The sequence below is a fragment of the Pseudorasbora parva genome, chromosome 23, assembly GCF_024679245.1.
Source record: "Pseudorasbora parva isolate DD20220531a chromosome 23, ASM2467924v1, whole genome shotgun sequence".
NCBI lineage: Eukaryota > Metazoa > Chordata > Actinopteri > Cypriniformes > Gobionidae > Pseudorasbora > Pseudorasbora parva.
In genome coordinates, this window is record NC_090194.1 from 29,798,274 (window position 1) to 29,870,362 (window position 72,089).

General features: G+C 42.2%; 1 long non-coding RNA gene and 4 pseudogenes across 1 annotated transcript; 1 reads left to right on the forward strand and 4 right to left on the reverse strand.

Annotated features, from left to right (window-relative positions):
• Positions 1-8,454: 8,454 nt before the first annotated feature.
• Positions 8,455-11,546, reverse strand: LOC137062419 (trace amine-associated receptor 13c-like; annotated as a pseudogene).
• A 3,802-nt stretch (positions 11,547-15,348) lies between these two features.
• On the reverse strand, positions 15,349-31,471 carry LOC137062420 (trace amine-associated receptor 13c-like; annotated as a pseudogene).
• On the forward strand, positions 23,608-25,870 carry LOC137062295 (uncharacterized). Its single transcript, XR_010901221.1, has 3 exons — positions 23,608-23,709; positions 24,377-24,545; positions 25,670-25,870. It is a non-coding gene; the product is annotated as an uncharacterized lncRNA (long non-coding RNA).
• A 10,809-nt stretch (positions 31,472-42,280) lies between the features above and the next one.
• Positions 42,281-43,334, reverse strand: LOC137062641 (trace amine-associated receptor 13c-like; annotated as a pseudogene).
• Positions 43,335-58,990: 15,656 nt separating this feature from the next.
• LOC137062421 (trace amine-associated receptor 13c-like) lies at positions 58,991-60,041 on the reverse strand (annotated as a pseudogene).
• Between the last annotated feature and the right edge of the window lie 12,048 nt (positions 60,042-72,089).

Consider the following 72,089-nt stretch of genomic DNA (forward strand, 5'->3'; position numbering starts at 1 on the left):
GATGTGATTTTCAACGAGTCAGACTTTGACTGGAAACAAAAAGTGGACTTTTTCAGAGAACGAAGTTATTGTGAAAACTGACGAGACAATCACAGTCATTGCTATTGTTGATGAGGCTGCTAGAGAGACTGGCAGAATCAGAAAACCACCTAAGAGATATGGATATGGATATGATGAGTTTGGGACCTGGTGACTGTTGATCCTTATGCTGGTGTTTGTTGTGTTGCAGAACCAAGCACACTGAAAGAGGCATTGATGAGTCCTAATGCAAAGGAATGGCAGGATGCAGCTGAATTGGAATATGAATCATTGCTGGAAAATGAGATGTGGGATTTAGTTGAACTACCAAAGGATCAAGATGGGTGTTCAAAGTCAAGTATCAGAGTGATGGACGAGTGGAGAAATACAAGTGCAGACTCGTTGCTAAGGGATAATCACAGAAGTATTTTGCTGATTAAGATGAAACCTTTTCACCTGTGGTAGCTCAATTCGTATATTGCTGTCCTTCACTGTCCAGAATAATCTACATGTGCATCAAATGGATGTGGTAACTGCATTTCTAAATAGACACCTGGACAAAGAAATCTACATGCAACAGCCAGATGGATATATCAGACCAGGGGAGGAAGGTTTGGTATGCAAACTGAATAAGTCAATATACGGGCTAAAGCAATCCCCTCGCTGCTAAAGCAAAACCTTCACAGAGTTCATGCAGAACATTGGCTTTAAAAAGAGTACATCCTAACAATGTATGTTTGTGAGATCTCGGCAAGAGCTGGAAATATTGGCTGTGTATGTTGATGATCTGATCCTGAACACAGAGTCGATGGAAAGCATGAAAGAGCTGAAGCTTGCTCTTAAGAAGCGCTACAAGATGAAGAACTTGGGAGAGCTGTCCTTTATCTTGGGTATCTCTGTCATCCAAGACAAGGAAATTAACTGTGTTTTTCTTCATCAGAAGCACTAAATCCATTCTTCGTTAGTATGGGATGCATGATGCTAATCCCGTTGCAACCCCTTGATGCAAATCGGAAGCTGAAAAGGAACGATGGTGTCAGCAAGCCTGTGAACTCAAGTACCTACCAGTCTATGATAGGTTGCCTACTGTATGCTGTGATGGCCACATGACCTGACATAGCACAAGCAGTGAGTGTTGTATCAAAGTTAAACGCAAATCCACCTGCTGCGCATCTGACGGCAGTGAAGGGAATTGTGTGGCTCTTAAAGGGTACGTTGGAACTTGCTCTCAAGTATTGGCAGTCAGAGCCTGGAACTTTGATTGGATTCTCAGATGCTGACTGGGCTGGATATCAGGATGATCGTTGCTTAACAACTGGTAATGTGTTCTTACTGGGTGGAGGAGCAGTGAGCTGGCTCAGCAAGAAACAATGAACTTTTGCTCTTTCGACAGCGGAGGCTGAGTACGTTGCACTTAGCCAAGCAGCTCAGGAATGTATCTGGGTTAGCCGACTACTGGGTGATCTTGAAATGGATGTTACGCCTGTGGTGATCCTGGAGGATAACCAAGGAGCCATTGCAATTGCAAATAATCCAGTTGATCATTCAAAAACTAAGCACATAGACATTTGCTATCATTACATTCGTGAATGTGTGCAGAATGAACAAATACAACTGCAATACTGTCCTACAGATGACATAAAGGCAGATATCTTGACCAAGCCATTAGTAAGACAGAGGTTTGAGTATCTGAGAAGTGAGATTGGACTTTATTTAATTTATTGAAGTTTTATAAACTATTTTCGGGAAAAGCACATTCAGACAATTAAAACTAATTAAACACAAGTGGAGCAGGCTCAGACAATTAAACCTAATTGAACACAAGAGGAGCACATTAAACTAATCAGTTAATCGATGATAGGAGGTGTATATAGACAGCCGATTTACCTTCCTGTCATTGACAGTTTTCTCAGCATTTTGTTTTGCTATCATGTCTAAACTCCAAGCATTCTTTTCTGATGGTGAAACCAGCTCCCCCCGGGACTCTCCGCAGCAATCCCACTCCTCCGCTGCAGGACATTGCACCCGAGGTTCAGACTTCTCAGCGCGGCCTCCTGCCTGCTCGACTAACCCCATGCTCACCAAGACGGCGAGGTCAGCCCTCGCCTCCACCGGCGATATGGCCGACTTCCTCCCCGGCGTCTTCTTATAGCTCGGTCGTTCCGATGATCGAACTGTACAACCTTTATATCAGCTTGCAGCCAGTCAACCGCTCCACAAAATCCACTCCCGCTCCCAAAACTGCCAACTGGCAGAACGGAGCATGCAGGGCTCAGGAGTCACCTTGCTCGACACCTTCTCCTCGCCGCACAAGATCCAGCTCAATTCAAGCAACGAGCCGCAACAACAGGCCTTCAGCGAGCCTGGGACACCCCTCTGATTTCATCGCATCAAGGCCCCACCTGCTTTCAAGCGAGGGCTAACCTCACACCGTGGCTTCTCCCACCGCAACAGTGTTTGTAGCTGGGCCCAGCAGCCCACCTCCAGCCTCTCATTTTTTTCCTCTCACAGCTAGTAACCCTTTTCATTTGCAGTGGCCTCCAGCTACCTACGCAGATGCTAGCGCGAGCTTGCTAGCAGCCCAAGCTTAAGGTTACCATCAGTCCAAGCCAGCTTTCACTAACTCTTCTCCTTTCCAGTGGCCTACAGCTCCAGCAAACAAAAAAACTTACTACAAAAATTTTTTCAGCATAGTGTGCCGTCCGGATCGCCCAAGTGGAATCAGTATGCTTACGGTGGCGCTCTTGACACTGATCTCCACAGCTGGGTGTTCCTAGGCTGCAGGAATATCTCATGCACAGTTTGCAGGTCAGTGGCTCATTCCACGATGTCATAACCCCAGATTAACCCCACCCCACGCCAGCCCAGATACAACACAAGTGAAATCAACCAGTTATGTGCCATGACCTGCAACCACCTCAGCGAACCAAGATTTTAGAAGAAATCTCGCTCGTTTTGCAGACAACCAACCATGCAACAGTTTTAACACAGGGAAATGTGACCACGTTGCAGATTCCTGCCCATTTGCAATTTCTGTGGTGGAGCATATGCTCGCTATGTATGCCCAGTGTCTAAATCTATCAATAAAAACCCAAAAAATTACTTATCGACTCTGTGAAAATGACTCACCTCTCCGTCGACTTAGAACACGCCCCAGATGCCGATTTCACAATTATTTGCTGACCGGGCTCGAACACTGCTTTATACCCAGTATTGAAAGCCCGGTTGCCCAGAACATGATTTGTAAAAATCTCCAATCTGCTCTCGCTGAAGCCGAAGTTGTAGATGTAGATGACCTGATTAAAAAAAAGAAGTCGACTCAGGATTCATGATCGGGCCTTTTGACAACCCTCCATTCGAAATGTATCGTATTAGCCCCATCGAAGTGGCCATGAGAAAATTTTCAGGTAAACAACGCCTCATAATTGATCTCTCAGCTCCACACAATTCACTGTTTCCTAGCATAAACAGCTTGATCTCTCTCGACGAATTTTCTCTCAAATACCACGACATAGAGCATGCTATCGACTTGATTAAAATCGCAGGACGAGGTGCTTGGCTCACAAAAATCGTCATTACTTCTGCTTTCAAAGTGATGCCCATCTATCCAGATTCATGGCACTTATTTGGGGTTCGTTGGCATAAGAAATTCTATTTCGCAGTATTTGGGCGGGCAAAGCAGAGGAAGGGGAGGTAAGCTTTCCCTTTTATGGAGTCATAACATGAGAATTCAAGATCAGCTCGTCTGGGCTGCCATTTTGTCAAAGGCAGAGAAATACAGCCAGAACTCCGTTTACACCAATCAATTTCTAGCCACTTGGGAACTTTGGCCACAATGTAGGTTATTAAACAAAACGTCTCAGGTAACAGATGTAACCTCTTTTCTCTGAGAACAGGGAACTATAGCGCTGCGTCCTGAGATGCTTTCGGGGAACACCTTCAGCATGTCAGGTGTCTGACACTACTATCGAATCATGGCAATCCTATAACCGGCGACAGCCAATGATGTCATAATGTGCTACCAGAAAGTATATAAGGCAAGGCAAGGCAAGTTTATTTATATAGCACATTTCATACACAATGGCAATTCAAAGTGCTTTACATAGAAAGGGATATTAAAATAGGGATAAAAATGCATAAAAAAAGAATACAATTAAAGAGAATTAAAATATTAGAATGATGATAACCAAAGAAAATAACAAAGGTAAACTAAAACAGTTATAAAATGAATTTAAAAAAAATTATGCATAGATTAGGTGCAATCAGTCGGACGTAAAATGGCACAGAGCTCATTCAGTAAATGCACAGCTAAACAGATGTGTTTTGAGTCTGGATTTGAATGTGGCTACTGTTGGAGCACTTCTGATCTGTTCAGGAAGCTGGTTCCAACTGCGGCTGGCATAATAGCTAAAGGCAGACTCTCCTTGCTTTGAGTGAACTCTTGGTATTTCTAACTGATTTGATCCTGCTGATCTGAGTGATCTGTTGGGTTTGTATTTAATCAGCATATCTGCAATGTATTGAGGTCCTAGCTCACTGAGAGATTTATAAACAAGAAGTAGTACTTTAAAATCGATCCTAGATGTAACTGGAAGCCAGTGTAAAGACCTGAGGACTGGTGTGATATGGTCTATATAAGGGTGCCTTGCAATCAGGGAACAGAGGTTACATACGTAACCTGAGACTTTCTCTTTCAAAAGGGTATTCGTGTTGCGTCCTGAGACGTTTTAGGGGAACGATATACCCACGCCGCCATGCTAAAGGGGAGTGCATGCCTACTGGCAGTGACAACTGTCAAAACAAATCCATTAAACTGAAGTGCCTGAGCAGCACTCCCCCTCGGTTTACACCGGGCTGTCATTGACAGCATTTCCTATGGTCAGCCCAAGCTATATTCCTAAAAGAGAGGACCCAAATGATCACATGAGGTCTCTTATCCCAGGCTGCTCAAAGGCCTGGGACCAACTACTTCAACAGAAGGGGTACCTTTAAGGAAATGTGGCTAGGGGGCCCGAGGGGGCCCCAACCAGTCACCTATTTGGTAAATATTCTCACCGAATACCACAAAGGAGGATCAACTTAGTGTCACTTAAGCCGGACACAAAGGTTTGGTCAACTCTGTCTTTTCCTCAAACAGAGTCTCTGGTTTTATACCTGCCCCTATGCCCCTAGCACCAAACCTATCCTGGTAGGTGAACCAGGCTGTAGCCTAATCCATTGGTTCCCTCCCTGATGGGGAACCAGTAGCATGGAGAGCTGATACTTTGTTAAACTCTGGTCAAACTTGCCTTCAGATGCTTCCTGCTAAAAAGGCCTGGCCAACTGATAGCAAGCATCCACTAGCTGTCAGCATGAGGCTAGCTGTTAGTCAGTGCCGTTTCTAGGCATAGGCAAACTAGGCGGTCGCCTAGGGCGCCAACAGCTGGGGGGCGCCAGTGAGCCCCCGCCCCAACAAGATTTTTTTAGTTATTTCATATATATTATTATTAATATTTCGTACTTTTGCTATTTCAACGCATTATCATTAGTTGCGATTATTGGAGTGAAGTCGCCATGGTGATAGTGGCGCTGCTGTAATGAAATGAGATCATGTAGAGGGCGGCAGGGAACGTTTTCATCCGTGGCGTTGTAACCATGGTTGTAACGCTTGTGTCCGAGTGAAAAATGCGGATAGCTCACTTAAAGTAACTGGAGTGGATGCAAACACGGAGGCGATTAACATCAAACATATCGCACTTTATTCCCCGCTGAACTCTCATCACAAACTCCCTTTCTGTCCACAGCATTACTTAAAACAAAATAACTGACTGTTAGCAACAGAAAACAGAAAATAATCCCCACACATGGGAGCTCAAGACTCAGTGCGCACATACACAAAATGCAGACTTCGTTAGCAGGGAGCGCGCGCAACTCTTAAAGGGGCCACACCATATTTCTACTTGTTACAGCGTGCTTTAGTTTCATCATCATGAAAAGGTCAAAGCCATCAGGGGCTCAGTATCGTAAAAAGAAAAAAGAGGAATTATAAAAAAGAAAGCTAAATATACAGGTATGTTTAGCCTACTTACTGGTTACTTGTTATCTACTAAGGTGGTCGCTCTATCATAACGTTGAGCAAAACATTACACTGAATATTAGTACTGGACGGACCACACACCAAGGTCATTTCAGGTGCAGAACATTATAGCATAATTAATTTGAATTAAAAAAAAAACATTAGAGATTGCATCAGAGATAGCTGTTTAAATTGATCAAGTAGGCTAATACTGTCATAACCATAGGCGTCACTAGGCCCTTTTTTATGAACTTATGCCTCAGCCCCCCCTAAAGAAATATGTGATTAACCTTTAAAACATATGAAACTGGCGCGAGGCTTCGGCTACGGCTTCGTCCCGTCTTTTAGTCTTTGTGTCAGTGTGTTCTTCAATCCGCAGCGGCGCCGAGTGACATGGTGCAACATATGAATCTTGCCTAGGGTGCCAGAAAGGCTAGAAACGGCCCTGCTGTTAGTACCCAGATACAGGAATTCACCTCCAGGGAGGCCTGATGAGGCCTTCTACCCATCAGGGATGCTTAGTGAGGCCGGTTACCTGACCTCGGGTACATGAGGAAGACCTGAAGAGGCCTACTACCTGACAACCAAACTTCAGAGAGGCCTGTTGAGGCCTGAGACCTGATAGCCAAACATATTGGGAAGGGAGACCATAAATCTGTGGTTGCATGGGATTGCCGTTATTCAATAGTAGTTTAAGACCCCTGTCACGCTGAAGGCATTTCCCTAAAGCATCTCAGGACACAGCGTGAGTTCCCTTTCAAAAGGGAACATGTTTTTTTTGTGTTTTTTTTTATGTATAGTTAATGTAACTTAGTGAATACCCTGTTTGTGTACAATACAGAAATTGCAATATGATGTTAAAGGAATTATTTGTATTACATTTGAATGAATGTTGCAACCGTCCCCTCTTTTGAGGTCAGTTGCAACATTAGACTTTGTCTATTCAATAATATATTGAACGTATATTTTCATATATATGCTTGTTACAGCGGTGTGGGGTGGAAAAGATGACAGATTTGGGCTTAATGTGTTTGAATTTTCTGTTCAGAGAAACTGAAGAAAAGGCAAGAATCAACTGATCCTACTATCCCCCATCTCAAGCGGCCATGAGAGGTGCGGCAGCAATATATTTATATTTCCGACATTCATTTTCTACTGGCACAATATGTGTTGCTGTGATTTTACTGGTATGGGTATCATTGTATATTGTTCATTGATTAAATATGTTGAGTTTACATGCTGGCATTCTGCTAAATATTTTATCGAAGTTCAGCTATGAAATGTAAAAGATTAAACCTGAATAAAACTGTTTATGTGAAGAAATAATGTGTTATTGAATATTATATATATATATATATATATATATATATATATGTGTATGTATGTATGTATGTGTGTATGTGTATATATATAATATATATATATATATATATATATATATATATATATATATATATATATATATATATATATATATAAAATTATATAATAATTATTATTTTATTTATTTATTGTTTTACAGCATGCTTCTTAAATGGTAAATGGACTGCATTTATATAGGCCTTTTAACAGGACCTATGGCCATCCAAAGCGCTTTACATTTTGCCTCACATTCACCCATTGACACACCGACCATATTACTACTGTAGTTAGTTGTACTGCGGTATAAAAAGAGCTTTCTGGATACTTTTTCACAGTAAGTTAGTAACTCATTTTATGCAATTTATTTTTTACAGTGTGGCTTTAGAATTAGTCAATGAGAAACAATAATGTATTTGTCTCCATATTCTGGTTGAATCAGGATATAAACATTAGATTTGTCTTCTGCATCTAAACTGTATTGTTTTACACTAAGCCTGTGTATGGTCATACAGCTGATAACAACATTACAGGCCACAATAACTGTAAATACTTACATTAGTCTTACATCCACATTATTAAAATGGTTGATTCAGCTGGAAATTAATCATCAACTATTAGATTTCACCCAACTGAAGATTTAGCACAAAACAAAAATCTTGCTCACATTACAATGGCAATATGAAGTATTTAACGATTTTCCACTTCAGAGTATTTGTTTCATCTTACTGGAGATTTAATTGCAATGAAAGCCACTGTCTCTTCTGTTTCCCTTAATCATCTAATGGCCCAGAAATTGCATCCACAATTTCTGGTTTATGTAGATCATTCATTTAAAATATCTTACATATATAGTTTATTTCATGTTAATGAGCTTATTGTTAATAAAGACATCTAGTATCTAATATATATAAATATATATATAAATAATAAATTAAAAAATATACATTAGGTGTGCTTTATCAAATGGAGAAAAAGGGAGACACAGCAGCAACATCAAAATCATTCTTCCTCTAAAAAAATCATGAATTATTTTTAAAAATATCTAAGAGAGAGGATCCTGGCTTGAATATTTTAAGAGTTAAGATGTGTTTAACTGATATTTTAAACCAGCTGTAAAATAAAGCATAGATTAGAGGATTCAGGCCTGAGTTAGCATATATAGTCCATAATAGAAATGTCGCCGTAGCAGAAGAGTTTATTGTAGTACTAGTTAAAGACAAGATATAGTATGGAATAAAGCAGAGCAGATAAGCTGTCACAATGATTCCTAATGTCAGAGCAGCTTTGCTCTCAGATTTCCTCATCACTGAACCTTCAGTTACGTGTTTTCCACCCTTCATCAGAGAGTTTATAACTTTCACCTGCTGATGTGCAACATAAAATATCCTCAAATATAAAGTTATGATCACAGTCAAAGAAAACAAGAAAGAAAAGAACAGGTCAATGACTGTCCATGAAACACTGATTATTAAATAGCACTTTCCATCGCACATGTCTGTTCCTTGAGAACTTCCAAAATATTTGCCACTAACCACATAAGCAATATTGTAAGCAGAGGAGAAAAACCAGCAGAGACAGATGCTTATTAAGGTTCTAGTTGTGGTTATTTTATGTGGGTACAGTAAAGGGTGACACACAGCCACATAACGATCAACAGCTATTAAAACTAAATTACAAATAGATGTTGAGAGGAGCAGAGTCATTATTAATATGAACAGGTCACACAAAGTGTTTCCAAAGTACCAACACCTCTCAATCAACTTGATGGCATCCACAGGCATCACAATAAGTCCAATAAGCAGGTCACCAACAGCCAGAGAGAGAATAATCAGGTTGGTTGGAGTGTGAAGCTTCTTGAAGTGAGAGATGGAGATGATCACCAGCAGGTTCAGAAACACAGTCCATGCTGACAGCAATGAAAAAAACACATACATGATATTGTATTCATGTCTGGAGCGTTTTCCCTTGATACATGATGAGTTGATGGCAGGAAAGCAGTATTGAGTCTCATGATCCTCTGTCTCGTAGGCCATGAGTGAGGAGTTTGTTGTGCTCTCCTTACTGTCCTTTCATTTATATGCTTGGATCAGATGGACCATCCCATCTATCTCTCTAATTCTGCCTAGTAGCCAGATTTTTTAGTTTGAGAACCACTGCAAAGTTTTGGACTCTAATACTGACTTCCTGTATAATAATTGGCCTGTTCTCTATAAACTCAAAGCTGATAGGGGCTCCTAGAAGTGATCTTGATTCGTTGATGATGTCCGACCAACACGGTCTTAAAATTCCAGGCTTCCCTGCCCAAGGAAAAATTGTTCAAAATGCAAACTCCTCTCCCTGCTCGGTCACTTAAAGGGTTACTTCAACAATTTAGCATTAAGCTTTGTATCAGTAGAAACCCGGGAGTATATTCAAATTATCGTACCCAATTATCGTTCAAATTATTTTATAAAAATGAAAAGAGGCAGAGTGGTGTTTTATGACATTTCGTTTTATTGTAGCCTAAAATATAAAAAATGTATAGATTGAGAGCAGACTTGTGTTCTCCCGTCTTCGGGAATTCATTCTCCAGAGTCGAACTTGAATGCGAGACAGGCGGAAGTACCGCTGAAACGGCAATCATCCAGACGCAGCTCCTGGAGTGGCTTGAACTCGTATGTATTCTGCTTCAAACACTCGTTTTATATGCGCGTCCAGTTCGCTGTGGACGTGCAAGTGGATTCAAAATGTTCAAGCATCCAATTAGACGCAATGTACGAGAATTTGACGTTCTATTCGCATTCGGTGTGAACGCAGCCTCTCCTCCCCGCCAACGACATTAACACTGAAGCCGAGAACAAGATATGCCTCATATTTTCTGCATTTTCTGCATTTAGCTATTTAGCTTTTAAATTACCAGCACCTGCCTGGGATGTCTGTGAGATATGTCTGTCTACTGCTTTTCTCTTGCCTTTTATAAACCGATCCTTCTTCCATGCAACGTCATTTAACTTGGCAGTTGTTGTTTTTTCTTACTTATATGTCCACCCCCCCCCCCCCCCCGCAATTCCTTTGAACCCCCCCACTTTGAGAACCACTGCCGTAAAACGAGAATTATAGATAATGCAGATATCATAATTTTGCGTCATCTGAGGAATTTTCAGTCAGAGGCTAAAGACTACAGCCAGTAGCTAAGTCTGCATGTTATCAACCCGCGCAAGGGGTAAAGACGAGTGAACTTTGCAATCACAACTAGCAACAAACACAACATCAACATGAATACAGTAAGAGCTTGTGTTGAGCAGCTTAAAGGTGCACTATGCAGCTTTCCGTCCACTGGAGGGCGCCTATTCAAAACAAATCGTAGTTTGATGACTCAAAGTGTGAGCGCAGCATCTTGGGAGATGTGGTCTTCTCATCACAGCCGGTGGAAAATAGGACTCGGGCAGAAATCACGTTCATGCATGCGGTTATTAACGTTACTGTAGTCTAAAGCAGAGCAGGACCGAGTGTTATGGACCTGAGCACAGCTGCTGGAGCGATTGTTAAACAAAAACCCGCCTCGCGAATACCGGGACTTTTATTATGACGGGACGGGACACATTCGCCGGGCGCCTGCAAAGATCCACTCTTCCGGTTATGATTTTGAGGTAATGTAGCTCTATTTATCATATTAGATACATTTAAGTGTGTTCAAAACGATGTTATGACTTTACTCCGTGCATTCACTTGTTCACACTGCTAAGAGTAAAGCGCTCCTGCGAAATAAAAGCCGAAACCGAGGGTAACGCAGATATGACGCAATTGACAGGCGACTCCCTCAAATGCAATGCTGAAACGTCCCTGTCCTTAGTTAAAATAGCAATTTTCTCACAATTTACAAATAGTTGGAAACTTCTGGGATATTGTAGGTACTCAACTGAACAAAATATATAACACCGGCCTAGTGGTTTTTGGATATTTTACTGCAAAAATACTACATAGTTCACCTTTAACAGTGTTGAACTATTTAGAAAGACTTGAATGAATCAATATACATCAGAAATCACTGATCCCAGATCAGGCATTAATGAACACTGTTACTCACTGTGGTGGTGCTGTCGAATCCATATGATAAAGCCTGTGCTGACATCGCGACTGATAAACTGAATCCCCTCTCTACTTTTTCTTTGGGCGGGCAAAGCAGAGGAAAGGGAGGTAAGCTTCCCTGTTATGGCGTCATAACAGGAGAATTCAAGATCAGCTCGTCTGGGCTGTCATTTTCTCAAAGGCAGAGAAAGACAGCCAGAACTCAGTTTACACCGATCAAAATTTCTAGCCACTTGGGGACAATATTCAGGCTAGGGGAACTCATATTAATGTTGAAAAACCTCCTAAAATGAAAATGTCATGCCATGGGATCTTTTAAGTAAATAATGTCAGACTAGGCCACAATGTAGGTAATTAACCAAAACGTCTCAGGATACAGATGTAACCTCTCTTCCCTGAGAACAGGGAACTAGTGCTGCATCTTGAGATGTTTTAGGGGAAAGCCTTCAGCATGTCAGGTGTCTGAAACTACTTTCGAATCATGGCAATCCTATGACCGGCGACAGCCCATGATGTCATCAATGTGCTACCAGAAAGTTTATAAGGGTGCCTTGCAATCAGGGAACAGAGGTTACATACGTAACCTGAGACATTCCCTTTTGAAAGGGAACTCGCGTTACGTCCTGAGACGCTTTAGGGGAACGATATACCTACGCCACCATGCTGAGGGGAGTGCATGCCTACTGGCAGTGACAACTGTCAAAACGAATGCATTAAACTGAAGTGCCTGAGCCACTCCCCCTCGGTTTACACCGGGCTGTCAGTGACAGCATTTCCTATGGTCAGCCAAAGCTATACGCCTAAAAGAGAGGACCCTAATGATCACATGAGGTCTCTTAACCCAGGCTGCTCAAAGGCCTGGGACCAACTACTTCAACAGAAGGGGTACCTTTAAGGAAATGTGGCTAGGGGGCCCAAGGGGGCCCGAGGGGGCCCCAACCAGTCAACTATTTGGTAAATATTCTCACCGAGGATCAACCTGGTGTCACTTAAAGGGATAGTTCACTTTGAAATTAAATTTTGATATGTTTTAGCTTACCTCATGGGCATCCGAGATGTAGGAGTATTTGTTTCCCCAGTAGTTTCAATTTTGATAATTTTAGGTCAAACCGTTCTTGTCTGTGCCTCACATAATGCAGGTCTATGGTCACCACCTCAAAGAGCATACACAGAGAAGTCCAAATTAAACAATCCCCCATCGTAAGTACACACTGATGGCCTAAGACACGAAACGAGCGGTTTGTGTGAGAAAACGAACAGTATTTATATCGTTTTTACCTCTTGTACACCACCACGTTCGACTGATCCGAGGGCGCGCGTGCGTGTTTCCTGTTGTGAAATTCGCGCGTTCTGGCTTTAGTCTGCGCAAGCACGGAAATCGTCGTAAGTTTCCCTAAAGAAGAAGGGAAGATGAAGGGAAGAAGAAGAAGCGCCGGAAGTGAATCTCTCGCGCGTGTACATCTCTCATTGTTTACACAAAACAGAGATTATAGATGAAATGGCTTATAGAAATGGTACTAATTTGCGGTTATCGTGGATGTTTAAACCGACGTAAAAGAAAACAATTACGCATGCTTGCGCAAACTCATCCGGGAGTGGTGAGTTTTCACAAATTCCCAATTTATGAGTGTGCTCTCTTGGAGTTATGGTTGATTGCTCTTCGGCTGGATATTAACACACCCATAGACGTACTAAAGTTGTGGAGGGTCTGCAGCGATCATTTTTCCCCTGATGATTTTACAAAGCAAGGACTAGATATCTCTCTCATGTAAAACCATTCTTACCAAATATATGGTGACCATATAAAAAAAGCAGTAGTTATAGAAATGCAAGTAACGCCCCCCGAAAAATTGTTTTGCTAACTTACATCAAAACTACATTTTATTGCTCATTCATGTAATGCCAGCTTTACAAATAGAAAGAACACATACAAAGATGTTGTTCACGTACCTCCGTTGGATGCGAAAACACCATATTGGCACAGCTGATGATGTCAGTACTATGCGATCCACTCCTTGCTTTGTAAAATCATACATGGGAATACAGGAATTCACCTCCAGGGAGGCCTGTTGAGGCCTTACCCATCAGGGTATCACTATGCTTAGTGAGGCCTGTTACCTGACCTCGGGCACATGAGGAAGACCTGAAGAGGCCTACTACCTGACAACCAAACTTCAGAGAGGCCTGTTGAGGCCTGAGACCTGATAGCCAAACATATTGGGAAGGGAGACCATAAATCTGTGGTTGCATAGGATTGCCGTGATTCGATAGTAGTTTCAGACCCCTGTCACGCTGAAGGCATTTCCCTAAAGCATCTCAGGAAGCAGTGTGAGTTCCCTTTCAAAAGGGAACATGTTATATATATATATATATATATATATATATATATATATATATATATATATATATATATATATATATAGTTAATGTAACTTAGTGATTTGTCATTAATTTGATGGAATTATTTGTATTACATTTGAATGAATGTTCCAACCGTCCCCTCTTTTGAGGTCAGTTGCAACATTAGACTTTGTCTATTCAATAATAAATTGTATGTATATTTTCATATGTATGCTTGTTACAGTGGTGTGGGGTGGAAAAGATGACAGATTTGGGCTTAATGTGTTTGAATTTTCTGTTCGGAGAAACTGAAGAAAAAGCAAGAATCAACTGATCCTACTATCCCCCATCTCGGCCATGAGAGGTGCGGCAGCAATATATTTATATTTCCGACATTCATTTTCTACTGGCACAATATGTGTTGCTGTGATTTTACTGGTATGGGTATCATCAGCGGCGTAGCACATAATTTTGGGCCCTGGGTACAAACCATCTTGCTGGGCCCCCGTACCAAATACCATAGTGATACCAATGGGCGGGGTATTGCATTGTTATCATAAAAACACTTCAAATGTAAACAAAATAAGCCATTTGTACAAAAATGCAATACAAATGTTAGTGTACGTATATGTATGTATAGAAAATTGACTTCTAAGGGCCCCCGCTTGCCTCGGGCCCTGGATATCATTCTGTGTGTATATATATATATAATTTTTTTTTTTGTTTTTAAAGCATGCTTATTACTACTGTAGTTAGTTGTACTACGGTATAAAATAAGCTTTCTGGATACTTTTACATATTAAGTTAGTATCTCATTTTATGTCATTTATTTTTTACACTGTGGCTTTAGAATTAGTCAATGAGAAACAGTAATGTATTTGTCTCCATCTTCTGGTTGAATCAGGATATAAACATTAGATTTGTCTTCTGCATCTAAACTGTATTGTTTTACACTAAGCCTGTGTATGGTCATACAGCTGATAACAACATAACAGGCCACAATAACTGTAAATACTTACATTAGTCTTACATCCACATTATTAAAACGGTTGATTCAGCTGGAAATTAATCATCAACTATAAGATTTCACACAACTGAAGATTTAGCACAAAACAAAAATCTTGCTCACATCACACTGGCAATATGAAGTATTTAATGATTTTCCACTTCAGAGTATTTGGAGTATATCTTAAAGAAGAATTGAAGATTTAATTGCAATGAAAAGCCATTGTCTCTTCTGTTTCCCTTAATCATCTAATGTTTTTGAGGCCCAGAAATTGTATCCACAATTTTTGGTTTATGTAGATCATTAATTTAAAATATCTTATATAGTTTTTTTCATGTTAATGAGCTTATTGTTAATAAAGACATCTAGTATCCAATATATATATAAAAAAACAAATTAAATAAAAAAAATATACATTAAATGTGCTTTATCAAATGGAGAAAAAAGGAGACACAGCAGCAACAATAACAACATCAAAATCATTCTTCCTCTAAAAAAATCATGAATTATTTTTAAATATGTCTAAGAGAGAGGATCCTGGCTTCAATATTTTAAGAGTTAAGATGTGTTTAACTGATATTTTAAACCAGCTGTAAAATAAAGCATAGATTAGAGGATTCAGGCCTGAGTTAGCATATATAGTCCATAATAGAAATGTCGCCGTAGCAGAAGAGTTTATTGTAGTACTTGTTAAAGACAAGATACACTGTAAAAAATGTATTATCTTCTCAACTCAAAATTTTCTAGTGACTGGTCACATCTAAAATTTTCAATTGGCCCAAGTGAAATTCTGTAAATGTAATTGTATCAATTGTGGCAATAGTCTGTTAACATTCAATGAGTTAACAGTCAATTAACTCAATGAGAAATAATTCATTAAAACAATTGAAAAGAAATTAGTTTACCAACCCATGTTATTGGCCCAATTGTACATTTTAAATTGTAGTAGCATTCCTTTTTACTTTAACCTAAACTAAAAATGTATTTTGGTAAATTTATTTTAGTAAAGCAACTTCACTGTATTGTTTATTCACCGTTGCCCCAAAATAAATATATTAAACACTCAAGCCATACTGCCACATGATATTTAATACATTTTATTAAATCTACAACAGTATTGTGAAAATACCTTAAATGGTAAATACATAGTAGACCTTAGTAGATAAAAATCTTAAAAAGATAAAAATCATGCAATTCAGGATTCTAAGATACACAAAACTCATTAGACCTTAGATCTTACATTAACAAAACCACAAATATTTAAAAAACATGTATTATCAGTGTTCAGAGAAATTTCACTAACATTTTGGTATTTAGGTACTACATTTATGAAACTGCACTAACAATATTAAACATTTAAACAATTTAAACAATATTTAAAGGGCTACTTTAAATATTCAGTGTAAATTTACTTGAATTTTTGTAAAACATTTACAAATATTTGAGCATGCCAAAGAGGACAATGAATGCACCCTAGACCGTAAAAAAAATATGGACGACGCAACATCATCGGTTTCCGCTTGGACGATTTGAAGCTTTCAGGCGGCCTGCACGGCGCTGACATCTTGGAATTGAGTCTGCGCAGTAGAGAGCAGGAAGTAGAGCAGAAAGTACAGTTGCAATATCAAAAGCCCGCCCACACTCTAACAGAGTGAAGAACAATTAATTATATTAGTGTGAAATAAACAGTTATGGAAATGTAGAAAAAGCTTTAAAGCTAAAGCTCCAATCTGCTCCCAAAAATCCCAAAAAAGTCTGTTAGTGCCTCAGTGACAACTTCACTCAGACAAGACGTTGAACTCAGCTGTCAATCATGACGTCACATCGGAGATCACTTCAAGAATTCCCATTTTCATTCCAACTTTGTGATGCTCCAATGCCTCTGAACTCTGTAAAAAGTATAAAATAGCAATATTAATACTGATACTTAATAAATCCAGAACAATACAGAACATCTTCATTCCCCATATTCTCGCTATATTATCTGAAGACTAAAATATGTTTTGTTTGTCTGTGGTACAATCCGAAAGAGACTCGAATCTGGATTGGCATGAGGGTGTGTAATTAATGACATAATTTTCATTTTGGGGTGAACTAACCCTGTATAGGGCTTGGGCACAGCGTTGCATTCTGGGACGTCGCGGCCATGTTGATGGCCTCGCGAATGTAAACATACAGCAAGTCGAATGAGGAGAAGCAGAGTTGGGAGAAAGAAAAAACATGTTAAAATCCTGAAAGGGATGTGGAATTTACCGGGATACGTTAAATAGGGAAGGCAGGGACCGCTATAGAGACAAAATCGGAACTATTAAAGTTTTGGATCCACATGCATTTCCAAAGAAAGAGCGGAGCACCGACGACGACGAAAACTTAATTTTGTTGGTCCCCAACAGACATTCTACTGACTATAAGTAACTTTGCAACTACAATTCAACTTATTCTACTAACCCGAACCCCAACACATATAACCATAACCTACAGTCTACTAACAGTACAGTTAATACTCTAATTAGTGTTAGTTGACATGCTGTTGAAAACGTACATAGTTAGTAGAATGTTTAAAGTGGACAATCGAAATAAAGTCTAACCGAAACGTATATATTATTATTATTATTTTTATTATATAAGAAATTGCTCTGCCTCCGTTTTTATTTGTTATTGCAATGTTATTGTTTACTATATTTAATGTTATTGTTTACTTATTATTTTGAGTTGCTAGGCAACGTGGGGGGAGAGGACGCTGGCGTTGTCTGTTCGCCGCTTCTCCACCCACAAATCATGTTAATGTACTATTAGATTTAGATTTTATTTTATTTCCTTATGTTTGTGAGTCAGAGCAGTCAGAGCTACAGTCAGAGCTACAATTGGGGCTGTTGCTGATTGCTGGCAGCCACTGAGAGGACGTTGTTCGTCGTTTCGCCGTTTTCCACCGCTTCTCTAATGTTTATGTTTGAATTGCTGCGGTTGGTTCTGGTTTGGAGGACATTTGATGTTTCTCGCCGCGACTGCTCACTGGTGGTCTCCCTTGGGCATAAGCTGCATGGTGGCTGAAGTTTGCACCGGGCTAGCGTCATCTGGGCCATCATAATCGGCGTCCGGCATGATGTTGGGATGTTCCGCTTCTCGGCTGCGCCGCTGTTCCGTCCTGCATTGCGGCCGTGGAGCGGCTTGGACATCTGCGGCGACCCCGGTGTGTCCACAGAAGTGCCCGGAAAAATGTCCTCCTGCATGGTGCTGCGGCGATCCCCATCGTTTGAATCGTCATGATGACCCATCATCTGGTCTTCAGCTGTCGTGCCTCAGCGATGTCATCAGGACACACTGCCGCTGGGAGAAATCTGAAACATGGAGTGGACCACAGTGTGCTGCGGAGCTAACAGAGACTTCCACCATCAGCTGTTTTCTGTTCACCATCAGCTCTGTTTCTGTTCACCATCAGCTCTGTTTCTGTTCACCATCAGCTCTGTTTCTGTCCACCATCAGCTGTTTTCTGTTCACCATCAGCTCTGTTTCTGTTCACCATCAGCTCTGTTTCTGTTCACCATCAGCTCTGTTTCTGTTCACCATCAGCTCTGTTTTTGTTCACCATCAGCTCTGTTTCTGTTCTGTTTTCTGTGTTGGTTGATTGTTTGTAGTATTCTATATTTTTACTTGTTATTCATTTTTTGTGTTACCCCCCCCCCCCCCCCCCCTTTGTTGCACTTTGAGATTCTTCGGAATGAAAAGTGCATTATAAATAAAATATATTATTATTATTATTATTATTATATTTATAATTTGCACTTCCTCCATTTCTGTATCTTTTGTTGTTATTTTATATTACCTATTAATTTGCTTATATAGTATTGAAATAATTTTTTTTTTTAAAAAGTGTATTTATTATTGTTATATAACACCGTTTTCTGTGTTCATTTTTTATTTGTAACCTTTTACCTTGAAGCATTCCACATTTCTGTGTTCTCAGGTTGCACTACTTGCAAATAAACACTAAAAAACCATCTGATTGTGTGACAATTCTTGCTTTTTGCACATCGTACTGTTATTACTTCTTGTCCGTGGTTGCGCCTCCTAGCATGAAAGCGGTGGAAAGTTAATCCATTTTCGACATTTCCCATGGTGATTATGTGTTGCGCTGTTACACCCCAAAATGCAGCAACGGTTTCCCATAGTTGAAATAACGCCAAAATAATCAAATTAAGACACACGACTGAGAGGGAGTACGTCTATAAACAGTGCACAGTAGTCCGAGTAGTAGTAAAGGATGCCATCAACATGGCCGCCACGCCAAGTAATGACGTCATGACGCCCAAGCCCTATAGAGTGCCGAAGTTCTGACGTCACTTTGTAGGCCAAAACGCGGAAGTGAGTTAGCATTTTAGCACTTCCGGTTCCCTCGCTCAAAAGTCTTTTTTGAATGGGTTTTTGCTAAATCGCCTGAAATAAGGTCTGTGGTTAACAAAGCCTCTAAATATTTTCACGTTTTGTTCTATGACATAAAACACACTAGTTCTAACCTGCTTGTGATTTTTTAAACTATATTGTGTCTTAAAAACGGCGGTTGCTAACAAGTTGCTAACAGGGTTGCCAACACTCACGCATCTGGCGTGAGACTCACGCTTTTAGGCTCTGTCTCACGCTCTCACTCCGCCCAACTCAATCTCACGCCAAATTGCCAAACCTGCTTTTGATATTAAACAAAGCAATAAGCTTTATTTTTTTAAAAATGTGTTTTAATGAAATTCAAACAATAAATAGCGTTTTGGCGCTAATGTGGCATAATGTTAAAGCCAGAGGCGTTGAAAAGCGGAGTTGCCTGCTCTCCTCTCCCTGCGGCGCGCGCTGGTCACGTGGCCCATGAGCGCTCAATACTTCTAGCGCTGTGCCAATGAATTTAAATGGCTTAAGCGGATACACAACAGTTTCACCATATAGATGTTTGCTGCAAGTTTTGGTAAACAGTACAGCATAGTGTTAGTGTGTATTGTTTATTAAGTCAGCCATATTTACAGGATCGTTTTATTATGGAGAGTGATAGAGATGCAACATTGCTAACATTAATGTTATTCTTGTATTCAGCCCTCAGGTATTCCTTACTAATTGGTCACACTCATTTGTGCAACAATTAGGCTATTGTAAATAAATGACCACTTAAAATATTTTTCTTTTAATATTTGTATATATTTCTTCTAATATTTATATTACAATATGTTTAGTAATTAATGTTAAAATAGAGAATTCCAAATCAAAGAGGACGAATACAGTCATTTTGTGGCAAAAAAAAAAAAAAGTTTATTTGTAATGCCATTAACCAGTAGGTGCCTTATGGCTCTTTAATAAATATCCATGTATCTAATCTAGTTGCTCAAAAAAGTATTGCAGTCTTTGCATTCTAATAAATATTTAGATATGATGATCTAACACTAGATTTCTTTAAATGTGAAATTTCAAAACTTGAATAACTTGCATCCTAATATTTTTAATGAATAATGATACTTATATAATCACTCACAAGTGAATATTAAGGAATGGCACATATAATTTGACCCAAGAAATGTTTAAACTAGTGCCAAAACAAACATATTTTTTCTTATTATGTATAGTATATATACTATACTGAGGGCCCCCCCCCCCACCCCCACCCCCGGCCCCAAAAAAATCTCACTCCAACCTGAACTTAAAAGTTGGCAACCCTGGGACTACATCCTTTGGCCGGGACTTTAGACGTCATCGTGACAAACGGGAAATCTCACCAGCCCGCGTTTCATTCACTTTTGAATTCTGTAAGTAAATGTTTAATAAAAATACAAAACTAGCCTGCGTTTCAGCCTCACGTTCTTAGAAGTTTACCTTTCAGTTAATATACATAGTTATATATTTAGTCCTTTCAAATAGTGGTGTTTCCAAATGTTGTTATACACAGAAATCTGTGATATTAAGGTAACCGATTACCAGTTCTTCATTTCTGTGGAGAGACTGTAGTGTTTTGTTTTGTCCTGAGATGGAAGCACAAGTCGTCGAATGAAAGCTGCGCTGTTCTACATGTCCAGATTTATAGTGCTTCTCTCCTCGATAAATGATCAATCGTCTAAAAAAAGGACATACGATTGTAACTTGATACGGCTAGCTTACGTCGTCAGTGCTTCTGAGGTGGTAAAAGCGCTTTTTTTCTGGCGAATTATGGTATGCAAACATACAATCAAACATAATACAGTGAAAGATTCTTCAAAAGATTCTTTAAAGTCTATTTGGGGCACGATGATCAGGCATAATAGCCTAATCTTAATCACAAAGACAATAATATTAAGCTTTATATAAAATAACAAAATAATAAATAAAACATTAACAAACGAGAAAACACATCTCAGAGAGGCACACATAAACTCAATTAGTTTCTAACATTTTTGGAAAAAACGAATGGTCAATATTTCTCATGAAAAAGTGGATAAGTGTTCATACACTTCCGGGTTGGCCTACAAAGTGACGTCATGACTTCGGTACTCTATAGTCACAACCCTACTGGTCAGCTTACAAGCAGTGGCGGAGCCAGAGGGCTAGTTGGGGTGGCAATTGCCCCCCCAGACGAAGTCCTTGCCACCCCTGTTGCCACCCCGCTGAAAACATTACACTGTTTGAATTTTACTAACATTTCCCAAATCTCCCAGCGGACGTGAATACATCCTGGCAGCGCGCATAAGCGTGCAGCTGCAGCGTGCTGTTGCTGCTACACTTTTCATTGGTTAAGCTGACACGCAGCTCCTTCGTGACGTGCCCCAAACGACTCCAAAACAACGCGGGAAGCAGCACACACATCTGCCAAAAATTACGGAGGTAAAATTGCGTTTTTTTGGGCTACAATTAAAAAGTACAGTGGCCGCGAAACAATATAAAAGAGCCAAATAAATTAAATGGAACGGTTTATTAGTGGGTATTGATCCCCGGGAACGAATTCACTTGGCAACAACCGCTGCACGTGAGTAGACACGTCACTTGAGCATTTCACAAATCAAGCATCATCCCGTCACATGAGTTATGCCTTTGGTGGTTGAAGCATCGGTTCGGTTGTCCGTGGATTAACAAGCAGCACTATAAAATGTCAGGTAAATGGAGAAAACCATCACCACAGATGCTTTCTCTCTTTACTGCTGAAATCTATTCAGCACCACCTGAGAAGGGTGGGGAAGAGAGCATATGTCTAAATGAAGACAGCCCTGAGATTGTAAACTGTTCACACACACACACAGACACACACACACACAATTTTGGAATCGACTATTTTGATTGTTTTTGAAATAAGTATCTTCAACAAAGCTGCATTTATTTTATTAAAAATAAAAAAGTAATGTTGACTGTAATATTGCCACTGTTAGCAATTGATGTAATTTTTACAGTAAATTTTACAACAACTTATTGTATTCATTTTTTTATTGTAAATGCAAATGCATGATGGGAAATTTATGGACAGTCTTGTAATTTTGTTGTAACTACACTGTAAAAGCATTATTTTACAGCCACCGCATAGCATTGTGGGATTCCTACTATTTGAATTTTGAAATTGCGCGGCACTGTGGCGGCCAATGCACCAGAATCAAACATTTTTGGAAGGAACACATCTCAGGTATGAAACGTTAACATGAAATCTATTTTTATAAGTCCATGGATATATTAATACTGGTGATATGAGTGAGTGGTGATTGTTTCGTTTGGTATTTTTCAGTGACATCTCAGTGACTTGACACTCCCGGTAAAAAATACCACGAACCGACTGCGGTGAAGCGGCGTCTTTACTAAAACCATCCGGGAAAAGTTACCACATCCAGGTACGAAATATTCACAATTTTTCGTTTGGTATATTTCAGTAACATTAGCTAGAGTAACGTCAGTTCTCTATAACGTTAGCTCAACTCTCATCATTAAACTCAAAATGATTAGTTTGTTCTTTTTTTTGCTGAAGGAGATTCAAAGACCCGAGTCTGTAAAATGATCCAAACTTTGGATCTACGGTGTTCTGTGGAAAGTTTTTTTTATGGCGCGCTTGACTTCTGAGAAGAACGTCACGTCTGCCTCCTGTCAGTGAGTTAGTTTATAAAGGTAACGTTAGCTTATGTTTGCTCTTTTCTTATTTTTCGTTTGGTATATTTCAGTAACATTAGCTATAGTAACGTTAGATCTCTATAACGTTAGCTCAACTCGCATGATTCAACTCAAAATGATTAGTTCGTTAATTTTGCTTAAGGAGATTCAAAGATCCGAGTCTGTAAAATGATCCAAACTTTGGATCTACGGTGGTCTGTGCTGTGGAAAGATTTTTATTACGCGCTTGACCTCTGAGAAGATTGTCACGTCTGCCTCCTGTCAGTGAGTTAGTTTAAAAAGGTAGCTGTTTGCTCTTTTCTTATAACTGTTAAAGCATATATCAAGAACAGATTTTATAACATTATTGTATATATATAATTATTAAATAATTATTATAATAAATATATATAATTATATATATATATATATATATATATATATATATATATATATATATATATATATATATATATATATATATATATATATATTTTATTTTATTTATTTATTTATTTTTTTGTCCGTTTCGCTGTTTTGCCGAACATAGCTTGCTAGCTCCTGTCATTCTGTTTGTAATCTAGCTAACGATAAAGTGCCTTAAACTGAACTGCGCACGTTCATCTTAGAAAAATTATTTCTAAGTGTAGTAATCATAAAAGGTGTCTTTTTTTTTTTTTTTTTTGCACGTGCTGAAAGTCCGGTGGTCTGTGGAAAGTTTTTTTATAGCGGGCTTTGACTTTGAGAAGAACGTCTCGTCTGCCTCCTGTCAGTGAGTTAGTTTAAAAAGGTAGCTTATGTTTGCTCTTTTCTTATAACTGTTAAAGCATATATCAAGAACAGATTTTATAACATTATTGTATATATTTGTATAAATATATTTTTTGTCCGTTTTGCTGTTTTGCCGAACATAGCGGCTAGCTCCTGTCAGTTTGTAATACGATAAAGTGCCAAATCTTAAACTGAACTGTGCACGTTCATCTTAGAAAAAATATTTTCAAGTGTGTATGGTGTCTTCTCATTTTTTTTGCACTTGCTGAAAGTCCGGTGGTCTGTGGAAAGGTTTTTTTTTTTTATGGCGGGCTTTAACTTCTGAGAAGATCGTCTCGTCTGCCTCCTGTCAGTGAGTTAACGTTAGTTTATAAAGGTAGCTTATGTTTGCTCTTTTCTTATAACTGTTAAAACATTTATCAAGAACATTTTTTATAACATTATCGTATATATATATATATATAATTTTTTTTCTTCCTTTTTTTTCGTATAATCTTCCCTAATTTTGTAGAAGTTAATTCTGTAATTTTTTTAAATGTCTTTGAGTTGTTGATGGAGGGTGCGGTGGTCAAAGGAGATAATGTTCAAGTGGATCTGTGTAAGTCTTTCTCCACTTGAACATGAATTCATGTTAGGTGGCAATAGTGTGTTGTGCAGCTTTTAGTTATATTGTTAATGGGTTTCAGGAGAGATACTGCGCGGCGCAGACACATGGATTATGTCCATGGAAGGAGCATGTGTGATGGGGCCCCACAGCAACCTCCTGCATGGATTGGCAGCAGTCTTCGCTGGCTACTATGTCTTCAACTTGCAATATCCAGCAGAAGCCGCAAGCACACTTGAATTCATTCAGAGGTGTGTTTAAACATGGCACTGTCATGTTTAATTTTATAGGCATTGATTAGCTGTTTCAGGTGTGTTTGATTGGGATTGGATTTAAACTGTGCAGAACAGTGGCCCTCCAGGACCGAGATTGGGGACCCCTGCCTTAAAGGGTTAGTTCACCCAAAAATGAAAATTAGATGTTTATCTGCTTAGCCCAGTGCATCCAACATGTAGGTGTGTTTGTTTCTTCAGTAGAACACAAATGAAGATTTTTAACTCCAACCGTTGCTGCGCCAGTCATATAATGGGGTGAATAGGTAACAATTCTATGAGAGCAAAACAAACAAAAAAAAACATGCTTAGACAATGTGCATAAAAAACCCTGCTGCTCCTGACGACACATTGATTTCTTAAGACACAAACCGATCGGTTTCTGTGAGAAACACAACACTATTTATGTTATTTATTTATTTTACCTCATATCCCAACGAGTCTCATCAAGTTTTCCCATAGGCTATTACTTCCGTCTGGTAAGGTCAAGATGGTGCGATCATAGATATATATTATGTAGAATCCTCATTCGGCCGATCCGTGCCGGCACTAATGAGGCATCTATATATATATATATATATATATATATATATATATATATATATATATATATATATATATATATATATATATATGATCGCACCATCTTGACCTTACCAGACGGAAGAAATAGCCTATGGGAAAACTTGATGAGACTCGTCGGGATATGAGGTAAAAAAAATTACATAAATACTGTTGAGTTTCTCACAGAAACCGATCGGTTCGTGTCTTAACAAATCAATGTGTCGTCAGGAGCAGCAGGGTTTTTGTGCACGTTGCCTAAGCATTTTTGTTTGTGTGTTTTGCTCTCATAGAGCCTTATCCATTCACATGATTATTTGACTGGCACACAGCAACGGTTGGAGTTAAAAATCTTAATTTGTGTTCTACTGAAGAACCAAACACACCTACTGTGTTGGATGCACTAGGGGGTAAGCAGATAAACATCAAATTTTAATTTTTGGGTGAACTAACCCTTTAATGTCTCATGTCATGGTTATGACCATGTCATATCAGTCTTAAATGTTACCTGATAAGTGTGTTTTTTCCCCCCCTGTTTTCAGAGCCTTTTGCGGCATAAATCCCCAGACGGGCAGCAAGGCAGAGAAAAAACGAGGGCTGAACGCACCAGTTTGCACTCTTCTGAGAAAACTGCTGGATTTTGAATTGGTGGGTAAGGGACATTAGTGGCAAGGGGACACTACAGGACAATAGGAGACATGTCAATAAACTTAAAGGGATAGTTCACCCAAAAATGAAAATGATTTCATTAATTACTCACCCTCATGTCGTTGCACACCTGTAACACCTTCGTTCATCTTCAGAACACAAATGAAGATATTTTTGTTGAAAGCTGATGGCTGAGAAAGGCTTCAGATAGGCCTCCATTGGCATTCAGTACATTCCCACAAGACCAATAAAGGCACTAAAAACATCGATACAAAGTCCATCTCACTACAGTGGCTGTACAATAATTTTACAATGCAACGAAAATAGTTTTTGTGCACAAAAAAGAATCAAAATAATGACTTAATCTGCCAAGTTATTGTCTTCCGTGTAGGTCTCTGTGAGCTCAGGCCATAGCGGCATTCCTCCTCTTCTGGGTCATGAACGGTGGATCTGCGTCATATTCTCGCGCATGCGTCGAGTTCACGTCAATAACTTGGTGGATAAAGTCATTATTTAGATTTTTGTGCGCACAATAACTTGTAAAATTATTGTACCACGACTATAGTGAGATGGACTTTGTATCGATGTTTTTAGTGCCTTTATGGGTCTTGTGGTTGGGAATGTACTGAATGCCAATGGAGGCCTATCTGAAGCCTTTCTCAGCCATCAGCTTTCAACAAAAATATCTTCATTTGTGTTCTGAAGATAAACGAAGGTGTTACGGGTGTCCAACAACATGAGGGTGAGTAATTAATTAAATAATTTTCATTTTTGGGTGAACTAACCCTTTAATCACAATATTGGTTTGATGTGTTTGAAATTGCTGATTTTTTTCTCTTTTGTTATATTACTCGTGTAAAGCAATAGCAGATGGAAAGCATCTCTTGTGTTGCAATGTACAGGGACAGTGATTTTAAATGTTAAAGATTGTTGTAAATGAGTGATTGTGCATTGTGCACTCTGTGTTCTCTTAAATTTTAAGAGAAAATAAAAAAAATTATAAAAAAAATACTAAGTGTTTTGTTTTTCTTTGTAGAAGTTTGAAAGAGGACATTTATCCAAGTTACAACATTTAATTGTAATATTTACAATATTCTCTCCTGTGAAAATACAGGAAATCCCTAAAATTACAGGAAATTCCTGGCTACTGAGTTGCCGTAAATATAAAATTTTGCTGTAATATTTACAGTATTTTATCCTGTGAAAATACAGGAAATTCCTGTAAAAGTACCAGTAAATTTACATGATTGTATTGTATTAAATACAGTACCTTGTTGTAGTCATTTTACAATAACAGTCCTGTAAACTGTTTACAGTAAATTTACGGCAACTATTAGCCAGGAATTTCCTGTAAAATTACAAGAAATTTCTAACAGTGTGTGAAATATTATTAAAATATAAAGAAACTGTTTTCTATTTGAATATAGTAAAGTGTAATTTATTCTGTGATTTAAAGCTGTGTTTTCAGCATCATTACTCCAGTCTTCAGTGGCACATGATCCTTCAGAAATCATTATAATATAATTATTTCCTCCTCAACAAACATATGGTTATTATCAATGTTAAAACACTTTTAGGATTATTTAATTAATAGAAAGTAAAAAACAAAAACAAAACAGTATTCATCTGAAATAGAAAACTTTAGTATCTATCTATCTATCTATCTATCTATCTATCTATCTATCTATCTATCTATCTATCTATCTATCTATCTATCTATCTATCTATCTATCTATCTATCTATATCTATTTAAAACTTTAAACTTATCAAACTATTTACAACTTTAAACTTATCAAACTATTTACAGCTTTAAACTTATTAAACTATTTCAAACCTTTTCAAACTGTCTGATCAACTCTCTTCCAAGCCAACTTAAAGTTTGTCTTCAAACTTTTTAATCTAGTTCATATTGGCACGTGTAATGCAGCACTAATCTTAGGATAACAGACCGTTGTCATGAAAAACAGAGCGTTGCCATGGACGTAGGATTCTAACCTTAGAGACCGAACAGATTATTTTCTTTAGCGGAAGCAATAGTTTTTAAATCAATAAACTCCCTTTTAAATCAATATGTTGTGTCAAATTATTTATTTATTTGGTAGGTAGTAGCCATGTAATAAGCGGAATAATGTATAGCGAGGCGGTTGTTATAGCGAATACAACCCCTTTCAGGCTGATTTAAGATCCCTCCGCTTCACGTCAGGCTCCTAAACAACCTGTCGGTGTTGTATTCGCTATAACAACTGCCTCGCTATACATTATCCCTTACTTAACATAACATACATGTCTAGATGTCTTTAAGCAATTTCCTTGTGTTGTCAAATAGGCTAGACCTCAATATACTCAGATTTTGTCGTAATGTATTACTTTAATATTTGTATTATTATTAGTAACGGTGTAGCCTACACATGGTAAATAATAATAAGCAAATTGTTCCAAATTATGGTTTCTTCATGAGGTGTGTAACCAAGCTTTTCTTTGAATAGGGACAGCAGAATGAAGAGAAAAAGCGCTATCACCAACTTCTTTCTAAAGAAGCAAAAGTCAGGTGCAGATCAGGGCCAAACAGATCCCAGTCCCAGTGTCAGCTGTTGTAGTGAACCATATGTAGGTGGTGGACAGGGAAGTCAAGAAGATAATGACACACAAGAACCCAGTGTATCACCAGCAGGTCAGAGCAGTGAGCAGAGGCAGTAAATTGTGTCTTAAATTCAGATTTAAGTTTCAAGTGCATTATATAAGTGAGTCATCTCCCATTCCCTTTAAAAGCCAGTTGCGCTTGCACCCTGGCGGATTTGCTACATTTTGTGGGAAATAATTTATTTTTAGTGTAATTGAACACTTTGTATATTGACCCCCCAAAATAACACCTTGCCACCCCTTTGCCACCCCTGTTCTTAAAGTCTAGCTCCGCCACTGCTTACAAGGAAGGAATTTGATCAAGGAAGCTCAAGTATGCTAGCTAGAAATATTAGAACCAACAAGGTTCTCGCATACCTAGTGTCTCATACATTTAACACAATCACAATATAATTTGATAAAGTTATTTAGTTCAAAAAACTACCTGTTCCGACTGGTTTATGCTTACGCCGTTTATGACCTTACTCCGATAAAAGAAAACAGGTTACCCCGTGACATGACCATGTTCATTTCCGGCTTATTGGGCATAATTGGCTTAAGAAGGTGCATGTAAACACACCCAGTGAGACCTGCACTAGGTTTAAAAGGGGGGGGTGAAATGCTGTTTCATGCATACTGAGCTTTTTACACTGTTAAAGACTTGGATTCCCATCCTAAACATAGACAAAGTTTCAAAAACTAATGTTGGACGTTTGATGGAGTATTTCTGTGTCAAAAATACTCCTTCCGGTTTCTTACAAGTTTCGAGTTTTTTACGAGTATGGGTCGACTTGACGTTAATAGACCGGAAGATCCTTGTATTGGCCGTACGGGCTCTTCTCCCGGTAGGGTGCGCGCGCGTGACTAGAGCGACAGAGGAAATGCACGGCCGTAAACACTCTCTCAGCTGCAGATCCAGTCCTCCGTGAACACTAATGTCGGTTATAGTCCGCGCCGCGCTCCACTTCATTCCTCCACTTTGACATCAAGCTGCTTCAACGCTTCAGCACAGCATTCCGGGAAGGCAGCACAGCATTTGAACCGATTTGAACGCAGAAATGCTTCAGTCGCATCGCATAGTGGATCTCCACACTACAAGAAGTGTGTTTTTGACGGAGCCGTCCCAGCGATAAAGGTTCGGTCCTGCTTTGGAAGCAGCCGGTGAGTAAAACTGCTTCAAATGTCTGTGCTGTTGCTTATCGTCGCGTATGTAAACATCAGTAAACGACACGATCGCTTCATCATTCAAATGCACTAACGGACTTCATTGTTGTTCTCTGTATAACGTTACACTAGTCTGACGTGCAAAACCGTTTTGCTTGCTACTAAGGTTTGGTCGCATACAATAGTCCATAAACCGAATCATGTCCTCATAAACAGAGTAAAGACAAATGTTGAAAGGCCACTAAATACAGTACATACCTCAGAGACGGACGTCCTGCTGTTGCTGTTTCTATTTCAGCCTCCTAATTAGAATAGATTCTGGATCATTATCTGTATTAGCTGAGATAGCCATGGGTTTCTCCATGCTTGAGGACGTCACCGCTTTGTTCACGATCATCATTATTTAGCTCCGCCCACACCATACGCCTCCAGGTGCTCGTTTTTTTCCGGAAAGACTCGGTACAGCCCATATTTCTTTTACAAATATAATAAAACTAAAGACTTTTCGGAGATATGAATGATGCAATACTACTCTATAGGTACTCAAGATTGACATGAGATTGACTGAAACTGTGTTTCACCCCCCCTTTAACGTAAACAAGACTTAATAAATACATATTTCAGTACTCACCATAACTTAAATGAAGAACAATCAGTTTGGAAATGATGTCTGAACTTCTGTCGTCGTACTTCAGCATCGTAGACTCAGTCTCCTCACTCTCCTGTGCACGTTGGATCCAACGGTGTCTCGCAGGCGTTTTTTTTCTCCGCAAGGCTTGTTCGGCAAACACGGATTTTTCACTTTTACTTGATGAATTGGCTGAACACAATTTAATTTGTTCAGTGAATCTATTTTTTTTATTTTACCTGTACACCATAAGCTAAAATTACCCCAATGCATCTTTTTGTTTGGGGATAATTATTTGAAAGCAATTTGTTGAGCCAATATTTAATTGTCAGTTTCCACAATTCTTCAATATATATATATATATATATATATATATATATATATATATATATATATATATATATATATATATATATATATATATTTTACAGTGTATTGTATGGAATAAAGCAGAGCAGATAAGCTGTCACAATGATTTCTAATGTCAGAGCAGCTTTGTTCTCAGATTTCCTCCTCACTGAACCTTCAGTTACATGTTTTCCACCCTTCATCAGAGAGTTTATAACTTTCAATTGCTGATGTGCAACATAAAATATCCTCATATATAAAGTTATGATCACAGTCAAAGAAAACAAGAAAGAAAAGAACAGGTCAATGACTGTCCATGAAACACTGATTATTAAATAGCACTTTCCATCGCACATGTCTGTTCCTTGTGAACTTCCAAAATATTTGCCACTAACCACATAAGCAATATTGTAAGCAGAGGAGAAAAACCAGCAGAGACAGATGCTTATTAAGGTTCTAGTTGTGGTTATTTTATGTGGGTACAGTAAAGGGTGACACACTGCCACATAACGATCAACAGCTATTAAAACTAAATTACTGAGAGATGTTGAGAGGAGCAGAGTCATTATTAATATGAACAGGTCACACAAAGTGTTTCTAAAGTACCAACACCTCTCAGTCAACTTGATGGCATCCACAGGCATCACAATAAGTCCAATAAGCAGGTCACCAACAGCCAGAGAGAGAATAATCAGGTTGGTTGGAGTGTGAAGCTTCTTGAAGTGAGAGATGGAGATGATCACCAGCAGGTTCAGAAACACAGTCCATGCTGACAGCAATGAAAAAAACACATACATGATATTGTATTCATGTCTGGAGCGTTTTCCCTTGATACATGATGAGTTGATGGCAGGAAAGCAGTATTGAGTCTCACGATCCTCTGTCTCATAGGCCATGAGTGAGGAGTTTGTTGTGCTCTCCTTACTGTCCTTTCATTTATATGCTTGGATCAGATGGACCATCCCATCTATCTCTCTAATTCTGCCTAGTAGCCAGATTTTTTTGTTTGAGAACCACTGCAAAGTTTTGGACTCTAATACTGACTTCCTGTATAATAATTGGCCTGTTCTCTATAAACTCAAAGCTGATAGGGGCTCCTAGAAGTGATCTCGATTCGTTGATGATGTCCGACCAACACGGTCTCACTTCCAACTCATCACATATTGATGCTTGGTCAGCCCCCCTCATTTTTCAACGAGCAGGGTGCTTTATTCGTTTCAATAAGAAACCTTTGGCATGATGATGCGTTGGGCATATCATCATAATCCAATTATATATTGGGATGTGATTTTGCCATGACATGTTGGAGTATTATTTTATTTACATTTATTTTTATTTACGCTAGTTAGACACATTTTAATCCCATCACTAAACCTACCCATTTGTGCATCATATGATATAAAACACAGGATATAAAAGGCAGATATGACTACATGCACAATTTATTCAAAAAGTACAAATATTGTACAAATACCAAGTGTCCAAAGGACAAACTAATGATTTGTGTGAAGGAAATCCCCAAAAGTAATCAGCGTCTCCATCCACCAGAGATCATGCACACATCAATAAGAAAGGCCCTAAGAAACGTTACGTCAGATTTCATAAAATCGTGAAATTCCATTGTCTTTTGTATGTCTTGTGACCAATAGCGTCATCAGCATTGCTTGTAAAATGTAATTGGCTCTCGTGTGTCTTGTGCTTTATGCTAAAGACGCACAAGACACACGACTGCGTCATGCTAAAGAGTCTGGTGTATCATTTGAATGAGATATGACTGAGTTCGTTCACAGAGCAACAGGATCAATTCAGCGATTAAAACATTAAGATCAACTCTGTTTAAATGTGGGGCAAGTGTTATTTTGAAACCGTTTTACAAAACGGACTCGGCCGAGTCCAAAAACAAACTTTTAGCCAATCAGCAGGTAAGGGTCTACTAGCGATGGTGAGAAGAGAGTGCTCAGTACACACCATTTTTTAAAACACACGACACACATGACGGACATTATGCGAGAACTAATATATGCTGGCTTTTGCTTGAATATGTTTTTGTGTTATGTTTGCTTATTTGTCCATTTGCGATCGTATTGTGGCTCACTTTAGTGATGATAAAGACCCATTCATTTCCACACTGTATGGATCATCTAAATCACCTTGCTGTCTCAATTGTCAGCTTACAAAAATGTGTCTGACAAGTAAGTTACTATACTCCTAATATATGTTTGTTTCCTCTTTTCGACCTATTACAGAGTGATAAAGTCAAAATGATCAATAAATTAGAAGTTATGGTATTTTGCCTTTGTATGACCCATTATTGTTTTGCAGATAATGCAAAGGCAGAATACAGTAACTTCCGAATAAGGGTCAAAGGTCAAGTTTGAGCTAAAAAAAAGAAATCATGAAGATAAATATATTAATTATGACAACTACTTGGCAGATTTTCAGTGTTCTACCTGTCATACAATTGGCTGGACAACAAAAAAACTTTAAAGTAATTTTTCTCAGTTTCACACTCTGGTCAGTTAAGGTCTTTTGCCTTTGTAGGGCAGTATATAAGCCTTATCCGATTATAATTGTAATGTCGTCAGTTGGACAGTGTGCTCGTGTTCTATCCAGTTATCATGAGAACAGTTTGTGTTTTTGTGATCGCTAAAACTCTCTAATCTGGTCATAATTGTAATATATTCATTAGTTGGTCTGTCATGGTCGTGTATGGGGTATTTCACGAGAACTGTTTGTGTTTTTGTGATCACTATAACTCTCTAATATTGTCATAATTGTAATATGTTCATTAGACTGTCGCATTCGTGTACTATCGAGTTGTCATGAGAACGCTTTGTGTTTTTGTGATCGCTATAACTCTAATCTGGTCATAATTGTAATATGTCGTTATTACAGTTATTAAGGGGTGACTTTTTCATTGAATATTCGACCTGGATTAGTAACAAACAGATTCTGCCATAGTCATTGCATGGGTTACGTATGTGTGGGGCCGAGCTATCAAAATAGGGCCGAGACCCTTTTGGGGGTAGGGGCGTGTTTGTTTTGGTGATTTGAAATATCAACAACGGTTACCAGAAAGCACTTACCCCACCGTTAAGATATCATATGACTTCAAATGACTTAGAATGCAACATGAGTTAATACTTTTATACTGTTTTGGTCAGTTTTTGCAATAAATACCTGTGACCTGTACTTTTATTTGCATGTTATGTGTTTTATAATGTTTAGAAGTGGGTAGGTTTAAGGGTATGAGTTGGGTTAGTTGCTTCAAAATAAAAAAGTAGCCTATAAATATTCAAAAAATCATGTCTACTTTGTCTACAATGTCTACAAATGCAAATAATTAAATGTGTCTTGATCTGACGCATTAGGCAAACAATTGAAATGAATGGACCACCCTGCTCGTTAAAAAATTATGCAAGGGTTACCCTGTGCATGAAAAAGTGACGCAGAGGGGTCCTGACCAATCTTCAATATGTGACGAGTTGGGAGTCCGACGTTTATCGAACGTGACCGACTGAAAGGAAACTGCAGCATAGCCACTGATCAGAGTTTTTCTTGGGTCAAATATGGTCTTCAGTGGTGGCAGACAAACACGGCCATCCACATACAATGGTACAAAGTACCCTACCCACATCAGCTGTGAGCCTAGCAATGACAATAAATCCAACGAGACGATCGGCTTGCTGGTGCATTTGTGCAGCTTCTCCTGGCTTCATTGTTAGAGGCGGGGTCTAATGCCGTTTGCTACTCTCAGAATGTTTCATTTCTGCTTTTTACTGTTTAATTTGAGTATTTCTGTTGATTTATTTGTTTATTTTGAACTTTATTTCGAGCACATGTGAGGAGACACCTTTCTGATTAAAATCACTTGGACTTTGTGATATACAAACTTTGTGCTAAACTCATTCCATCTGGGTTTGATGGCAAAACAACTTCACAACTCAAGTGTATACACCTGTTTCAATAAGGAGGTTCAAAAAAAGTTAAGCGTGCGCTATGAAAAGCCACGATCACTGGAGCTCCGAAAGATGATTCACCATGGTAAGAACAAAAAACTTCTGCATATGAAGTTGAAGTTGAAGTTGAAAGTATGAAGTGAGGATGCTCATATTGACCGTTTAACCGTTAACCGATATAAATAATTTTGACCGATTAACACAATCAGTTAAACGGTTTAAAGGTGTTTTTTGTTTCTTTTCTTTTTACTCACGGGGTGCGGCGACACATGCAACGAACCACACGTGCCGACACAGACATATTTTGCAAAATGAAGCCATGGGAAAGAAACATACTGTGTGCTACTATTTCGACAGAAAGGGTGACGAAGTTACATGTAAAATAAGCTACGTGGTAAAATACAGCAGTAGTACAAGCTCCTGAATGGTGGAGGAAAGCAAATGAAAGGCGCTTCCCGAGGCTGACTTTTCGTTTAATGCTTTTCGTAGGGTAGTTTTGTCCGACAGCTTATCAAAAATCTCCACCCGAGTTCGACTGGAGCCCGTGTTTTTTTTGTTTTGTTTGGCTTATATTGTTGCACCCATTAAAATAGTTCAGTTTTGTCTTTAATGTCAAAGTAGTTATATTTAATTTTGTTTCTTTGTTAAGTTAATTTAGAAAAATGTTTAGGGCAATTTTTTGTTTGTTAAATTAAAGTTTTAATTTTTTTAAGTGACGAACAAGCGACCAGCGGCCAACAGTGAGTTAACCACATGTTTAATCAATTTAGCCTCTCAAATCAACTCTTGACTTGTCTTGCCTTTAATAAAATCCATAGCTATAACACTTTAAGCATCACAATGTTAGTTAATAGGCTTGTTTGAGATGCGCCTTGCCTCGCCTGAAATAAAGGTGAGACTAGGCGGCTGCAGTGAGGGGAGGAGTGAAAAAAGAGCAGGCAAGCCGGACAGTTCTCTCCTGTCGTAGTGGATCAGACACTTGAGAGATCAGTTGCAGATATCGTGGGATTCACACTTGTGCGCTCTGTTGCTGATAAACTGGATGTCATTTAAGTTCTGTTGCTTTTATATGAAAATAAATATTATGAACAAGACACCCAAAGTTTTTGTTATTTATTTCCATTCGAAAGACCTGTTGTAGTAAGTTCGTAATGTGAGGAAGGAAGAGGACACGGGGGTCGGCAGGACGATTGATGCTTCTTTATTTATTCTCTGTACTCAAGGCACACTCAATAGTGTGGAGATACTGTCACTACTCGATCTGTACCGGAAACATGATTTGTTCTGCGCATGCGCGAAAATGTTTCCACTTCCTGTTTGACATGGCAAAGCAATTTACGGCAGTTATTTGAATTACTACCACTCGATCCGTACCGCGATAGTTTTTTATTTATTGCACAACTATAAATCAATACAAAATAAACAATAAAGAACAATGAATATGTGATTTTTGAAGAGTTGCTAATAATTGTTAATTGTTGTGTTTGTGTATTTGTCAGGAGATGGCGCTATAGTTCACATTTTGGAAGAGTTGTTGCACCTGTTGTTGCAACTTTCTTGTCCTCATGCTTACCTGGATTTAAACATTACATTAATCATAAGCAAATACTTTGCAGTTAGGTTTGAAATTAAGGTAGGTAGGCCTATCTTGCTTTGTCAATATAATATTTACCCATCATACAAATAAAATTTAAGACATCATCCAGCTCTTTACTTTCCTTAGTGACAGAAATATTACACAGTTGGTGAAATACAAGCGCTAATAATTTCCCATAAACCTTAATTGAATAATCACTAACAGTGAAGTTCCTTAAAAACTGATTTGTAGCCTACATTTAACATCTAGGATATCAAACCCTTGTAAAACTAGTTGAGGGATATTCAAATGCAAACTACAATATGCTTTATAAGATGTAACCAAAAAACAACTAATTAGCAGCAAGTCTGTAAGCTTAGTTGTTTTGATGCTTTTATACCATATAGCCTAGTTAAATAAAATCTTTATAAGAATCTAAGTCTTCACATTTACGAGACCTCACTTGGAAAATACAAATGTAGACTATATATTCCAAGGTTATTATTATGTGGCACTAATTACATTGATTAAATAGTTTACACTTGCTTGACCCCATTTGGGAAATTCAGATGTTTTTGTTTGCATTCAATATTTCATTTTTTAAATGAAAAATTTCATTTTTTCTACTTCAACATACGTGTCTACAATATAAAGATACAATATATGTCTGCATTTAAGAAACACACGGGACAATTTATTTATATAAAAAAAAATGTTTCCTGAGATGGATCCCTTGGCTCCTTTTGTGGAGTGGAAGATGAGTCTGTCCCTCACCTTTTTGGGATTGTTTTCATGTAGTTACTTTTTTTTTTTTTTTGAAGAAATTTAGTTTGTTTGTACGTATTTCTATCTTAGACAATTTTTATTTGGAATTTAAGGATGTCCCATTTGTATTTTTTTTGTATAACTCTGACAATAGTCTTAAAGACAAGTTTTTTTTTTTTTCTTATAGATCTATTTATTTTTCTAGCTACGTTTTTTTTAAAACACAAGTGCAGATTTTTTTGTCTGTTAAACCTTTCTTTATTATTTTTTTGTAAAGATCTGAAATGTAATTTAGATACTGTCTTTTCTTCAAGCAATGCCAAAGCTTTAAAGTCCTCGATGCGGTGCAAGAAGTATATATAACTTTTTATAATGTAAAAAGGGAAAAAAAGGCATTGGCATATTTTCCACTGTCTCACTCTCTTGAACCTAATTTAGGCATGTCACCCCTGGCTCAATGTTGCTGTTGTTGTTTTTTTGTGTGCTTTTTTTTATAGTTTCCTTTTATATATAGTTTTCTTTTTTATTATTTAATTATGTATTTGTTTGTTTAATTCATTTTGCTGCCTCGGTCTATTGTTTATATTTGTTTTGTTGTTGTTGAATCCTTTTTGAACTGTGGCTGTTTGCTTTTGTATTTGTTCAAATAAAAAAATTATAATATTTTTTATTTTTTTTTAAGTGACACCGTTGTCGCAAAAAACTTTGGCGATGACAGGAAGTGACGGCAAAAGTACGTTTTCGCGCATGCGCAGAACAAATCGTGTTGCCGGTACGGATCGAGTAGTGACAGAACGTTACGTTACCAAACATTTGTTATAACCGTAGTAAATATAAGTAAAGTTTAACGTTTAAATACCGGTACAAATTACTACTGTATTGATATAAAAAAAAATACAAATAACGTTACACATAACGTTATTGATGGCCAACGGACCTTTTCACTGACGTAATGACGCAATGACGTGCACTGAATCTGCGCAGAACCGATCACCGGTGATCAGCGCGAGATGCATGCCGGTTAGAAATGTGTCCGAGGGCGGACAAATAACAAAAACTTTGGGTGTCTTGTTCAAAATATTTATAATCATATAAAAGCAACAGAACTTAAATGACATCCAGTTTATCAGCAACAGAGCGCACAAGTGTGAATCCCGCGATATCCGCGACTGATCTCGCAGGTGTCTGATCCACTACGAGAGGAGAGAACTGTCCGGCTTGCCTGCTCTTTTTTCACTCCTCCCCTCACTGCAGCCGCCTAGTCTCGCCTTTATTTCAGGCAAAGCAAGGCGCATCTCAAACAAGCCTAATACAAGCCTCGATACGGAGCTCCGATGAGAGGTGCCTGACGTTCTCGACACACGCTTCGAAGCCTCGTTATCAGGCGTAACATCACTACCCCTAACACTGCACATTTTGCATGTCTCCCCAATCAAACACACCTGATTCAGGTCATCAGCTGATTAGTAGTGACTCAAAGACCTGAAATGGGTGTGCCAGTCAAAGGAGATATGCAAAATGTGTAGTGCTAGGGGGGCTCCAGGAATGTGGTTGGGAACCACTGGTTTAGTGTCTATGTGACATCTCTTATGTGGAGCCTCCATATCTAGACTATCTATATATATATCACTTAAGAATATCTTCTATACCTATGTATTCTATATTATATATCTATAAGTCTAACTTAGCCTATCTGAATGTGTCACTAGCCTATCTATAACTATCTGTCGCTGTCTATACCTATCAGTCAATATATCTCATTTAAATCTAGCCTACATAACTAAACAAAGTGCACTATAAATCTCACTTATATCACATAATGTATCTTCTCTCACAAAACCCATGAGGTGAAGATGGATTAACTTCACTTTTAAACTGTGGGAATGAGGTTCATTCAGATGTGTGACTGTGTGGTTTGTTCCCGCCCCTTTTAATCAAAGCAGTTTCGACAGACACACCTGATGAAACACTTCAGTGCTTCGTTTAGGCTCGGTGCAGCGTTTCGAAACATCTGCGCTTCGGGATCTCGACACAGTGTCAAAACGTCAGGTTCGCGTCAGCCATCCCTACTGTTTTGTTTGCCTTTTCGGACTGCTTTCCAGTGTATGACCTTTTGCGTGTTTTATGGACTACAACTTTAGATTACCGTTCAATAAATACTGCATTTAGATCTTCAACCCAACCTTCTGTCTCAGAGCAGTTTGTTACAGAAAACTTCACCCTGAATGACTGAGTGAAGAAGTTATATATAGGCAGAGGTAATAAGGTGATGAGAGACAGGTGTAAACAGTGAGTGCTAATGAGTCCTAGGCAAAGGATTATGGGTAATGTAGTTTGTGATGGAGTGACAGTCCGGGGTGTAGTGCCCTCTGGTGATCATGGGCACTCACACTGGTGAATTGTGACAGCTTGCAATGGCGTTCACAAATGAAACGAGCTAAACACATAAAAAAATAACATGCAGTTTGTCTTATACCTTACACCTCCGCAAAAAAATAGCCTATAAATCAGATCTTCAATTCTCGCGGTAAAGCCTATATTTAACGGAGTTCATAGCAACGAAAGCAAAAGAATCAAGATGCATTTTATTCAGCAGCTCATTTCAAATTCAATGAATAACCGCAATATGAGAGAGCAACCTAAGCACTGGTAAGATCATTTATTCATTTTGATCGAAGATCATTGTGTTTTTGAGCATCTATGACTTTTTAAATGTATGGCCATTTGCGTTGGCTTGCTTTACTCATTTGCGGCAATGCATGTTGCAGTAGCACCATCATATCTATCTGACCACAACATAACACGCTTTCACACACGTTTATTTTTTAACCATTTGCGAGGAGTAAAATGTACACATGTGGTTTAAACAACCAGATACATTTACACTTGTCCGGTTTTGTATGAAATGCTCTCAGACCACCTTCTGAATTGGTTTTTTTGGGTAATCGGAATTAAATACGCCTAGAAAGAATCTCGGAAGGCATTTAAGCCTACTCCTGGTCATTTTGCAATCAGATAGATAGGCCTACCTGGTCAGAGAAAACGAATGAAGGAACCAGTTGTGAAAAGGCCATAAGAGAGGCAAGAGAGGCAATCTTATTAGTTAACGGTTAATAATCGATTAATTAGCATCGGTTGTCGGTCGGGAAAATTAACCGAAATGAGCATCCCTACTTCCATGTCAATATGCAAGTTTAATTCTTAATTAGTTTAATAAAACTTAATTTGCATGGTATCCCACAAGTAAAAACAAAACAAAAACAACCGAGATAAGAAAAAAAACAGATGGCATGATTGGCGGAGTGACTATCTCTGCTCTTGACAGCACCGCCCTGTCCGACTGAACACCACCCAGCAGCCACAGAAGCGGGCATGAGGAATGTGAATGAGAGGTGGGGAGAGTGGAGACGGCCGCAACATGGGGCAGTTGCAACATTGCTTATTTATCAGGAATGAGCTAGAGGGATGATACTCATACTAGAAATGCTCATATAGCCCCTCTACCTTTCTGGAAGAAAGAAGCCACATGCAATTCCTCCTGCAAAAAATACTTTTTAAAGTTTTTTTTTTTTTTTTTGTCATTCTGTCTAAACTGTTTGCATGAAGCATTATAAAGTTACATACTTTTAATCAGTGTATTCTAAACTTCTAAACCATGTGTCAAAGCTATTGTGTAATAGCTTTATAGGCAATAAATATAGGCAAGTTTTATCATAGCTATCAGTGCTGTTGCATCTGTTCCCTATGACAACAATTAATGTAAGCTATATAACCAGTATTTTAGAGTAGTTAGTGTAAAAAGTAATTAATTACTAACTACCCATTACATCTTTCAATAGCCACCAGGTAAATCCCCTTTTTTAAGCAAATACTGTCAGACTTGGCCACAATGTAGGTAATTAACCAAAAAATGGTTGTTACTTGTTACCTGGAAATAGGTATAGTCTTTAATTTAACTTAGTGAAGATCCTGTATGTGTACAAATAAAATAAAGAAATTGCAATATGATGTTAAATGAATAATTTTTATTAGATTTTAAATGAAAATGAAAAAATGCCACCTCGGGAAACTGCCCGGTCCGCCCGTGTGCCTAAAACCGCTTCTGTATATACAGCATTTATTTCAATAGATCCTCATAAATACTACACACTGCACCTTTAACACTAGGCCTGCGTCTGGTTGGGACACTGTCACACAAGTGTTTTAACCACTCTATATATTATAATGATGTGTCACTGGGTCTGCAGGAAACAGGAAGTAGACCTGCATAAAGTTGGCAGCTGGCAAACCAATGGAAAAGGAATCAACAAATGCGCTGGTGATCACCAGACCTGGGGCCTATATATCAATGAAACTAACTATTATAATCATAACTTTTACTTGCATTGACCTATACAATTTTTTTTTCTGTAAGTTGTCCTCTTTCATAGACAGGTCTTTTCTTTGTGCTGTGTAAATTTGTTCAAATACTTAATATCTTTCAATCAAGATGAAATTCATGTTCAATCATCTGCAGAAGAGAGAAATTAATCTCATTGCTTCTCTTGTGAGAAGTGAATCTCAGTTCTACTAATCCACAGCGTGTTATTGGCTGTTCACTACTGATGTCACAGCTAAACGTCGGAACTCGGGATCAAAGCCTGAGTCGACAGAGAAAGCTGATGATCAGCATCATGGTACCAACAAAGCCTGAATAGATCGGTTTGGTTTTGTCAACTCAATACTAATCCTGTAACCCTGAGTTTGTTAAACTACCATCATGGTACAGGCCCCTGGACTGTGGTGTTTAATTTGTCTCACCTTTCCATTTGAATGCATTTTGGATTCACCATCTCATTAATTTTATATACACAGTTGCACACTTGCACAAGGACTATCAATACACTGGGACTCATTCTGACTGTTTTAGGGTCGGGTTTTAGGGATTAGGCCTATATATGCTTTTAACTGTGTTGTTTTAATTCTCTTGTGAACATTGTAAATACACTTTTGGTTTTTCACTTTACAACTGTTGTTTGTATCATCTTTTTAAACACTTCAAAACCTCACACAGTATTATTTGACCCAATTTTAATTCAAGTGACATCTTCCAGTAAGACTGGTTGCTACATGGTCATACAGCTGATTACAAGAATAGAACAGGCCACAGTAACTGTGAATATTCTGTCCACATGACATATTCATTAATACAGTGTATATACAACTGTTCATTCAGGGGGAAATTAATCGTCAACTACTCAAATGTACACAACTGAAGATTTTTGCTAAAAACATGGCGAAAAAAAAAACTGTTATTGAGCTCATGGCAAATAAAGACATCTGGTATCTGGTATGTTTGCATTCAGTTTACAAACTGAGATAAAATACAAAATAAAAAATCTGTACATTAGTTTGTTCTTTATCAAATGGAAAAAGGAAAAAAACAACTATATTCCTCAACAAAAATCATGAATAATTTGTAAATATGTCTAAGAAAGATGATCCTGGCTTCAATATTTTAAGAGTTAAGATTTGTTTAACTGATATTTTAAACCAGCGGTAAAATAAAGCATAGACAACAGGATTCATGCCTGAGTTAGCATATAATGTCCATAACAGAAATGTCACTGGAGACGAAGAGATCACTGTACTATTTGTAAAAGAAAAGATATAGTATGGAATAAAGCAGAGCAGATAAGCTGTCACAATGATTCCTAATGTCAGAGCAGCTTTGCTCTCAGATTTCCTCATCACTGAACCTTCAGTTACGTGTTTTCCACCCTTCATCAGAGCGTTTATAACTTTCACCTGTTGATGTGCAACATAAAATATCCTCAAATATAAAGTTATGATCACAGTCAGAGAAAACAAGAAAGAAAAGAACAGGTCAATGACTGTCCATGAGATATGTATTAGTAAATAGCACTTTCCATAGCACATGTCTGTTCCTTGAGAACTTTCAAAATATTTGCCGCTAACCACATAGACAATGTTGTAAGCAGAGGAGAAAAACCAGCAGAGACAGATGCTTATTAAGGTTCTAGTTGTGGTTATTTTATGTGGGTACAGTAAAGGGTGACACACAGCCACATAACGATCAACAGCTATTAAAACTAAATTACTGAGAGATGTTGAGAGGAGCAGAGCCATGATTATCATAAACAGGTCACACAAAGTTTCTCCAAAGTACCAACATGTCTCAATCAACTTGATGGCATCCACAGGCATCACAATAAGTCCAATAAGCATGTCGGCCACAGCCAGAGAGAGAATAATCAGATTGGTTGGAGTGTGAAGCTTCTTGAAGTGAGAGATGGAGATGATCACCAGCAGGTTCAGAAACACAGTCCATGCTGACAGCAATGAAAAAAACACATACATGATATTGTATTCATGTCTGGTGCGTTTTCCCTTGATACATGATGAGTTGATGGCAGGAAAGCAGTACTGAGTCTCATGATCCTCTGTCTCATAGGCCATGCGTGAGGAGTTTGTTGTGCTCTCCTTACTGTCCTTTCATTTATATATTTGGATCAGCTGGACCAACCCATCTATCTCTCTAATGCTGCCTAGTAACAACCAGATTTTTTTTTTAGTTTGAGAACCACGGCAAAGTTTTGTACTCTAATACTGTACTGTAATACTTCCTGTATAATAACTGTCCTGTTCTGTATACACTCAAAGCTTATAGGGGCTCCCAGAAGTTATCCCAATTCCTTGATGACGTCTGAGGTATGTCAAACATGACCGACTGAAAGGAAACTGCAGCATAGCCACTGATCAGAGTTTTTCTTGGGTCAAATATGGTCTTCAGTGGTGGCAGACAAACACGGCCATCCACATACAATGGTACAAAGTACCCAACCCACGTCAATTGTAAGCCTAGCAATGACAATAAATCCGAAATACAAGTATATAATCAGGTTTTTAATATTAACTTATCCTATTTATTTCAGATCAGATCAGACAATAAAACAAACTATTTTGATTTTAAAAATCTGCATAATTATGTAAAAAGTCTTAGATTTGATCAATGATAATATCTGATCAAAGATTAAATATTTGTTTAAATGTGTATGTGATAGCTTAGCCTAGAAATCTAGAAGCACCCTAGCGGCAGCAAATTTAATTTGCCCGCAAGTGTCGTCTAGGAACTCTTAATACCCTTCTGAGCTGTATTCTTTACAATCTGGACGGGCCAATCACGTCGTGTATAGAGTCGGCGGGCGGGGCCATAATGACGACGGCCGAGTTGCGTTTGCGTGCTTCTAGTAAACAGAAACTGGCGAACGGCGGCGGTCTTTCGAATCAGCTTTGACCACGACTCTGGAAGACTTGGAGTTAAGCTTTTCTCGGAGAAAAGAACAAAGAACGCCACTGAAGCCATTCTTAAAAAGGGAAGATATGTTCAGAGTTTAGCCGACCGGATACGGTGAATGTTTAATCTGTCAGCGAGCTCTGTTTCACCTTCGTTGTTCTGGTTGGTGTAGCGCTATCCTATCGCATGCAGAGGGAGTTTGAAAGACAACCGTTTATCCCGCCCCTCGGATTGAGCCCTGTCTATGGTGAGTTTCCAGACCAAACATCTTGATGTGGGTCTGGCTTGTCAGGCTAATGCAACAGCGGATCAGTTGCGGACTGCAAACACAGCATATGTGAAGGCACAACAGGGCGTTGGGCTCCTGCAACGCATACGCATACGCAACGCAACACGCACCGCACACACACTGCAGACAGAGTATGTGTGAAACGGGCGTTAGCCAACAAGCGCTGAACCACTTGTTCTTTATTTTGTACATTTTGTGTTGCGTCTTCAATAGGGCATTGATTTAAGTGCTCAACAGAGACGTCTGTGATTGGCTATGCTCAACACTGCAAAACGCATGATAAATGCCTACCCTCAACAGTTGTCAGAGATTAAAGGTGCAGATCCACTAGTCCGTGCAACACTTCTGTCACGCCACGCTTTTATTCCTATCGATAACGCCAAGCGACTTTAACGCGCCCGCATATCATTCCGGGAAGGCAGCGCTGCATTTGAACCGATTTGAAAGCACAAATGAGGGGAAGCGTCACAACATCACGCTTCAGTCGTGTCACAAACGCGGATCTCCACGGTAACACAATATGCAGGGGGAGTGTTTGAAAATCGCTTCCTATCAGCTGGTACCAAATATAGCATTGGCTATTAACACGCAGTATGCTTATTTCATTCCTGGGCCATACCACAAATAACAAGGGCCCTCTTGCAGTGAGCTTTTTCTATTTACTAAAGTGGTGCACACTGTGCGACTTATGATAGTCATCGTTATCGTTGTTCCCTTTCGGTCACTCCGAGTAACGTTAATGACTGACGAATGGGGGTTTCGCTTACAAGCCTATCAACTTTGAGATCTAGAAAACGCCCAATGGCAGTGCTAATGCCATGGGCATGCGAGATTTGCATTCGTAACTCCGCCTACCCACGTGGGTATATAAGGAAGTAGCTGGCATGATCGCATTGTGTTTCTGCTTTGGAGCCAAGGGTTACATACCTCTTCACTCCAAAAGCCTTCTGAGTTAACTGTCAGTTCTTCAGGTCTACAAGACCTTCCAGTCGTTGTTGGTGTCAACGGCGCATTCCAGCGATCGCATACTTCCTGCCTGCTGGTTAGAGATGTCAGTAGCCACATCACAAGGTGGGCTAGAGTACTCCGAGGATGAGGATTCGGCTGTGCTGCCATCTTCAGGTGTGCCAGCATTGCCCGAGTCGGACCCGGAGTTGACAGCCATGCTTGCCTGGGCAGCCGTGGCGCTTGGGTTGGAGTGGAACCCTCCGCCCCGACCTGAGCGCTCGCGTCTGGATGATTGGTTTTTGGGTGCGCCACGTCAGGACAGCTGCCCTGTCGTGTCCCGAATTCCTTTCTTCCCGGAAGTGAATGAAGAGATTGCGCACTCGTGGAGGGCCCCGCTGTCCTCTTGCGAGAGGCAACCTCTTTCGCCTTCTTCGCCCTCGATGGGGCGGTGGCCAGAGGGTACACTGGGATTCCCCAGGTGGAGCGCTCTGTGGCGATGCAACTGTGTCCCCAGAGCGCCTCCTCCTGGCGTGGTGATTCTAAACACCCCTCCAAAGCCTGTAGATTCACATCTTTCATGGTAGCGAAATCCTACAGAGCTGCGGGGCAGGCCGCCGCTTCTTAGCATGCCATGGCAAATCCTACAGGCCTACCAGGCCAAGTTGCTGTGCGACATGCAGGAGGGTGGAGCCAACCCAGGGCTCAGAGATGAGCTGCGCGCCGCGATCGACCTCGCCCTACGGGCGACAAAGGTTACCGCGCGTAGGGTGATGTCCACTGCTGTGGTCCAGTAGAGACACCTATGGCTCAACCTGGCTGATATGCAGGACGCCGAGCTAACACGTTTCCTCGGCGCCCCCCTATCCCAGGCTGGGTATTCGGCGGCGCAGTCGAGAGCTTTGCCCAACAGTTCTCGGCCGCCCAGAAACAGACTGAGGCCATCAAACATATACTGACCTGGCGGCCCGCTGCTGCACCAATGGTTACGACCATTCCTGGACCTTTGCCTCCTGAACCGATCCCTTCACAGGCTTCCGTTCAGAATGTTGACTGCGAAATGCCTTTTCGAATGTGTTCGTCCATGAGATTGGTTTGCAGCGATTGACCTGAAAGACACGTACTTCCAATGTGTCCATCCTTCCGTGACACAGACAGACTTGCTCCCTCAGTCAAAATCGAGGGAACATAGGTCTGTCCATATAAACTTCCCTTGTCCACTTCATGAAGTGGAACGCCCTTCAAAATGGCGGCTGGGATTTCCCCGAGGGAAAGTGCTTAGGGAAGTTCACAAGTGTGTGTCTAATGGTGGAGTGGAATTCAGAACTGGGCTGGAGAATGTGAGCTTGAAGTCCCATAATGCCACAAAGGATTTCATCTTGTAGCTGGCAAATGGTACATTGTCACTCACTAATTCTTTCGGGATACCATGTCAAGCAAAGACTGATTGCATTTTCTGAACTACTGTGTGGGCTGATTTGTCAGGTAAGTGTTCAGTACCTCTGGATATTTTGTCAAGTAATCCACCAGCAATAGATAAGACTGACCTATGAGCTTGAAGATATCCGCTCTAAACTTCATCCATGGTAGTTCTGGAAAGTCATGTGTGATTAGTGGCTCTCTTTGATGTGCTGGCTGGAGTTGTTCACATGGCACGCATTTCTCCATCATCAACGCTATGTCTTGTGTAATTCTCAGCCAGTAGAGGGATTTTCTAGCTTTGTCCTTTGTTCTCTGAATACCTTGGTAATGTAACAGTCCACTGGAACGGAAGTTTAGAACCCAAGTGCAGTTTTATTGAACACTTAGCATAAATCAAAATCAAAACAAAGACTTGGCAAAACAAAAGACTAGACTTGACTTAGACTTTAATTGACTTGACTAAACAAACACTCACCGACAGCGGGTTACACATGCAATAACTGACAAAGACTATGGCAAACATGAGAGCTTAAATACACAAGTGACAAGATAAGGGACATCTGTAAACAATGATCAACCCATAAACCAATAGGTGTGTTCGAGATCGGGTGCGGCTGGATGCATGCGATCGTCGAGAGTAGCCGAGTGCAGGCGGGGAGGAGCTGCAAACGGAGACATATGAAGTCGGACACTTTCTGCTGCTTTTGCGCTGCGTTTGCAAACTTTATCACAGTTAAGTTAAATTAAATGCAATATTTATCAAATACACAGATGTTTAAATGACATTTTTTTATTCAATACTTTATGTAATGCTTAATAACGCGTCTATTTGGACAAGATTAAAGTTCAACATTAAAGTGCATCAGCCGGCTGGTATCGAATCGCTCTCGCAGTACTTTGTTGACATACGTCACAGTCACGTGCCGTCGGCGCTGTCTCAAGTCGGACAAAATTTCTAACCGCCTTGCACTGCTTCAAGTCTGCAGCCGATCAGTCTGCGCATCGCTGGGTGAAGTCGAACAAGCCTATTGACAACACGTCACAGGAACACGAGGCAGGAACACATGAGGGGATGTAATCACAAGAAAAGGGGACACATGACAAAACATGACAGTGAACATGATAAACTTGAAAAACATGAAACATGAACCTACACCAAAACACCCTGTGACAAATCCCCCCCTCTATGGGCAGCCCCTGACGCCCATACATAATAAAAAAATCAATAAAAGTCTTGGGGGGCGGACTTGGGGGAGGGATGGTGGGTGGGCCAGGCCTGTGCCAAGGCACCGGACATGGACCCTGGCGTGGACGGACCTGAACCCTGAGGTGTAGGCGGGCCCAAGCCAGAGTCATGCACAGGTCCATTTTTGGAGACCCACCCCCACACATACCCGCAAGGTTTAGCACCAGATCCGACCCGTGACCCATGAAAATATCAAAATTAAATCCGCACCCGCCCAGACCCGTTAATATTTGGCCCGTTACCCGACCCGTGCCCGTGATAAATCACACACACTAAAATCATTCCAATTAAAATGCTTTATTTTTTATCTTGCACCTCTCTCAACATCACAACAGCATCATGAATGGGCTAATGAAACAGGCTAAAGTGCCTTTAAAGACTTGTTGTCAACAATTGTATTTACTCCACTCACCAACTTTACTTTTGCTTCATCCATTGCTATTCCTGCAATGCTCCATCTGGGCAATGAGAGGCATCAACAAAAGTCTCAGTGGTGGGGATGTGATATGGTCAAATGGCATATCGTTGTTGCGTGTACTATGTGTAATGGTTACAGTGTGTTCGAGGGGGGAAGAAGGAGGTGGGAACCGGCCAACATTTAAAAGACTTTAACCAAACAAAACAAAAGTAACATGGGCAGCCCCTCACAAACAACTGCCACATACACACACATAATACAAGTAAACACAACTAGACGTCAAATCCAGGTCCGGTCATCTTTTATCCTGTCGCTCATTCTTATACGTCTCCGCGCTCCCTCAGAGGTGTGGCTCGCAGGTGACGCTCATTGACAATCACACCCCGGTCTCGCTCGCGTGTTCGCTCGTCCACCTCACCACAGAAATATTGCACATATTTTTCATCCGCGCTACTACCCGCCGGAGTTAATTATCCGCCCGCATCCCCGTCCTTGAATTTTATAAATGTCACAATCCACCCGTTTTAGCCACTTTTATGTATTAAAAAGACCCGACCCGTTGCAGAACTCTGCCTCAGGGGTAGGCGGACATGAACCCTGAGGCATGGGTGGACCTAAACCCCAAGGCGTGGGCGGACCTGAACCCAGAGGCGTGGACAGACCTGAACCCTCAGGCGTGGACAGCCTTGGACCCTCTGGCAAAGACATGGGCAGCCATGGCGGTAATGGCAGTTTACGGGGCCACAGTCCCCACAGTAAACAATGACCGGGACTCACCAGGAGGGCATGGTCGATGTACTGGGCTACAGAAAGACACATTTTCCCCCTGTGAGTTCTGAGCACAAGGGCTCATTTAATCCATGTCTAAAAATGTCTTTTAGAGCCACGCCATTAAAATCACTAAATCACAAATTTCAATAAAGTCTTGGATGTAATCCTCAAGGGGACGATTTCCCTGGAGTAGATACAGGAGTTGGAAAACTGCTGGGTTCATTAACGGTCAGTTATTCTGTAACATAGTCCACTGGAGGCGAAGTTTAGAACCCAAGTGCAGTTTTATTGAACACTTAACATAAATCAAAATAAAAACAAAGACTTGGCAAAACAAACAAAAGACTAGACTTGACTTGGCTTGACTTGACATAGCCTTGAATTGACTTGACTTGACTTGACTTGACTAAACAAACACTCACCAACAGCAGGTTACACATGCAATAACTGACAAAGACTATGGCAAACATGAGGGCTTAAATACACAAGGGCTAATGACAAAACAAGGGACACCTGTGAACAATGATCAACCCATAAACCAATCACAACGGCTGCGTCCGAAACCTGGAAAATGCTGCCTTCGGAGGACACATTTGAAGGCAGGAAGGCATCAAGCTGCGTCCGAATCTAATATTTGCTTCACTCACTGCCTCCTGAGAAACCTTAATCTGATCGATTTTTGAAGGCAGCGTACATTTGTCCTTCGCTGTCTTTGGTGTCCCACAATCCTGTGCTTTCCATTCATGGTTCAGTTGAGCTGGGGAAAAAAGCTGGCATCCAGAAGTTGTGTTTGCGGGTCAGTTTGTGTGTAAATGTACGATTTTTACCAACATATTACACTTCTGATGTCATTTCTAGCGAGAAATCACTACTGTAGTAATTAAGTATGTTTTAAGTATTCTCACCAAAGCTCTCTCTATTTTGCTGTAGATCATTAAACTGTTACACTGCCTTAGAAGTCTGTCCGAAATTAGTTTCATGAGATGCCTTCATGCACATATGCTGCCTTACAAGTCATTGTCTGATGAGGCAGCGAGGCAACGAGTCAGCAGCCTAGGTTTTCGGACGCAGCCAACATGACTCAGGAACACGAGGCAGGGACACATGAGGGCATGGGATCACATGACAAGGGAACACATGACAAACCAGGAAGTGCATGACAAAACATGACAGTAAACATGATAAACTTAAAAAAAAACATGAAACATGAACCTACACCAAAACACCCTGTGAAAGGTGAGTTATGTGTAGCTTTTCTAAGTTTACGTTTTTAAAGCTCTGAGGTATGATTATCTTGTCTCCTACCATCACAATTCCATTCTGCACAGTGATTTTGTGTTGCATAGGCCAATAGCTGTATAGCTTGCTATCCGCACCGTGTCTTTTTTGTGGCCACCCAGTCTCTACCTTCTTACACAGATCTTGCAACACTTTCCACTGTGGCCTCTTTTAATTGTTGCAGTGTCTGTTTCCAAACCATGCACCACCACTTTCTTATCATAGAGGTCTTCGCCATCATCAGCCTCCCCACTTACAGTTGCACAGGACAACATATCAGCAATATATATGTGCTTGCCAGGTGTGTATACAAGGTGTATACGTTCAGTTTATACTTTTGCAGTACTTTTTCAACATTCGCTGCAAACGTGCTGGGGCCTTGCACAACTGTTTCTGCATGATGTTTTCGAGGGGCTTATGATTTGATTGGACTGTCACTGCCTTGCCATGTGGTTCTTCAACTACAGGCACTTTTGGCCTTGTGAACTTGAGGGGAAAAAGGTGTTCAAATCAAAATTGTCACAATCTAACAGTTAAATATAACTAGTCTAGTTTAATGATCCATAAGAGAACACACTTACATTATAAGACAAATTGGGGGTTTTGACATATTTTCCGATCTGCACTGAACAAATGTCATTTCCATCACATGTAAATATTTGATTATTATTTAAAATTATTATGATATACAACATTTTTGACAGTGTAAGACCAAGTTCACACATAGTTTTACCAATTTATACCTATATTGGAATTACCATAGATTTGTGGATTAAGTAAATTAATTGTCATGAAGCCCAAACACAAAGCTTACATCCACCACAACCTGAAATATAATATTGCATTGGTTAGATACATTTCAGAAAAATAAATACTTGTGTTATTACAATAGGTGGAACATTATTCCATAAACTATGCAGACATTTTTAATGAGTAGTTTCAATTTTATACATATTTTTTAGGTGTTATGAGGTGGTGGAAATGATCGGGTGCTGTGGAAATGACAATGAATGGACGTCCATGTAGAAAATCAGAAAACATTTATTTTGAACATTTGTTTTTTTACATGCGAAACATGAACTCATGTTATATTGCACACTGTAAACATAATCACAACTTTGAAAACACGCGAAGAACGGGACCTTTAAGAACTGCTGCACTCATGGATCCTGAACACTGTTCCTGTTACTCATTCTTCATTTCTTCCTGAACTGTTTATGACTGTGTTTACATTAATACTCGTCAAGATGTGCACTGAGATTTTTTTGTGTGTGTATTTGACCAATAATAAGCTGGAAAAAGAAGCAAATGTTTGCACTTGTATGTCAGAGGCGGCTTTATAACGGTGTGTGTGTGTGTGTGTGTGTGTGTGTGTACTTAAGATGTGAGCGCGACATCTGCGGGGATTAGTAGAATTATGTGCAATCCCACGCGAAATTCAGACCGATCACACACTAATACGAACACTAACACGCTGTCATGAGGAAAAGTCCAGCAGAATGCGCGTTCGCCGTGTTTAGAGGGTTAACCGGGCTGAGTGAGAATATGCGGTGCATGCCAACTCGCTGACGGTCGGTCAGAGAGGAGAGGAGAGCGCAGCTGGGATCGATACTGTAGAAACTGAGTAGGCTATCGTATATTTTCAGATATTTCACTATCGATATTTTTGACAACACTAGTTGCACTGTGTATAAATCCATACTCCACAGAGCCCCGTGCCCCATGGCTAAAAGAACAAGCGGGCGCGCACGCACCGGAAATCAGGTGGCCATGGAAACCAAAACCTGCGCGATCCGAACCGATGATCGGAACCGAAAACAAATTTTCTAAACGATTCCAATGGCATCATTATTTTTAAAACATCATGCTGTGGGGTGTTTTTTAGCTGCAGTCTTAAAAGAGACACCACGGTCTTTAAAGAGACACCGCGGAACGCGCCGCAGGAAGCCGCCCCAGTCTGATCAAGGCATGCAGCCCACTAAACACCAGGCTAAGTGGCGCTCCTGACGTGGACAGCTCAGGGAGTTCTGAAAAGGCCAGTTCTTTTCAGGAGACAGTGGCATGACCGCTCCTTCCCCCGGGAAGAGCCGGGGAAGAATCTTTTGTTCCGCTGTTGGCCCACGGGTCAGCAGCACCCTAATGTGGTGAAAGAAAGAACTGTGAAAACCCATCCCTGAGCACCCAGAGACCGGTGACGGCAGTGTGCACCGTCCCCGGGCCACGCCACTCTCGTCCCTCTCTGCCGCCAGCCCCCTCTCAGAGCAGACCCCAGTGGAACGTGAGTCCTTCCCTGGTCTCCGCTGTCAGGGCGCAGCCGTCAACCCTGCCCCCACACCAGGCCGCTATTCCACCCACGTCCGGGCCGGTAACGCTGCTTTGCTGCCCCACCGCGTGTACGCCGGTGCTCCGTATGACCCCGTTGATGCACTCCCTGGGAGCCTGGCTTCATATTCCAGGACTCTCCCGCTGGGTCGCGCGGACCATCAGGCTCGGCTATGCGATTCAGTTCGCACGGGCTCCTCCCCACTTCCGGGGTGTCCGCTACACCATGGTGGGGCCCAATGCCCCTGTCATGCGTGCGGAGATCGCTACCCTACTGGCGAAGGGTGCGATCGAGCCCGTCCCTCCAGCCGAGATTAAGTCCGGCTTCTACAGTCCTTACTTCGTTGTACTCTAGAAAACCGGTGGGTTATGACCAATCCTGGACCTTCACGTCCTGAACTGATCCCTTCACAGGCTTCCGTTCAGGATGGTGACTGCGAAATGCCTTTTCGAATGCGTTCGTCCACGTGATTGGTTTTCAGCGATCGACCTGAAAGATGCGTACTCCCATGTGTCCATCCTTCTACGACACAGACCGTTCCTGCGGTTTGCGTTCGAAGGGAGGGCATATCAGTATGCGGTGTTCCCATCAGGGTTAGCTCTGTCCCCTCGCGTCTCACAAAGATTGTCGAGGCATTCCTTGCGCCACTCAGGCAGCAAGGGGTTCACATCAAGAACTTTCTCGACGACTGGCTCATACTGGGCCACTCTCGGGAGCGGGTATGTGAACACAGAGACCTGGTTCTCCACCACTAAGCCCGTCTGGGCCTTCGGGTCAACTGGGAGAAGAGCAAACTCTGCCCCGTGCAGAGGGTCTCTTTTCTCGCTATGGAGATCGACTCGGTCGCCATGTGCACGCAGCTTACAGACGAGCGTGCGCAGTCACTTCTGACTTACCTCCGTCAGATAGAGAGCAAGAGTGGGGTTCCACTGAAACTATTTCAGAGGCTCCTGGGGCATATGGCATCTGCAGCCAGGGTGACGCCGCTTGGATTGCTTCATATGAGACTGCTTCAGCACTGGCTTTGCGATAGAGTCCCGAGATGGGCATGGCAGTCTGGCTTGCTAAAGGTCACAGTAACTCTGGCCTGCAGACAGACACTCACCCAGTGGTCGAACCTCAGTTTTCTATGGGCAGGTATTCCCTTAGAACGAGTTTCCAGGCATGTTGTGTCAACAGATGCTTCCACTATGGGTTGGGGTGCCATGTGCAATGGACATGCTGCCGCGGGCTCCTGGACAGAGAGCCAGCACCGCCTGTATGTCAATTGCCTCAAATTGCTGGCAGTGCGGTTCGCCCTGCACCACTTCTGAGCGTTGCTGAAGGGTCAACACGTACTAGTCAGGTCGGACAACACGGCCTTTGTAGTGTACATCAACCACCAGGGTGGTCTACGAACCCGCCGCCTGTCCCAACTCGCTTGCCATCTCGTGTTATGGAGTCAGAGGCGTCTGAGGTCCCTTCGTGCTTTCCATAGAGAGACTAGCTCTCACGATTTCAGCCAATCCCTGGGGAGTGGAGACTCCATCCCCAGTCAGTCCAGCTGATCTGGGATCAGTTCAGGGACGCACAGGTAGATCTGTTTGCCTCCCACAACTTGTCCCATTGCAGTCTGTACTATTCCCTGCCCGAGGGCACGCTCGGCACGGATGCACTGGTGCACAGCTGGCCGCAGGGCCTACGCAAGTATGTGTTTCCCCCACTGAGCCTCCTTGCACGTGTTCTGTGCAAGGGAGGACAAGAAGCAGGTCATGTCGGTCGCCCCATATTGGCACGGCCAGACCTGGTTCCCAAAACTAGTGCTCCTTGCGACAGCCCCTCCCTGGCCGATTCCTCTGAGACAGGATATCCTCTCTCAGAGACGGGGAACCCTGTGGCACCCACGTCCCGATCTTTGGAACCTCCACGTGTGACTCCTGGATGGGACGCGGCATGTTTGAGTACCCTACCACCACTGGTGGTGTCTACCATCACTTCCGCTAGGGTCGAGTCCACGAGACCTGTCCTGTGCGTTAAAGTGGAACCTCTTCGTCAGCTGGTGTTCTTCCCACCAAGAAGACCCCTGGAAATGCCAGATCGGTTCGGTGCTGTCATTTCTCCAAGAAGGTTTGGATCAAAGGCTGTCTCCTTCCATCCTGAAGGTTTATGTGGCTGCTATTGTCGCCTATCATGACTTCTTGGACGGTAAACCGGTAAGCAAGCACGACCTGATCATCAGGTTCCTGAGGGGTGCGAGGAGGCTACATCCTCCTCTTGCTCCTCTCGTACCCTTTTGGGACCTCTCAGTAGTTTTAAGTGCACTGCAGAGGGCCCCATTTGAGCTTTTGCAGTCAGTAGATGTTAAGTTCTTGTCTATGAAGACAGCGCTCCTGACTCCACGCTTACATAGACAGGATGCAGTGGTTCAGGACGTCAGACCAGCTCTTTGTCTGTTATGGTGGGAAGCTGAAAGGGAAGGCTCTCTCAAAGCAAAGGTTGTCTCACTGGATAGTAGACACCATTGTTTTGGCATACCAGCAGCAGGGGCGCCCATGCTCCCTTGGGGTCTTCTTGGGCTTTAGTGCATGTCGCTCCGCTAACAGACATCTGCAGAGCTGCAGGCTGGGCGACACTGAATCCCCTCTCTACTATTTCTTTGGGCGGGCAAAGCAGAGGAAGCGGAGGTAACCTTTCCTGTTATGACGTTATAACAGGAGAATTCAAGATCAGCTCGTCTGGGCTCTCATTTTCTCAAAGGCAGAGAAAGACAGCCAGAACTCGGTTTACACCGATCAACATTTCTAGCCACTTGGGGACAATATTCAGGCTAGGGGAACTCATATTAATGTTAAAAAACATCATAAAATGAAAATGTCATGCCATGGGACCTTTTAAGTAAATAATGTCAGACTAGGCTATAATGTAGGTAATTAACCAAAACGTCTCAGGTTACAGATTTAAACACTTTTCCCTGAGAACAGGGAACTAGCGCTGCATCCTGAGATGCTTTAGGAGAACGCCTTCAGCACGACAGGTGTCTAAAACTACTATCGAATCATGGCAATCTTACGACCGGCGACAGCCCATGATGTCATCAATGTGCTACCAGAAAGTATATAAGGGAGCCTTGCAATCAGGGAACAGAGGTAACATACGTAACCTGAGACATTCCCTTTTGAAAGGGAAATCGCGTTGCGTCCTGAGACGCTTTAGAGGAATGATATACCCATGCTGTCATGCTGAGGGGAGTGCATGCCTACTGGCAGAGACAACTGTCAAAAAAATCCATTCAACTGAAGTTCCTGAGGCACTCCCCCTCGGTTTACACCGGGCTGTCAGTGACAGCATTCCCTATGGTCATAGCGCAAGCTATACACCCAAGAGAGGACCCTAATGATCACATGAGGTCTCTTAACCCATGCTGCGCAAAGGCCTGTGACCAACTACTTCAACAGAAGGGGTACCTTTAAGGAAATGTGGCTAGGGGGCCAGAGGGTTCCCCTAGCCAGTATTATTATTTACCGGTATTATTTGGTAAATATTCTCACCGAATACCCACAGGGAGGCTCAACCTGGTGTCACTTAAGCCAGACACATGGTTTGGTCAACCCTGACTGTTCCACAAACAGAGTCTCTGGTTTGATACATGCCCCTTTGCCCCTAGCACCAAGTCTATCCTGGTAGGTGAACCAGGCTGTAGGCTAATCCATTGGTTCCCTTCCTGATGGGGAACCAGTAGTCGGAAGAGATGATACTTTGTTGAGCTAGGGTCAAACTCGCCTTCAGATGTTTCCTGCTAAAAAGGCCAGGCCAACTGATAGCAAGCATCCACTAGCGGTCAGCATGAGGCTAGCTGTTAGTACCCAGATACAGGAGTTCACCTCCAGGGATGCCTTAGTGAGGCCTGTTACCTGACCTCGGGTACATGAGGAAGACCTGAAGAGGCCTACTACCTGACAACCAACCTTCAGAGAGGCCTGTTGAGACCTGAGACCCAAAAGCCAAACAAATTGGCAAGGGAGACCATGCATAAATCTAGTCTCTAGGATTGCCGTGATTTGATAGTAGTTTCAGACCTGTCACGCTGAAGGCATTCAAAAGGGAAAATGGTTGTTACTTGTTACCTGGAAATATATATATTTTTCTTTTTTTTTCTTTATATAGTTAATGCAACTTAGTGAAGCCCCTGTTTGTGTACAAATACAATAAATAAATTGCAATATCACGTTAAAGGAATTATTTGCATTACATTTGAATGAATGTTGCAACCGTCCCCACTTTTGAATTGCAATATTTGACTTTGTCTTTTAAATTATCATATGTACACTTGTTACAGCGGTGTGGGGTGGAAAAGATGACAGATTTGGGTTTAATGTGTTTGAATTGTCTGTTCTGAGAAACTGAAGAAAAAGCAAGAAGCAGCTGACCCCAATCTCCCCCATCTTAAACGGGCATGAGAGGTGCGGATGCAATCACTGGCGCTCACCTCATCATCACTGCTGCTGTTAAATTCTAAATATATTCCTCTCCTTTTCCTTTTGTGACACCAACATGAGTGATGGATCCACATCCCGGACCCACATCCAGGATCAAAATGATGGTTAAATGTAAACCTGCTTATTTATAATCAATGTATAAAGTTTGGTACAGCAGAACTATTAAATATATTTAATCTATATTTATCACCTTAATGGTGCAACCTTAGTCTTCAAACTTTTATTTTTATATTTATATTTCCAACATTCATTTTCTACTGGCACAATATGTGTTGCTGTGATTTTACTGGTATGGGTATCATTGTATATTATTCATTGATTAAATATGTTGAGTTAATATGCTGGCATTCTGCTATATATTTTATTGAAGTTCAGCTATGAAATGTAAAAGATTAAACCTGAATAAAACTGTTGATGTGAAGCAATAACTTGTGTTATTGAATTATAATTTTTTTAAGCATGCTTATAACTACTGTAGTTAGTTGTACTGTGGTATAAAATAAGCTTTCTGGATACTTTTTTACAGTAAGTTAGTAACTCATTTTATGTCCTTTATTTAGAATTAATCAATGAGGAACAATAATGTTTTTGTCTCCATCTTCTGGTTGCACCAGGACATTAGAATTTTCATAAACATTAGAATTGTCTTCTGCATCTAAACTGTATTGTTTTACACTAAGCCTGTTTATGCACTGTAAAACATTTTGGTTGTTTTTTGTTGGTTTAACTTAAAAAAGTAAGTAACCTGGTTGCCTTAAAATTTTGAGTTTATTGAAATCAAAAATTTGAGTTGATACAATGAAGGAAATGTGTTTAATAAATAGAAACTCAAAATATTATTGCATCTGAACCACATAAAAAATTTGATAAATCATGAAAATAGCACTATTTGGCATGTTTTACTGCGTCATCACAAATAAAACATACACAATTACCCAATATGCTTACAAAATATTTTAACAATATTTTAATAAAGGTTGTCGAAGCTCAAAAAATGTTCATTGTATTAACTCAAAATTTTAATTTCAATGAACTCAGAATTTTAAGGCAACCAGGTAACTTTTTTTCTAAATATTTTTTTACAGTGTGGTCATACAGCTGATAACAACATAACAAGCTACAATAACTGTAAGTACTTACATTAGTCTTACATCCACATTACTAAAACGGTTGATTCAGCTGGAAATTAATCATTAGATTTCACACAACTGAAGATTTAGCACAAAACAAAAATCTTGCTGGCATTACACTGGCAATATGAAGTATTTAATGATTAGTCCACTTCAGAGTATTTGTTTCATCTTATTGAAGATTTTATTGCAATGAAAAGGCATTGTCTCTTCTGTTTCCCTTAATCATCTAATGTTTTTGAGGCCCAGAAATTATATCCAAAATTAGTGGTTTATACAGATAATTTATTTAAAATCGTCCCCGGTTACGTATGTAACCTTAGTTCCCTGAGAACAGGGAACGAGACGCTGCGTCAGCTGACGCAGCGCGAGTTCCCTTTCGAAAGGGAAATCTAACATATATAGTTTTTTTCATGTTAATGAGCTTATTGTTAATAAAGACATCTAGTATCCAATATAAAAAATAAAAAAATATACATTAGATGTGCTTTATCAAATGGAGAAAAAGGGAAAACCAGAAGCAACAACAACAACATCAAAATCATTATTCCTCTAAAAAAATCATGAATTATTTTTAAATATGTCTAAGAGAGAGGATCCTGGCTTCAATATTTTAAGAGTTAAGATGTGTTTAACTGATATTTTAAACCAGCTGTAAAATAAAGCATAGATTAGAGGATTCAGGCCTGAGTTAGCAAATATAGTCCATAATAGAAAAGTCACCATAGCAGAAGAGTTTAATGAAGTACTTGTTAAAGACAAGATATAGAATGGAATAAAGCAGAGTAGATAAGCTGTCACAATGATTCCTAATGTCAGAGCAGCTTTGCTCTCAGATTTCCTCCTCACTGAACCTTCAGTTACATGTTTTCCACCCTTCATCAGAGCATTTATAACTTTCACCTGCTGATATGCAACATAAAATATCCTCATATATAAAGCTATGATCACAGTCAAAGTAAACAAGAAAGAAAAGAACAGGTCAATGACTGTCCATGAAACATTTATTATTAAATAGCACTTTCCATAGCACATATCTATTCCTTGTGAACTTCCAAAATATTTGCCACTAACCACATAAGCAATATTGTAAGCAGAGGAGAAAAACCAGCAGAGGCAGATGCTTATTAAGGTTCTAGTTGTGGTTATTTTATGTGGGTACAGTAAAGGGTGACACACAGCCACATAATGATCAACAGCTATTAAAACTAAATGACAAATAGATGTTGAGAGGAGCAGAGTCATTATTAATATGAACAGGTCACACAAAATGTTTCCAAAGTACCAACACCTCTCAATCAACTTGATGGCATCCACAGGCATCACAATAAGTCCAATAAGCATGTCGGCCACAGCCAGAGAGAGAATAATCAGGTTGGTTGGAGTGTGAAGCTTCTTGAAGTGAGAGATGGAGATGATCACCAGCAGGTTCAGAAACACAGTCCATGCTGACAGCAATGAAAAAAACACATACATGATATTGTATTCATGTCTGGTGCGTTTTCCCTTGATACATGATGAGTTGATGGCAGGAAAGCAGTATTGAGTCTCATGATCCTCTGTCTCGGCCATGAGTGAGGAGTTTGTTGTGCTCTCCTTACTGTCCTTTCATTTATATGTTTGGATCAGATGGACCCATCCCATCTATCCCTTTAATGCTGCCTAGCAACAACGGAATTTTTTTAGTTTGAGAACCACTGCAAAGATTTGTACTCTAATACTGTACTGTAATAAATCCTGTATAATAATTGTCCTGTTCTGTATACACTCAAAGCTGATAGGGGCTCCCAGAAGTTATCCCAATTCCTTGATGACATCTGACGTTTGTCGAACATGACCGACTGAAAGGAAACTGCAGCATAGCCACTGATCAGAGTTTTTCTTGGGTCAAATATGGTCTTCGGTGGTGGCAGACAAACACGACCATCAACACACAATGGTACAAAGTATCATACCCACGTCAATTGTGAGCCTAGAAATGACAATAAATCCAAAATATAAGTATATAATCAGTTCCCTTTCGGGGAACTCGAGCTGCGTCGAAACGCTGTGAGAACGCCTCTGCGTTAATGCGTCGTGAAGCGCCTGTAGAACCATTCCATCGGAAAAAAGATCGATCGTCGGCGTGATGACGTCATCGACCGGAAGCTATAAAACGTCCGTGAAAACAAACAGGAACTAGCTTCTGAGCCTTCAGCAAGCGATCTGTGTGAACCTGTCTGTCTATTTGGTGTTTTTGTCTGTCTATTGAAGAGTTTTTCCACCCTTTTTGTTAAATATTTCATATGTATTAACAAAACAAAGAGAAAATAAAATAGATAGAGAATTATGGCGAGTGAAAGCAGTTTTAAGAGTTGTGTTCATCCCTGCCCACGTTACATCACGAGTGGGGATACACACTCTCTTTGTGTAGCCTGCTTGGGAGCGCAGCATGCCCAGGCAGCCCTCGAGGGGGCTGCTTGCGAGCACTGTGAGCGTATGCCACTGAGAACGCTGCGCTCCCGCCGGGCACTCTTTGAGAAGGGTGCCTCGGCTCGTGTTCCCCGCGGCTTTGGTCCCGCTGCCGCCGAGGCGGAGCGGAGGCTGCAGTCGTGGGGATCACAATTGGATGTTGCAGAGGGGTTAGAGACGGGCGCTGCCTTATCTCTGCCCTCACCTGCACCATCCAGCGGCTCTTCTCGGGGCATGGAAGCACGCATGGCGGTTTCTTCCCCCCCGAGAGAGTCGCCGGTGCTTCATCTGTCCAGCTCTGAGGAGGTGGACGTTGAAAGCATCGAGACTGAAGACTCGCCACTTCAGTCCACTGCATGCGAGGAGCTCGTTGAGGTTCTGACACGAGCGGTGGCCAGGCTTAACATCGACTGGCCAACCGAGAGATACGAGGCAGGAAGTAAACGTGCAAGTAAATTAGACGAGAGATTCCTGCCTTCTCGCGCTTCAGAGCCTCAGCGGCGGGGCTTGCCGTTCTTTCACGACTTGCACACTGAGGTGGCAAGATCGTGGAAGAGACCGGCATCATACCGCGTTTTCAGCCCACAGACTTCGGTCTATAGTAACATCGCTGGGCTGAAACAGTATGGGTATGGGGAGATGCCAAAGGTTGAAGAGACGCTCGCGAGCCATCTCTCGCCTTCCTCGGCATCATCCCTTAAAGCCCCGTCTTTGCCCACCAGACCTCTAAAAACAACGTCGGCGTTGGTGGGCAAAGCGTACTCGGCAGCGGGTCAGGCGGCTGCATGCCTGCACACTATGGCAATCGTGCAGGCATACCAGGCTGACCTGCTGAGGGATCTGGACAGTAGCGATGCAGTGGGGGGAGATATTATTACGGAACTTCGTTCTTCTGCCGATTTAGCTCTCCGGGCCACCAAGGAGACGGCCAGATGTGTGGGCCGCTCTATGGCAGCCCTGGTGGCCACGGAGAGGCACTTATGTTTGAACCCCACTGACATCAAAGAGAGGGAGAAAGCTTTTCTGCTGGATGCGCCGCTTTCTCCTGGAGGCCTCTTCGGTGACGCAGTCCATACTGTCACCGAGAGGTTCCAGGAGTCCAAAAAGCAAGCTGCGGCGCTCAAGCAGTTTCTCCCTCTCAGGGTCCAGGTCCCTGGGGCTGCTGCTGACATCAAGCAGCCCAAGCCGAGTACGAGCGCCTCGCACAGGGCAAAACAAAAACAGAGCGTCGCCACCCGAACTCCCCCTCAGCGCGGGGACGAGGGGCGGCGCTCTCAGACGAGGCCTTCGAGGGGCAGGGCTGATCTGAGGACAGTCCTGATCGCCAAGAAGGCCTCGTCGAAGCGTTCCTGACGCTAGAAGCGCCAGGACGCTGAGGGTGGTTCCCCCCGTAGGGAAACGGTGTTTACCCCTGCCTACGGTACCCGTTTTCCCTGCGGCACCCTTTGGGGGCCGCGCTGCCAACCCCGCCGCAATGCCGGGGCGCAGTCGGTCTCCGCGGGCCACCTGAGGGTGGGCCGCCCCCTCCTCGGAGGGCAGGAGAAACAAAAGGACGCTGAGGGTAGTCCCCTCCGAAGGGAAACGGTGTTTACCTCTGCCTACGGTACCCGTTGTCCTGCAGCGCCCTCTGGGGGCCGCGCGGCCAACCCCGCCGCAATGACGGGGCGCAGGCGGTCCCCGCGGGCCACTCGAGGGTGGTCCGCTCCCCCTTCGGGGGGCTCCCGAGCAGTCAAGTCAGTCGTTCCCTGACGGTCCGCCGCTTCAGGGCACTGTGCTTGTTGATCAAAGTACACCAGAGGCCAGCCTCGAGAGGCTGGTTCCCTTAGTAGATTCTCTAGACGAGTGGAAACGTCAATCGAATATATCTCATTGGGTCCTGCAGCGGTGTCCTACCTACAGAGGTGGGCCCGGAGCAGGCTCTGGTAATGGTACAGGAAGTACAGACACTCCTGCAAAAAGGGGCTATAGAGAGGGTTTCCCCTCCCAGCAGGGAGTCTGGGTTTTACAGCCGTTACTTCATCGTGCCAAAGAAGGATGGGGCTTACGCCCGACATTGGCTTCCTTTCGGTCTAGTACTGTCACCCCGCACATTTACCAAGTGTGTGGATGCAGAACTGGCGCCGTTGCGTCTACAGGGCATCCGCATACTGAGGTATATCGACGACTGGCTGATTCTAGTGAATACAGAGCAGATGGCGGTTCAGCATCGAGATGCTGTTCTCGCGCATATGTCGAAGTTGGGGTTGAGGCTGAACGCCAAGAAGAGTGTGCTTTCTCCGGCTTAGAGAACCACTTTTCTAGGTGTGAACTGGGACTCGGTAATAATGCGGGCGCAATTATCGCCAACACGCATAGCATCGATCCTGGCAGAAGTCAAAGAACAGAAGCTAGGCCGGGCCGTCACTGTGAAACAGTTCCAGAAACTGTTAGGTCTCATGGCAGCAGCGTCCAATGTAATACCTCTTGGCCTACTGTACATGAGGCCACTGCAGTGGTGGCTCAAAACAAAGAGATTCTCCCCGAGGGGAAATCCGCTCCGCACGATCACAGTCACGCGGCGATGCCTACGTGCTCTGGTCATGTGGGAAAACCCGGGGTTTCTATCTCAGGGTCCCGTGTTAGGGGCTCATGTTCGTCGCGTAACGCTAACGACAGATGCCTCTCTCACGGGCTGGGGGGGCGACCATGAGTGGTCGCTCATCCCAGGGTCTATGGCAGGAACATCAGCGGCACTGGCACGTAAATCGGCTAGAGATGCTCGCAGTGTTTCTTGCATTGAAACAGTTCCTGCCCGACCTCAGGGGCCACCATGTGCAGACAACACATCGGTGGTCGTCTATATATATCACCAGGGGGGTCTGAGGTCCCGTCCGTTGGACAAATTGGCACATCGGATCCTCCTGTGGGCCCAAGGGAAATTGCTGTCAGTCAGAGCAGTATATCCCGGGGGTCCTGAATCAGGAAGCAGACAGCCTGTCGAGGCAGGGGCCGAGGCCCGGGGAATGGAGACTCCACCCAGAAGTGGTGGAGCTCCTATGGAAGGTATTGGGAGCTATTTGCTTCGGCGGAGAGTTCTCACTGCCCGCAGGGGTTTCTCTGACCCATCCAGCCCCGCTGGTGTTGGATGCCATGGTACAGGGGTGGCCGAGGCCACCTCTGTACGCCTTCCCCCCGATTGTCTTGCTTCCAGGAGTTCTGGAGAGGGTACGCCGGGACGGGGCCCAGGTACTTCTAGTGGCTCCGTACTGGCCGACCCGAGTATGGTTTTCGGACCTGATATCTTTCCTGGAAGGCTCTCCGATGGAGATTCCGACCAGGAGGGATCTACTCTCTCAGGCGGGCGGGAGATTCCTGCACCCACGCCCAGAGATGTGGAAACTGTGGGCCTGGCCTCTGAGGGGGCTAGGCTCATAGAGGAAGGTCTCTCGGCCGAGGTTGTAGAGAGCATCCTTCACTCCAGAGCTCCGTCTACGAGGAAACTGTACGCTCTGAAAGGGAAGCTTTTCTCAGCATGGTGCAGAGAACGCCAGTGGGACCCAGTTAACTGCCCGGTTGGTACAGTGCTGGAGTTTCTGCAGGCAAGGTTCTCGGCAGGGTTGACCCCCTCCACAATAAAGGCGTACGTGGCGGCCTTGGGTGCCTTCCACGTCCCTTTGGGTGGAGTGTCTTGGGAAGACACCCTCTGATTACACGTTTCCTCCGTGGCACTTTAAGGTTGAGGCCTGTTATGCACTCGAGGGTCCCAGCATGGGACTTAGCCTGTGTTTTGCGGGGCTTGTCCGAGCCTCCGTTTGAACCCTTGGAGGAGGTGTCGGATAAGTTCCTCACCTCAGGACTATTCCTTTTGGCTATTTCATCTCTCAAAAGAATAAGAGATATTCAGTCCCTGTCTGTAGGGCCCTCATGTCTAGAGTTTGCGCCGGGGATTTCTACATCCCAGGCCGGGTTATGTCCCCAAGGTTCCTACGAGCCCACGGGGCCCCATTACTCTTCAAGCATTCTGTCCTCCTCCTTTCACGACGTCAGACCAGGAAGGATTAATCTGCTGTGCCCTGTTAGAGCACTAGATACTATGTCCACAGAGCTGCCCTGTGGAGGAAAACTGATCAGCTGTTTGTCTGTTTCGGGCCCCCTAAGAAGGGGCCCCAGTATCTAAGCAGAGGATGAGCAAGTGGGTGGTCGAGGCCATCTCACTTGCTTATGAGGCGGCCGGTTAGCAGTCTCCACTGGCTGTCCGGGCGCATTCAACCAGGGGTATGGCTGCTTCTAAAGCACTTTTGTCGGGGGCTTCCCTCCACGATATCTGTAACGCGGCCGGATGGTCGTCTCCTTTAACCTTCGTCAGGTTCTACGAACTAGACCTGGCATCTACTGTTGGGGCACAGGTACTCTCGTAACCGTGTGCGCTTCGGCTTCACACATACGAGACACTTGGTCCTATGGCGTTGTGGGTATAAGCGTTCTCACAGCGTTTCGACGCAGCTCGAGTTCCCCGAAAGGGAACGTCTCAGGTTACGTATGTAACCCTAGTTCCCTGAGGGAACGAGACGCTGCGTCACTTTGCCATACTCCCGGCGTGTCCGTGATCACTTACTTCAGGCTTTATCAGAAGTTAGTTCCTGTTTGTTTTCACGGACGTTTTATAGCTTCCGGTCGATGACGTCATCACGCCAACGATCGATCTTTTTTCCGATGGAATGGTTCTACAGGCGCTTCACGACGCATTAACGCAGAGGCGTTCTCACAGCGTTTCGACGCAGCGTCTCGTTCCCTCAGGGAACTAGGGTTACATACGTAACCTGAGACGTTTTTAATATTAACTTATCCTATTTATTTCAGATCAGATCAGACCATAAAACTAACTATTTTGCTTTTAAAAATCTGCATATGTAAAAAGTCTTAGATTTGATCAATGATAATATCTGATCAAAGATTAAATATTTGTTTAAATGTGTATGTGATAGCTGTCACAACACAAGAAAAAAAAAGAGACAGACGGGTAAGCATTTAGGATGTTTATTAAAGCAGAGTGTGATTGACAGCTGACTTGAAACAGTGCCTGCCGGTTAGAAATTTTAGCTGTGTTCGACATCAGCTGCGGCAGGATGCATCCGATCGGCGAGAGTAGCCGCGTGCAGGTTCAATGTTCAATGTTCAATTTATTTATAAAGCACATACTAATACAACAAAAGTTGACCACAGTGCTGTACAAGGGCCAAATACTACATAATTATACAATCACATTCAACTTCAATTTCATTACACCACCATAAATTAAAAATAAGAATAAAATAACATAGAAAAGCCCATAAGATAAAGCATAGACACCACTAGCACACACTCATGTATGATCGAATGCCAAAGCAAAAAAAAAAATGATTTCAACTGTCGTTTAAACTCCCTAAGACCGGAGCACTGTCGGATATAATGAGGTAACCCATTCCACAGCAAAGGACCAACGGCGGCAAAAGAGCGGTCTCCTTTCATTTTCCGGTACGTCCGCAGGACCTCTAAGAGATTTAATGACTCTTTGGTTTCTTTACCTGGATCAGATCGGCTATATATGTTGGAGCAGTACCATGTAAAGCTTTAAAAACAAATAATAAAAGCTTAAAATGCATCAGATGGCAGCCAATGTAATTCTCTTAGTACAGGGGTGATGTGCTCATTTTTCTGAGTACCTGTCAGAAGTCTTGCAGCTGCGTTTTGAACCAACTGTAATCTGTCTAAACTTGTTGAAGTCCTTTGTGTCACAGAAGAACCTGGAAAAGTTAATCTATGCTTTTATTTTCGCACGATTAGTCTTAAAAAAAAGAAACTAGTTTTAACGACTTTGTGTATCTGTTTTTCGAAATTTAATGCACTGTCACAAATTATACCTACATTTTTTACTTGATGCATCCGAAAAGGTGAATGTGCACCTAAGTCAATTTTGGATGTATCAAAGGACTCGGAAGGGTCAAATAAAACCAATTCTGTTTTTGTTTCATTTAAACATAAAACATTTTAATCTCGTCAAAACATTCTACGATTCTTTCTACAGCCAAAGAGACAGTAGGCTTTAACGGAAGGTAGGCCTACAGCTGGGTGTCGTCTGCATTATAATGAAAAGTAATACCGTATTTCCTCATGATTAGACCTAACGGAAGCATATACAGTGAAAAAATACTGGTGCTAAAACGGATCCTTGTGGAAGCATGATAGCAGTGCTGAAGTAGATGTAAATTCCCCCGTCTGTTTTCAGACCTAATCCATTCCATGCAATTTTCTCTAATCCCTACATAATTTTCTAGGTGTGATAGCAAAATGTTGTGGTCAATAGTAACAAACGCTGCTGATAGATCCAATAGTAAAAGTGCAGTCTTGGGGTGACCCCGAAAAGTCGAAGATTCGATGCATCGATATGCGGAGCCTGATTCGACCACCGATCTCACGGTCAAATCTTCGCGGTTAGGAAATGAGGATCATACCATTTTGGCAATATGGGGGTGCTCAATATTTTAAAGACATGTCGCGGCGCTGAGCTGAGATGAGCATCGGTGTGTGACCCCTTTAAGGGCGCCGAGCTTCGCACCGCGCCTTTAAAATTAGAACACGTTCAATGAGTGTACACCGGCGGCAGCATTCAGCGCCTGTCCGCGGCCACTCGGGAAGCTGTTTAAAATCCTGCTGCACCACAGAGCGCTTTCGTGCAGCTCATCTGTCAGTCAATTCAAAATTGAGCATGCGTGTATATAATGTGCGCATCAGGTGGCGGTGCGAGTGAGATCCTGAGGCGCCCGGGGCTGAGCTTCGCGTGCGTCTTCACCCGCTTTAGGCACAATCGGCTTCAAAACGTGCATTTAAACGCACTCAAAGTGTTCTTTTCCTCTCTAGGCAGGTATTTTTTTAGGTTTATTTATCAAAATGTTCTTTTATATATTTGTGTGATGTTCTGTATTTCGATCGCGGCTTTAACATGTTATGAGAGAACGGTTTATGAATGTTTATCCACCACATTACCTTTTAGGCTATTTAAACCTAAATAAGAAAGCCATTGTCAGTTCGTCTGTGAGTTGGCAGGCAGTTTTGTTCGCTTTATTAAAAGGGGTTGCCGTGTGCAGTGTGTAAAGGAAAATAAAAAGTTTTACCCTTCTGCTGACAGTGTCGTGCCCCTCCCAACCCATTCACACACACAGATGATTCGACTATCAGTCGACCATAGAGAGATTCGAACATTCTGATTCGATTGTCTAAATCCTTAGTCGAGGACAGCCCTAGTGCAGTCACATTACCCTGGTCATTAGCAATAAAAATGTAATTCAGTACTTTCAATAGAGCAGATTCTGTGCTATGTTGTTTTTTAAAACCTGACTGAAAGATTTCTATAGTATTATCATTGAGGAAGGATTCAAGCTGATTAAAAACTGTTTTCTCTGAAATATTTGCTAAAAAAAAGGAAGCTTAGAAACAGGTCTATAGTTACACAGCACACTCATGTCTAAGTTTTTTTTTTTTTTTTTTAACAAGGGATACTACAGCATGTTTACAATAAGTTGGAACAATTCCGGACTGTCGACTCTTATTAATTATAGTTAGTACAAATGGACCAATCAACTCTATGACTTACTTGAATAATGTTGTAGGAACAATATCTTGAGGGGAAGATCTTGTCTTAAGCTTACATATCTAAAAGCATATATTTAATGTGTGTATATCTTTAAATGTAGGTTGCAGCATGGCAAACCAATGGAAAAGGAATTAACAAAATGCGCTGGGGATCACCAAACCTGGACTGTGGAGTTCCCTTTCGAAAGGGAACTCGCGCTGCGTCAGCTGACGCTACGGGGAACGCCTTCAGCGTGACAGGTGTCTGAAATCGCTATCAAATCACAATCCTACTGACCGTCGGCAGCTGGTGATGTCATCACCGTGCGACCAGGAAGTATAAAAAGGCACCGTGCCAACATGACAACATCCTTTCGTCTTCAGGGACTGTTTTGTCTGGTTCGCTAGAAAGTCTTTCTAAAGTGGAATGAAGTGCACACGTAAATCCAAGGGAGCGTACAGGAAGTGCGCTGATCCGTGTCCCAGGTTTCTAAAGAGAGAAAACACGCCTGGGGACACGCACACCCTTTGTGTGCTCTGCCTGGGGGAAGAGCACGCACGGGAGGTTCTCGAGGGGGCTTCCTGCGCAAACTGCGAGCGTTTTCCGACTGAGGACGCTCCGCTCTCGCTTGGCCTTCTTCTCGGGGGAAGAAGAGCCAGCATTTGGGAGCGGTCCCGCTCATGCTGAGGCTGAGCGGCGCCGTTTGTCCTGGGGCTCCCAAATGGATCTGGCTCATCGTCTGGAGAACACAGTGCTCACGGACGATCAGCCAGGTCGCGAGAGCAGGCGGACGGAGGCAGACTCCTCCTCTTCGTCAGCCCGTGCTTTTCCAGTCGATCAGAGGATGGCTGTGGATGAGGAGGAAAATAAGGCTGAGGCCAAATCCTCCCAGCCATCCTGCCCCGTGTATGGGGAGCTGCTGGATGTGATGGCATAGCCGCCCAGCTCCGGGCGGCCATCGACACTAAGAGCTCCAGCCCTGCCATCGAAACCATTAAAGACGACTTCACGTCTTAATGGCAGGGCATACACATCGGCGGGTCAGGGGGCGGCGGCCTTGCACACAATGGCGGTGTTGCAGGCTTATCAAGCTGGCCTGCCGAGGGACCTCGATCGGGGGGAGGGCCTACCCCCTGATGCGATGGCTGAGTGGCGCACCACGGATCTCTCTCTCCGGGCGGCCAAACACATAGCAGTCGCCATCGGACAGTCGATGGCGGCTGTGGTCGCCACGGAGAGGCATCGGTGGCTAAACTTGGTGGACATCGGGGTGAAAGAAAAAGGCTTTTCTCCTCGATGCCCTGGTCTCGCCCTTTGGGCTTTTCGGCACCTCCGTCGAGGCGGTGGTGGGAAAGTTCAGAGAGGCGAGGGCGCGCTCAGCGGCGTATAGAACGTGTATTCCGCTGAGGTCTGGGGCGGCGCCCAGGCAGGAGGGTGTCCCTGGCCCTTCGAGATCCGAGGATCATCAAAAAAAAAAAAAAAAAAATGGGCCAACGTAGTAGCGTGGCTTCTCGTGCGCCCCCTCCGTGGAGGAGAAGGACGTGGAAGAGGCGGGACACCCGCAACAGGAGGAGGGACATCGGGGAGAAGAACCCCTTCCAGCGCCGGAAGCGAGGTGGAAAGAAACCTTTGTTTTTCTGTTGTTTTTCTTTTTTCTCCCCGGGCGCGCTTTACACCAGGCCGCGCGGGCTGATGATGAGCGGAGGTGAGACTCTGACGAAAGCCTGCCAGGCCGGTGTGTGCTCTGCCCGCACACAGTGCATCGTCTCTGGGAATAGCGGGATTTCGCGGCCGCCTCCAAAATCGGCCTTGTTTAAGAATGAAGCGCCCCACCCTCAGGTTAGTGCGCCGAAGCATGCATGTTACATGAAGCGATGAGGCACTGAAGACAGCGGGTGAGTCCCCTTTTAGGGCAAACATTCTTCTTTTTAATGCCGTATGTTTGGACTCTATGCTTCCCTGAGGGATATTTTGTCTACAAAAGATGAAGAAAAGTGTAACAAAAAGTTGGAGAAGTGGGCCTGTAGTTCCCCGGTAAAGGTGGCTAGAACGATGTTTTGTATAAACACAGTGTGTTTATGTAGGCTGTATGTTTGCTAGTGTAGCAACAGTAGTTTATAAGGCTGTTTCTCTTCTGGATATGTGTAAAATGAGCAGTTGAGGCCACCGCACATGCCGCGGGCATGTAGCGGCGATATAAACTGACGTATGTTCTCCTGGCAAACGTTTTTAGCTGTAGCCACCTCTGGGTCGCGTTGGCACCTCTACTAGTGAAATATCTAGATGAATTTGTGAGGTTAGGCTAGCGCATGAACTACAGTAAGGTCTGTCCCAGTCCTTTTTAGGGCCGTTGTTGTGGGATTATCAGACCGATGCTAGTGCATCAAGTTGGCCTAGGCTGTTGATGGGATGACGGTGGCGTCTCGCGGTGGCATATCGCCCTGGCAGTTGCCCCGGGCTCCTGTCGGTATCCCCGCAGGAGCTTTGTATCCCTACCCGGCCTCCCCGTAGTAGGGTTGTCCGGCCAATACCCACCCCCCTTCTGCATTTGGGGGTTGTTATTAATGCAAAAAGGTGTATAGCAGAATGAATCGCGACTCAGCCAGTGGTCGTGGGGACGGGGTAGACGTCTCTTCGCGGTGCGCAGTCGGACTGGTTTTGCTAGCCCCGCCCCCCAGAGCTAGTGCGGCCGCCACTTCTGGGCGGCCCCCCGGCTTGGTTCAGGAAATGGCCGGTTGTGTGTGTGTTCAATATCTTTCACTTTTTGCTCTGTGTCTTCTGCTTCACCTTTTAGGCTCGGGTCGAGCTGTACTTCGCAACCATCTGAAAGCATCGGTTGGTAGGATGCTCCCCTGGAGTCGAAACACTGTCACGGCTGACGCCCTTGCGTGGACGGCGGACCGCTGGACGACCAGACGGCCGCCCTGGAGGCAGGTGGCGTAAGTTGTACTCCCCTCGCTTTAGAGGGTTCAAGGCGCTTTATGCTGAGTGCACTGCTGTGGGCATTGTGTTTTAGGTCCACGCTGGTAGGCGCTGCCTGAGAGACTGCGCCGTCGCAGAAGGCTGCTATGGGCCGCTGGGGCGGACCGACTATAGAAGGCTGGCTGGCGGGAGACGCCAGCCGAGGCAGTCCGGGCAGTTAACTCTGGGTCAGGTGGTAGGCCTCAGTAGGCAGTACGATGTCGGCTGCAGCAGAAACCTCGTCATAAGTAGGCCCCTAACGGCCTCCCTGGGGATGAGTCCCCAGGTTGTGGCTGGATACCCAGTCCTTATCAGCCAGCAGACAGCCACTGTCAGCCCGACTTTGAGGGCTCGCTGAGTTTCAGCACGCCTCACATGGCGTCCCCTGAGGGGGTGACCTAGGGTTCCGACCATTGGTTGACAGGATCTAGGCCGCTTTAGGCCTCCTGTAGGGTGAGCCCCGGTTCCCAGGTCTTGCAACAGTGTGCGTGGGTGCTAGCCAGGTGGCTAGCATAGTCTGCTATCAGGGACGGGCCGCTTCAGGCCGTCCTATGGTCGTTTCCCGGCCATGCGGGGTTTCCGGTGGGATTTGCCATCGGACAAGCACCGTATGTCACCAATCTAATGGGGAACTGCCATTCGGCAATAGGCCTCTCCGGG